At 42.3% G+C, this 72,089-nt stretch overlaps 2 protein-coding genes across 2 annotated transcripts; both read left to right on the top strand.

Annotated features, from left to right (window-relative positions):
• Positions 1–14,167: 14,167 nt before the first annotated feature.
• On the top strand, positions 14,168–33,450 carry hacl1 (2-hydroxyacyl-CoA lyase 1). The gene is made up of 17 exons (XM_079504499.1): positions 14,168–14,318; positions 15,232–15,336; positions 15,459–15,499; positions 16,223–16,303; positions 16,424–16,496; positions 17,279–17,356; positions 17,534–17,628; positions 17,949–18,061; positions 18,542–18,677; positions 20,641–20,746; positions 22,387–22,470; positions 23,523–23,624; positions 24,933–25,087; positions 25,755–25,916; positions 26,821–26,928; positions 28,852–29,038; positions 33,084–33,450. The coding sequence occupies exons 1-17, from the start codon at positions 14,184–14,186 to the stop codon at positions 33,114–33,116; spliced, it is 1,794 nt and encodes a 597-aa protein (XP_079360625.1). The 5' UTR covers positions 14,168–14,183; the 3' UTR covers positions 33,117–33,450.
• Positions 33,451–39,432: 5,982 nt separating this feature from the next.
• On the top strand, positions 39,433–68,459 carry colq (collagen-like tail subunit (single strand of homotrimer) of asymmetric acetylcholinesterase). The gene is made up of 17 exons (XM_079503619.1): positions 39,433–39,544; positions 43,516–43,664; positions 45,538–45,657; positions 47,738–47,782; positions 48,068–48,094; positions 50,955–51,026; positions 51,880–51,942; positions 52,267–52,293; positions 52,930–52,974; positions 53,592–53,627; positions 54,018–54,098; positions 55,331–55,427; positions 59,204–59,334; positions 60,716–60,835; positions 61,145–61,271; positions 66,553–66,655; positions 68,021–68,459. Exons 1-17 carry the CDS (start codon positions 39,448–39,450, stop codon positions 68,088–68,090), a joined length of 1,410 nt encoding a protein of 469 aa, XP_079359745.1. The 5' UTR covers positions 39,433–39,447; the 3' UTR covers positions 68,091–68,459.
• Positions 68,460–72,089: the final 3,630 nt, after the last annotated feature.

Below are 72,089 nucleotides of genomic sequence, written 5' to 3'. Positions count from 1 at the left end.
TCTGTGTATTAAATCGTATTATTTTCCCCATATCAGAGTCCACCGATATCAGAGGCCGATACCTCCAGTAGTGACCTCCATGTCCCTGATGAAAAGAAGTACTTCAAACGTCCTGCGCCAAAGAAAGGCTTCTTTTATATCAAAAGGAAGGAATGGAACGAATTACGGCAAAACCAGACAAAGAGACAATTTAATAATCTTGAGTGGACTAATGTCATATCAATAGGCATCAGATCCCACCACCCATTCTGCAGCTTTGCCTTCAATAGGCATACTGTGAAAACGAAGCACTCAATTCAAAAAGGAAGACTTTTTAAGTGTGATGGCTATTGCCGCATGGAGGGCTGTCCGGTCCAAGTTGACGTCACAGTTTATGATGAAACATTGAAAGCATACATTGAATTCTCTGGTGGAGATGTTTGCCATTTTGAAGATGACCTTCAACGAAGGCCTGTGCGTGCTGATGCACGCTCAAGATATGGAGAGAGACTGCAGAGTAAGCTACCGAGGTCGGTGTTTCTTGCCGATATCGGAGAGATCCCAGAGGATGTCATGGATTCTGGATGCAGGGACACAGCGCAGACCCCTTCAGTTTTGAAGAACATTGCATGTTCTGAAAGGAGACGTTTGAGAGCCGATCCAATTGAAATACTAAGTCTGCAAAAGATGTTGGATGCAAAGACCGGAGGTGACGGTGAAGTGCTGAAGAAAGTCTTGATGGCCCCAAAAGGAGTGATGCTCTGGTCAAAGAAGACTCTGTCAGTCTTCTTTGACCGTTGCAAGGATGACGTAGTTTACATTGATGCGACAGGAAGCATTCTGAGGAAAACTAAAAACTCACCGCCGTACTACGTGTACGAATTAATAGTGAGAAATCCGACTAAGGGTGCATCCCCTCTACCCGTGGCAACGTTCCTCACTTGTGAGCACACTACGGCCTCAATCACATATTTTTTACAATCCTTCCTGACAGACCTGGCAAAGAAGCATGGCCCTCAGACTTATAAAAGACCCGTCATGATCATTTGTGATGGATCCATTGTCCTCCTTCAGGCCATTTCCTGGACATTTTGTAGACTAAGCCTTCCAGAACTCCAGCAGAGGTACTACAATATTATTACAGGACAATGTAACTCAGACAAATTTGACCTCCCCATCGTCCATCGTTGTCTGAGTCACATTGTCAAAAATGCAAAGGACTTGTGCAAGAAAAGGTGAGAAATATTATAATATAATATATATATAATATTTTATTGTGTAAGTTCCCATTTTGAATTGAAGAAATAATTAACAGCCTCTTTTCCCCTACAGTGTCCCAAAGGCATACTACAGTCTGGCTATGCACGTTTTTGGCCTACTTGCAGACTGTGGCACACTGCCCGAGATGGACGACGCTGTAGTCAGTGCTACAGTCCTCTTTTCCAGTCCCTGCACTAATGCAAATGTGGAAAAACATTTCAAAAACCTCCAGCAACTCATGCAGGAAAAGGGAACTGGTGACATTGACAAAGGAGTTGTCGAAGTTGAGGAGGAGGATGACACGGTAATGCTATTTTTGACACAATAGTCAGATATAGTACTATGCTAAAAATAATGTATATTCTTTTCCTATTTGTAAAAACATTAGTTTATTCAAAAAAGCCCAAATGAACTCCATGTTTTATCCTAAAACCTTTTAAGTTTCTGTCTTCAAAATCCTATTCTAAAAAAACTTCACATTGATTGTTGCTTTCAGGCAGAAACCCTCGATGTTGGAAGCAATCCGTTTGAGATGCATTTTGAGAATGTAATAAAAAATGCTTCTCTTGAGTTGAAGGGCCCTCCAAATCCCTATTTCTCCCTTACATTCATCACGGGACTGGCCAAAAACTTCCTGCCCAATGCTGCCCTTTGGTCTGGAATGATGCTAGGTATGATAATAACACTTTTATATTTTATATTATATTATTTAGCAATGAGATAAGTGTAAATTATATCTATTTTTTATTTTCATTGATGTGTAAAATACACAACATTATGTTTAAATTTACCACATCATTTTCTTTTTTTCTTCTTAGGGAACCTATATCGACATGGTATGGGTAAGGGTGGAGCATACAACCATTTCAGAGAGGTCTTTGAAAAAGTCTGCAAAATCAAAACACAGGTACAATTACATAATTCATCCTGGTGTGATGCGCACGCACGCACTCAACCTCTGTGACAAACTTTAGCCTCCAAGGGCAATAACTGTTACTGTTCGCTTGACAACGAGCCTTTTCAAAATTGCCTATTGAACTATTTACACACACATACATACTGAGCTCCATTTTCGTCACCGCTAAACCCCTTATCCCTAAACTTCTTTGCCTTTTTTTAATATTTTGAAAAACATTTTTGAATAGTTAAACTAGCCAAAATACATTGACACGTTGTGAGCTTGTAGACTGGCCATTTTAACTATTCAAAAATGTTTTACAAAATAGTAAAAAAAAAAAAAAGGCAAAGAAGTTTAGTGGTGACGAAAATGGAGCCCCTCATCTCCCAAGGGTGAAAAAGATAAACTGTAAAAGATAAACCTACAGATATGTCTAAACAAAAGAGAGTAAAAAGGATATGGTTGCAGTGTAAATGTTTTCTAATCTGTATTATGTTGCAGAACTTCACACAGGATAACCGGACACAGGGCATCATGGAAAAGAGCCAGTGGGACTTAAAACACATACGGTTCCCTATGAAAGGTCTCACAAGGCTAGATGACTTTGTGCGCCAATACCAAACGATCCACGATTCCATGTTGCGTGAATACAACGACAAAGAGCGCACCAGAAAAAGGGTTGGTTGGAATGTCATATGTCTGTCAGTCAGTCTATATACAGAAGAGTCAGTCAGTCTATATGTGTAGTCAGTCTATTAAATTAATCTGCCATAGGCTACTCGTAAAACTATTGTAAAATGTTTTTCAAATATGGCAAAGACTTATAGGGATATTAAAGCATAAGGCGTGCCCAAGATAGGTCTGTCAGTAGTTCTGTGTGTACATACAAAAAAGTCAGTAAGTCAGTTAGTCTGTCAAGTCAATTCACAGAGAGAAATGTATCAAATAAATGAATAATTACATAGATGTGGCCTTCATGAGATTAATGAACTTTAACATAACCATTTTAATTTTCAAGAGCTACCGGATTGACCTGGAACAATGGAAAAAGAAAACTAAAACTCGACGTGGCACCTATGTTTCCCCACTTTTAAAGGCCTTCAAATTTAAGACTCCTGAAATGCAGGTGTGATTTGTTAATCTTTTATGAATTTTGGCATCACCTTTTGTTTGAAGCTCCTTCCATTTTTTGTGTACACATAATTAAACTGTTTGAAATGTTGTATTACAGCACAAAGACGGTGAGACCCCTACAAAGGCAAAAACATCTCCTGGGACCATGCCACAGGTGCTCAAATGTTCCATAGGCTTTTTTTTTATTATAAAATAAACAATGTTACCACTGCATGTTATAGGCTATATAAAGGCTATTTAGTTACTTTTCTTTGACATTAATGCCATACAGTTCAAAGACACCCGTGATACTCCTTCTAAGGCAACAGCTTCTCCAGAGTCTCCATTGAACTCTGATACTGACGACCTTGAAGGCACCGTGACCAAACCACAGGTGATTAAATGATCCTATACTTAATGCTGTTTTAATGACTGAACAAAAGACAACTACAGAAAAGTATGCAGTTCTCGTAATAAGTTTTAAAAGGTTGTATAGCGTTGCTGTTGGGTGGACACCTTTTGTCCAAAACCTGTCCTTTTTTGATTTATTATTTATTTTCAAAATAGACACTATATGTTCAAAACACGTCTCATTGCAACTCGTGAGCTTGTACATTGGCTATTTGCAGTACTCTGGTTCTCCACTAGAAGCGGTATGAAGTATAGGGCATCATTTGATTAAAACAAGATAAAAAGAAAGGTTGTAATATGAACATATTACAACATATTACAAGTAATAGGCAATTATTCTGTCAATCAAGTAACTTAGAGTTGTATTTGTTCATTAAACAAGAATCACGTCACAAAAAGAATCCATTGTTATACATTTTTAATATGGTTCTATGTAAAGGATGTAAAAATGTAATCGCGATAAATTAATTCAATAAGATGATAATTTAATGTATGCATATGTTATTGCACTTTAATATTGTTGTAAGTCATTAATTAACACTGTATGTACAATGTACATTACAATATGTAATAATGTATACTAAAATCATAAAAATATATACTTTAGGCAATGTGAAAAATTACTTTTCTTTGACTGTATTACAGTTCAAAGACACAACAGCATCTCCTGCCTGGTTGTGCTTGAGTGATTCAGAAGACCTTCCTGACCCTGGGACCTTACCACAGGTGCTCAAATGCTTCTTTGGCTTTTTAGTTTTTAGAAATGTCATCATTAACATTGGGATGACTTATGAACTACTAGAAGCCGCGTGCGGTGACATTACTTCTCATAATGAGTTTTTAAATGTTGTATATCGCTGCTGTCGGGTGGATGACCCACACTTCATGACCATAGGTAAGAGTAGGAACGAAAATTGCTCGGTAGACAGAGAGCTTTGCCTTCTGGGTCAGATCTCTTTTCGTCACAACAGTGCAGTACAGCGAATGCAATTACCACCCCTGCTGCTCTGATTAAGTAATTTTATTATGTTATTATTGTCTTAACAATGTAATGACTATGTAATCTAGTAATGTAAATGACAATGTATAGTAATAATTGTGTAGCCTATGCTAAACATTAATTAATTTTGTTTGACATGTTCATTACAGTTCAAAGACACGGCTGAGATGCCTCCAAAGACAACTGCATCTACTGCATCTACAGTCAACTCCAGTGACACAGACCCAGACCTTCCTGAGGCCATAGCACCGCAGGTACTCTAATGCTCCGTCTTTTTTTTTAATGCTTACTGTTGAAATGACTGAACTATTAGTTATTATAATGAGTGATTAAATTAAGTAAATATAAAGTAATTGACCATAATAAAACAACCTTAATTCACAAACGATCAAATGCATTTTTTTTGTTTTATTCCGGAATTTAAAAGTACACTGTAAACTGGATGTAGTGAGAATGTATAGTACTTTGTGTCTTTCTTTTGTCTTTTTTTTTTACTACAACTTGACTGATAGGCCTACATGCATTAAAAGTTAATGTGGTAGTATTTCAATTGTTATATATTTTTACAATTTAATTACATTAATTTCTAAATATACTGTACTCCAACATATATGTTACTAGACCTTGATCAGAATATCACTGCCAAATGCCAATATATCACTGGAAAATTGATTTTAATTTGAATTTCTGTCTCTCTATCTGTTAATAAATGAACAAACTAAAAAGAAGAAGGCAGTTCCACAGAAAGCCAAAGTGCGACGAAGGCTCTCCAAAGTTGAGGGACCTATCTGGCGTGGAACAAACAAAGGAAAACGTCCACCAGTCAGAGTCGTTGAAAGAGTGAAAAAATTGTCACATCTCGTGAGAATTCTTGAGACGGAATTTTGGCTAACAGATAAACACATGGATCAAGCCACTTACTTACTGGCAAATGAATACAAGGACATTGATGGTTTTCAATCTGTATTGCCTTTTGCAGCTATACCAAAGGGTGGCGTTGTAGGTACTCCTGAAAGAAAGTTCCTTCAATTCTTGAACATTCGCAGGTCACACTGGGTTACAGTAAGCAATTTATTTTGTGACCAAGACCAGCTGGTTGTCTACGACAGCCTTAATGGAGGACTGGACAATGCAACTAAACAGGCTCTATCCTGGCTGCTCAGGACAAGATCACCCTTTTTCGAGGTTCTGCTGCCAGATGTGCAGCAGCAAACTAACGGCAGCAACTGCGGGATGTTTGCAGTGGCCTTTGCATATGCGTTGTGCCAAGGTGCTAAACCAGAGAAGTGCACATTTATGGAAGGCAAACTGAGGCCACAGCTGTTCAATTCTATTTCCAAAGGAAAGATAGAAATTCTATTCTACCCAAAAACCACAAAAATAAAAGATGAAAAAAAAGCCATGATTAATGTGTACTGTGTGTGTCGTACTGCACACAGTACGGAGTTGATGGTGCAATGCACACAGTGCGAGGAATGGTACCACCCTACATGTGTGAACATTCCAAAAAAAGTAATTGGCAGTAAAGTGACCTGGCATTGTGACATCTGCAGATAATCTGTGAACGTAATTGTGCCTTTATTGATTTTGCCCAGTTCTCTGCAATCTTTGATGAGCAAGTCAAGGAAACCTTGAGATCTAGTGTGTTTTTTAAATGGTAAAACTTATATCTATATTTTGTGGTTTTTTAATATTACTTATTCAGATTTTATCAAAATGTTACGCAAATCATTATCTCTATAGTCATGTGATCAAGACAGATCTGTTTTATTTTTCATATTCCATCCTGATTGGCTAAGATTGACATTTAATGTTTGCAGGACTGAACTGTCTTGAACAAAATGCCAAAATTCCTGAACACAGCACACCTGGTGGAGAACTCTGATGAGCACATTTTCCTTTTAGGACTGATTTTGTTCAAAGGGCAAAGAAATAGAGTTGATTGGTAATTTATCATGTATCACTATGTCTTTAATTTCTCAAATTTGAAACAGTTAAAATGTATCATATGTTTACATTACTTTAAGTATATGACCTTAGAGGATTCCAATTGAATATTTGTATGAATATTTGTTGAATAAAAAGTCAAACTTCAAGATATGTGTATGTGTTTAGTCGGGAAGGGACTTATAAAGTGGGTTTAATTATTTTAGCAGAGTAAACTATATGCTATCCACCGAACAGTGATACCCTGGCCTATGTGTTGAGTCATATAGCATTTTCTAATGTGATATACAATTAGGCACTGTAACATGTGTGTTCACTGTTTATCAGTGATAGATTGTGACCTTCTCAAATGGTTTCCATTGCAAAAATGAAGACATAATGAAGGTATTTCTTAGATGAAACAATATATATATATATATACATATACATTTTGTAACAAGAAAAATAGTAATTAAAATTGTTTATCAGTGTCTCATTTACCTTCTGAAATGCTTTTCATTGCAATAAAACAACAGACATATCTAAGAAAGTCTCAGTCTATGATGGCTTTCCTCCACTTTTCTGATTATATTTATCCATATTTCCACAGTAACATTGGACAAAAAAGTTATCAAAGGTAGATTTTGACATTGTTAATTTGTTACAATGGCACTGGTGGAGACACAATGTACAGTATGTGTGTGGTTCAAGGCCAAAGTTCATACAATTGTCTATTTATGTTAGGTGACTTTGACATTATATTTCTCCACAATGCCACAGTAATATTGTGCCAAAATCTCATCAAATGTTTATCTGGACATTCTCAATTGATTTCAATAGCACTGGTGCAGGGACAATTTACAGAATGTGTGTGGTTGCAGGCCAAAGTTCATACAATTGTGAATTTATGTGAGGGGACTTTGACATTATTTTTCTCCACAATGCCACAGTAATATTGTGCCAAAATCTCATCAAATGTTTATGTGGACATTCTCAATTGATTTCAATAGCACTGGTGCAGGGACAGTTTACAGAATGGGTGTGGTTGCAGCTCAAAGTTCATATAATTGTCAATTTATGTTAGGCAACTTTGACATTATATTTCTCCACAATGCCACAGTAATATTGTACCATAATCTCATCAAATGTTTATCTAGACATTCTCAATTGATTTCAATAGCACTGGTGCAGGGACAATTTACAGAATGTGTGTGGTTGCAGGCCAAAGTTCATACAATTGTGAATTTATGTGAGGGGACTTTGACATTATTTTTCTCCACAGTGCCACAGTAATATTGTACCATAATCTCATCAAATGTTTATCTAGACATTCTCAATTGATTTCAATAGCACTGGTGCAGGGACAGTTAACAGAATGGGTGTGGTTCCATCTCAAAGTTCATAGTTGTCTCTAGTCTATAGACGATTTTGGCCTAAGAAGGCGACTTTGACATTATATTTCTCCACAATGCCACAGTAATATTGTGCCAAAATCTCATCAAATGTTTATGTGGACATTCTCAATTGATTTCAATAGCACTGGTGCAGGGACAGTTTACAGAATGGGTGTGGTTGCAGCTCAAAGTTCATATAATTGTCAATTTATGTTAGGCAACTTTGACATTATATTTCTCCACAATGCCACAGTAATATTGTACCATAATCTCATCAAATGTTTATCTAGACATTCTCAATTGATTTCAATAGCACTGGTGCAGGGACAGTTAACAGAATGGGTGTGGTTCCATCTCAAAGTTCATAGTTGTCTCTAGTCTATAGACGATTTTGGCCTAAGAAGGCGACTTTGACATTATATTTCTCCACAATGCCACAGTAATATTGTGCCAAAATCTCATCAAATGTTTATGTGGACATTCTCAATTGATTTCAATAGCACTGGTGCAGGGACAGTTTACAGAATGGGTGTGGTTGCAGCTCAAAGTTCATATAATTGTCAATTTATGTTAGGCAACTTTGACATTATATTTCTCCACAATGCCACAGTAATATTGTACCATAATCTCATCAAATGTTTATCTAGACATTCTCAATTGATTTCAATAGCACTGGTGCAGGGACAATTTACAGAATGTGTGTGGTTGCAGGCCAAAGTTCATACAATTGTGAATTTATGTGAGGGGACTTTGACATTATTTTTCTCCACAGTGCCACAGTAATATTGTACCATAATCTCATCAAATGTTTATCTAGACATTCTCAATTGATTTCAATAGCACTGGTGCAGGGACAGTTAACAGAATGGGTGTGGTTCCATCTCAAAGTTCATAGTTGTCTCTAGTCTATAGACGATTTTGGCCTAAGAAGGCGACTTTGACATTATATTTCTCCACAATGCCACAGTAATATTGTGCCAAAATCTCATCAAATGTTTATGTGGACATTCTCAATTGATTTCAATAGCACTGGTGCAGGGACAGTTTACAGAATGGGTGTGGTTGCAGCTCAAAGTTCATATAATTGTCAATTTATGTTAGGCAACTTTGACATTATATTTCTCCACAATGCCACAGTAATATTGTACCATAATCTCATCAAATGTTTATCTAGACATTCTCAATTGATTTCAATAGCACTGGTGCAGGGACAGTTAACAGAATGGGTGTGGTTCCATCTCAAAGTTCATAGTTGTCTCTAGTCTATAGACGATTTTGGCCTAAGAAGGCGACTTTGACATTATATTTCTCCACAATGCCACAGTAATATTGTGCCAAAATCTCATCAAATGTTTATGTGGACATTCTCAATTGATTTCAATAGCACTGGTGCAGGGACAGTTTACAGAATGGGTGTGGTTGCAGCTCAAAGTTCATATAATTGTCAATTTATGTTAGGCAACTTTGACATTATATTTCTCCACAATGCCACAGTAATATTGTACCATAATCTCATCAAATGTTTATCTAGACATTCTCAATTGATTTCAATAGCACTGGTGCAGGGGCAGTTAACAGAATGGGTGTGGTTCCATCTCAAAGTTCATAGTTGTCTCTAGTCTATAGGCGATTTTGGCCTAAGAAGGCAACTTTGACATTATATTTCTCCACAATGACACAGTAATATGGTGCCAGAATCTCATCAAATGTTTATCTGGACATTCTCAATTGATTTCAATAGCACTGGTGCAGGGACAATTTACAGAATGTGTGTGGTTGCAGGCCAAAGTTCATACAATTGTCAATTTATGTGAGGGGACTTTGAAAAAAAAATTCTCGACGATTCCACAGTAATATTGTGCCAAAATCTCATCAAATGTTTATGTGGACATTCTCAATTGATTTCAATAGCACTGGTGCAGGGACAGTTTACAGAATGGGTGTGGTTGCAGCTCAAAGTTCATATAATTGTCAATTTATGTTAGGCAACTTTGACATTATATTTCTCCACAATGCCACAGTAATATTGTACCATAATCTCATCAAATGTTTATCTAGACATTCTCAATTGATTTCAATAGCACTGGTGCAGGGGCAGTTAACAGAATGGGTGTGGTTCCATCTCAAAGTTCATAGTTGTCTCTAGTCTATAGGCGATTTTGGCCTAAGAAGGCAACTTTGACATTATATTTCTCCACAATGACACAGTAATATGGTGCCAGAATCTCATCAAATGTTTATCTGGACATTCTCAATTGATTTCAATAGCACTGGTGCAGGGACAATTTACAGAATGTGTGTGGTTGCAGGCCAAAGTTCATACAATTGTCAATTTATGTGAGGGGACTTTGAAAAAAAAATTCTCGACGATTCCACAGTAATATTGTGCCAAAATCTCATCAAATGTTTATGTGGACATTCTCAATTGATTTCAATAGTACTTGTGCAGGGACAATGTTCAGAATGTGTGTGGTTGCAGCTCAAAGTTCATAGTTGTCTCTTGAGTCTATAGGCGATTTTGGCCTAAGAAGGCGACTTTGACATTATATTTCTCCACAATGCCACAGTAATATGGTGCCAGAATGTTATCAAATGTTTATCTGGACATTCTCAATTGATTTCAATAGCACTGGTACAGGGACAGTTTACAGAATGTGTGTGGTTGCAGCTCAAAGTTCATCGTGGTCTCTCGAGTCTATAGGCGATTTTGGCCAAAGATGGCGACTTTGACATTATATTTCTCCACAATGCCACAGTAATAATGGTGCCAAAATGTTATCAAATGTTTATTTAGACATTCTCAATTGATTTCAATAGCACTGGTGGAGAGACAATTTACAGAATGTGTGTGGTTCAAGGTCCATTCGGTTTATTTTAATTAAATAAAACGGAGACAGCAATCTCAGAGTTAAATAAACATTGATGTATTGCGACCATAGGTCGCATTTACTATGAAAACCTGCATCTCCCATCTCTCCGTCACCCACGCCTCCAGATATGGTCACGCCTCGTGACATCACGTCTCCATATATGGTCACGCACCGTGACATGTCACGCCACCACATATGGCCATCTCCATTTATGAAGATCACGACACTGTCCTCATCAAACCCTGGATAGCCATACATGGAGAAGACTGGATCATCACCTAGATCTGCATATATGGAGCCTACCAGCAACTCTACATCTGACCTCAAACCCTTAGATCTCCATATATGGAGCCAACCTGTTCTGATATTCCATGTTAATCTGACCTCATCAAACCCTGTACACTCAAGACGCTCCATATATGGCCAGTACAGAATTCATTCCACATGATGATGTGAGCCCCCCATGCCAAAGCGCCAGCACTCGCCCAGCAGTCTGCGGTCACACAGACAGATGGGTGCACTCTTCTCGCCCTCAGGGTGTCTTAGAGTTTTTTTTATTATTATTATTATTATTATAGAGCATTTAACATAAGGTAGCTGGTAGCCTATAAAGTACAGCAGCCTTGTGTTCATACAACAGCAACATTATTATTATTATTATTATTATTAGTAGTAGTAGTAGTAGTAGTAGTATTATTAGTAGTAGTAGTGGTAGTAGTAGTAGTACTAGTAGTACTAGTAGTAGTAGTAGTATTATTATTATTAGTAGTAGTTTATAATTATAATTATTATTACTATTATTATTATAGAGCATTTAACATATGAGGTATAAAGTACAGAAGCATTGTATTCATACAACAGCAAGGTATTATTATTTGTATTATTATTATTATTAGTAGTAGTAGTACTAGTAGTAGTTTATAATTATAATTAGTATTACTATTATTATTATAGAGCGTATGAGGTATAAAGTACAGCAGTATTGTATTCATACAACAGCAAGGTATTATTATTATTATTATTATTATTGCTATTATTATTGTTATACAACAGCAAGATTGGGTAAGACAGCAAGATTGGGTAAGACGTTATGTATCTTTCAGGACCTTCCACTGCTTCGTCTGAGTATCTCTCTCTCACTTTCTCTCGCACGCACGCATGCACGCACGCACACACGGCACGCGCGCATACACACACGCACACACGCGCATACACACGCACACGCGCGCACGCACGCACGCGCACACAGCCACCGCTCCAGCCAGCGCTGTACAGCCGGTACGGTAATTACACTACTAAATGCGCAACGAAATTCGGGCGTCGGATCACATTACTGTCGGTTCGCGAGTGTAGGACTGCGTTACTCTGTACCGTCTGTCTTCGTGTCGGCGCTCCCGTGTGGTCAGTAACCCGACACCTGTCCTGTACCCATCATGCTACACTGGCTCTTAGTAACCCTGTCTGACCACAAAGGAGCGGTAGCCAGTAGGGAGGATGTAGTTGGCACTCTTTACGATGTTAAACCAGGAGATACAGTAGATGAGGAGCTAGCTGAGAAGGCTTTCAAAGCCATTTGATTTACCACAGGATCTGATGACACACGTATATACACAATGAACCTTGTTTATGTGTCTTGAACTTTGAATCATTATCCCGAAAAGGTTCAGCATGTTTGTTGTTGTTGTATTAACTATTAAATTGTTCTCATCTCACTAAACGAAACGGCAATGTTCTTGTCTCCTGAAAGAGTGGGCACTGCCGCACTAAGGAAGAGTGGGCATCTTGATAAGATGAAAATTTGGTCCAAAATGTAAAAAAAAGAAAAAAAAGTATTTTACTAAAGTATACAACACATTTCACAATTAAGGTGAAATATTTCTACAATTGCTGCAATTTCCTACAAAACCTTGTAAATCCAATCATTTTGGACATAAACAAGAAGTTGATGGGTAAATTTAAGTCTGATAATGATTATTAGTTTCTATCTTGGACAAAATAGCAAATGTTATATCGAGCCGAGGTGCCCACTCTTCTTGCATCTCTCCAGAAATATTTTGCATAGACAGGAACATACTAGACCATGCAGTCAATGTGACAAGCAATGCTGATAAGTAGCCTATAGGGTATATAGGCTATATCCATTGCTGTGTATGTTCAAAAGTATGAATGCATCACTTTTACAATACATTTATGTTTGAGCATCTGGGCTATATTTAAGAGTAACTAACTGGACACTAATTATAGCTAGTAAACTTTACTTATTTTGTACACTTATGAAAGTACATATGTTGTACTTTGTGCTTTCATAAAAGCAAATGTCACATCATCTTGACTCAACTTCAATGTGTGCACAGCACAGAACAAAACAAAACAAACGTTGGCATCCATTTCTAAAACGTCATCATTATAAACATAATTATAGGCCAAATAGAATAGATTCACCTTACCTTATCAGAAGAGAGGTCCTCTCTGTGACGCTCAGCTGTGTGATGGATGGTGTTCTTTCGCATGGAAAGTTTAGTGGCTTCCACCTCCTCTGAGAAGGACTGTGGGGTGGCGGGTAGGTGGCACAGACCCTGGTGGTGACTGACAGTGACAGGAGGGCCATACTGGTAGTTAGTGGCACAGGCAGGTGAGCTGCCTATTATCACCACCACTACACCTGCTGCTGTCTGGAGGAGAGCGGTTATATCTGTGATGCCCTGAGGAGGAGGATAGAGTGGGCAATCCATGGTTTATTGCGACCCCTTGTGGTGGTGCCTAGTAGTTCTGCAAATGATAGAATACTTTGTGTCTGGCTGTGTTTGTGTTTGTGACTGGCTGCTACTAAAATAAACCATAATATAAATTAGCTACGGGAAAGGTTCCCAATCTTTTCAGACCGCGACCAACCCAAAACAATCATATTTTACCCCCCCCCCCCCCCCCCCCCCTCTCCCGACAAGCACTTAACAAACATCGAGGCGTTGTGAGCTTGTAGTTATTGGGCTATTTTCACAACGTTTGCATCTTTTCTTATGTGGGGACCCCGCAAAAATAATTAGTTTGGGAACAGCACATGGAAATGTACTAGTTTGTTTGCTTTGACAAAGGTACGTGCTGCTCCCGCAACAATATGTGTATTAATTAACAATGTTTTCTTCCTACCCTCCTGTAGTTCTTGTATGGAGTTTAATATTCATACACACGTGTATATAACGCTGGTGATTGGCTGTCACTAACCCGGAAGTGATAGTAACAGCTGGACATAATAACCGCCCCTAAAGTGGTCGGGGCTTGTTTTTGCTCAACAACATCGTTTTCGAAATTATATTACGATGAGCAAATAGTTTATGAAATTTGGTTCACTTGAGGTAAAAATATATATACGTATTTATTTTTTATTTTTTTACAGGAAGGCAGTAGCACGTACGACCATGGACGATGTGACAGGAGCTCAGCTGATTGCAGAAGCTCTTAAAGTCCAGGTAAAAAAAAAGTTTAAAAATACAGTTAAGATTATATGTTGATCTTAAGGAAAGGATGAATAAATGCAATGTACATAGTCCTGTGTGCTGTGTACATGGAATTAGCAGTGACAGCATCATGCATGCACATCTTAGCATTCATCGTGCGTTTGCAAAAGTGTGTGAAAGGTCATGCATTCTACTTTCAAGTTTGATGGTGTGTGTGTGTGTGTGTGTGTGTGTGTATGTGTGTGTGTGTGCGTGTGTGTGTTATTACTGCATTGTTGACTGCTATTCCCAATCTACAATCAAATCTGGATTCTGAAGAAGACTGAATTATACAGATTTATGTCATTGCAGAAATATTTAATTGCTTAGTAATTCACTTGAAACTGCATGGTGTCACTCGTACATGGATAAACGAGCATGGCTTCACTGACTACACTTTATCATATTATACAGTTATTACAATAGATTGCAAAAGTGTGTCAAAGGTCATGCTTTCAACTTTCAGGTTAACACATGAACTTCGGCCTGGGCCGTGGCTCAGCGGTCCAGGCACCTTGGCTGGTAATCCAGTCTGGCAGTGTGCCGCGGGTTTGACTCCCGATCCCGACGGCCTTTACTGCATGTCACCCCCCCATCTCTCTCCCCCATTTCCTGTCATCCTACTGTCTGTCCCTCCATAAAGAATATAAAAATAAATAAAGGCGAAAGCCACAAAAAAAAAACATTTAAAAAAACAAACAAAAATGCAATCCTGATTTTAGAAGCCCACTTGCGGCCTGTTTTGACCAAATTAACCTTGTCTGGCATTTCTATTTTGGCCAAATGTATTTATTTTCAAACATAATATGCTGTATGATACAGATTGTGCTTTAACGATGCATATTGTTCTATTTATGAATCCATAACCATGTGTGTCTCCCTACAGAATGTGGAGTATATGTTTGGAATTGTCGGCGTTCCAGTCATTGAAGTGGCCATGGCCGCTCAAGCTGCAGGGATCAAGTACGTGGGAATGCGTAACGAACAAGCGGTAAATGTTTTGATTCAGCGGGCAGCGGCTATAGGCTGTAAATTGCTATACATACGATAAACAATTGGGATTGTAAATACGATGGCAAGCTCTTGACTTGCTCTTCATTTGCCACCCAACAGGCCTGCTATGCTGCTTCGGCCATTGGGTACCTCACTGGACGGTATGTGGATTGCAAACAATGCAAGTTACAATTTAGGCATTTAGCTAATATCCAGAGCCACTTACAGTACATCAGAGTAAGCACAGCACGCACAGACAGACAGACAGACAGACAGACAGACAGACAGACAGACAGACAGACAGACAGACAGACAGACAGACAGACAGAGAATGAACCCTAGTCAACAAACAAGGCAAATATTCTAGTAGAATGCAAAGTGTAACACTAACTAGGAAACGTCTTGCTATCTAAAGAAAATGCTATCTAGAAAAAACGTGAACAAATAACCAGTAGGAAACAAATAACTAACTGGTATTGGTATAACTAGTATCTATCAAAAAAAGGTGACAGTTGACTAAACTACCATTTGTATACTCAGAGTTAAATTAACATTGATTTTACAATATAAATTGGGGGTCCCAGAGATAGAAATGCCATTATTAAATGGGCGTCCGTAGACTAATACATGTCAAACTAGGGGTCCTTGAAATTAAATGGGTTGAGAATCTCTGCTAGAGCCGTAAAAATCTTCTTTTGTGGGGGTCCCTGGCATATCTTTTCAAATGGGGGTCCGCAGGCTAATTAGTGTCAATTTGGGGGTCCTTGACATGAAAAGGTTTGGGAACCACAGTAACCACTGCCCTACACCATTAAGTTCCCCTTTGACTTCACCCAAAATCAATCATTTTCTGTGTAATTATCATGAATGATGTCTTGTTCCAGGCCGGGTGCCTGCCTGGTTGTCTCCGGTCCTGGACTCATCCACGCCCTCGGTGGGATGGCTAACGCTAACGTGAACTGCTGGTAGGGCTCAGCAAACAGCCCGTGGCATTTTTGTTGTTATTATTTGTATACATACAAGAGTTTTGAAATGTTTGTTGTTGGCGGTGTTGGTAATAAACACTGTGCTCTGTTAACGTGCAGGCCGGTCGTGGTCATTGGAGGGTCCTCTGATCGAAACCAGGAAACAACAGGAGCCTTCCAAGAATTTCCTCAGGTAAGCAACAAAAAAAAAAGATAGATTTAGATACTGACACTGAGCTTCTTTTAGTTTAATTGTAACTTTGAGGTGTCCTGGTGGCTCAACCAGTTTGCATGCATGCCTGCTTTCCATACCATAATGACAATTTGAAGGTCTTTATAAAATGGAGAGATACAACAAAGACATGATACGTCTAATTTATACTACGTCATATGACAGTGTTTTTTTGTTTTTAAGTAAAAAACTTGTTTTTGTTTTGTTTTTCAGGTATTATTATATTATATATTAATATATTATTATTAAAAAATAAGGTAGCATGAAATATTGCATGACATCAGATATGGTGGTGGGAAAAACTAAAACAAAGATGATTTTGTAATAGTTAGTTATAGCTTTAGTTAGTTTTGCATTGTTAATTTAAAAGTTTGTTTTTTCTTTTTTTTAAACTTTTGTTCTTGTTTTTAGGGATGTTATTCGTGAGCCATATTCAAACATTATGATCTTGTGACTGGGCCTGTGACACACTATTCATAAATTAAGGGATACTAATGTACTGGCATTGCCTTTTGTTTTTGATATTGTTCTGTTCCGACATTTTTTATATAATGCTTTTCCTTTTTATTTTTTGCTTTCATTTATCTTCCTATACTCTTCTTTTTGCCTCTATGTATGTTTTTATGCTCGGTCGTTGGAAATGTGCTATACAAATAACGTTTGATTTGATTTTACTGTGGAAGTTCAAACACACACTGGCATACATAGTTCCAACAATGTTTAATTTGTTGACATGTTGTTAGGTTGAAGCATGCCGTCTCTATAGTAAGTTCTCTGCGAGACCCAGCAGCCTGGACGCCATCCCTGCAGTCATAGAAAAGGTAGCTAATAACACTGTTTAATGTCTACTATCTCATGTACTGTCCTTTTTTTTTATTCCATTCTAGATAGACACGTTTAGGCATACACGTAATGCGTAAGGCAAGATGGAGCCCCATACGTGATTAGGCAGCCAGACTGAACATGGCCCAAGTGTCACAATGTTTGCTTGCTTGCAGGCAGTTCGTACCAGCATCTATGGCCGTCCGGGCGCATGCTATGTGGACATATCGGGGGATATGGTAAACGACAAAGTAGCCAGGGACAAAGTCAGGTTGGCCAATATTCTTCTTATCATTTGATATTATTATTATTTATTTAGACTATTTTCAATTTAGAGTATGCGTGTGACATCATCATCATACCCGGAAGTTATGTGGGAACCCCTACTGAGTAGCAAAAGGCTACTTTCTGGCCTTGACAGCCCATACATCCAAACAGAAAAGTCCTTGGTGATAGCATTAAACAAAGTTAAACTCACTTTGCCACTCGATTTGCCACTCACTGTATGCATGTGCAAAATTGTGCATACCCTCAGTAGTCAGTTAATGCATTATAAAGGAATAACCAAGTGAAAACGTATAATGTTTCCAGGGTTGTGTCCTGCTGTCCTCCTCCGCCCGTGGGTTTAGCTGATCCCTCGGCGATCACAGAAGCCCTTTCCGCCTTAAAAGCGTCTGAAAGACCCCTAATCATCATCGGCAAAGGTAATTTTCGAATTGCAAAGACGGGGCACACACAATTAGCTAATTGCATCAAAGGTGGTGTGATGCCAACTTAACCCATTTTGGGCGGGAACCCCTTTTGGTGTTAGCATTATGTTATGCTTTAGCTATTGAAAAATAGCAGATCTACAAGCTCATAGCGCGCCACCGCGCTTGTAGGTCTGCTATTTTTGAAAAATCGAAGAACGACTGACATAGAAACATAGCTTTTTCAGAAAACTGTCAGGATGTAGAAGACATTTTTAGAATCTGATCTCAGGTCAAAATGGGTTAAGCACTCTCTGTCCTTAATTTCCTGTCAATCTGCTGTACGGTATAAATACATTTAAAAAGAATATCTTTTAAAATCCCCCTTAATTTGAAATGGCACTATGGTGCTGTTAGAGGCCGTTGGTTAGCTACCTGCCTGCTTCCATCATCTGCACATCATATAAAGATCGGGCCGTTTGTTTTGACCAATAGGAGCAGCCTATGGCCGGGCGGAGAAAGCGGTGAGGCAGCTGGTGGAGGACACTGGCATCCCCTTCCTGCCGACCCCCATGGGGAAAGGAGTGCTTCCCGATGACCACCCCAACTGTGTGGCCGCCTCTCGCTCCAGGTCAGCCTCCGCGTTTAGGTCACGTTCCACGTGTACTGCATTGGTTCCCAAAGTGGGGTCCGGGGACCCCTAGGGGTCCTTGAGGGAGTTCCAGGGGGTCCCCAGCTAAATGATAGTTTGGAACTAAATGGACCCTCATGGGTCTGTAACTCTTTTGACATTTGATCAATTGACATTGATTTTACAATATAAATTGGGGTCTCAGAGATAGAAATGCCATTAAATGGGAGTCCATAGCCTGTTGCATATCAAACTGGGGGGGGCCTTGAAATGAAAATAGTAATCACTGCTAGAGCTGTAAAAATCTTCTCTTATAGGGGTCCCTGGCATATATTTCCTAATGGGGGTCTGCGGGCTAATAAGTGTCATTTTGGGGGTCCTTGACATGAACAAGTTTGGGAACCACTGGTGTACTAGTCTGTGTACCCCCACATGGTTGTTGAGTTGACGTAGTAGTGGCTCCTGACGCGGCAGTATCTTCTTAACCCATTAACACGAAGCTCGCCAGAACCGTAGAACCCGTAGGATTAAATTAGTCGTGCAGGCCGCCAGAACCATAGCCTACGTTTTCCAGGGTTTATATTCTTTAATCCATGTTTTGATCGGATCGAATCGTTAGCTGCCTCTCGTTAGCATCACAGTCAAAGTGGGACAGTGGCCACGGCCATTTTGAAGATGCGCGCGCATCCACTTGCACTCTTATGTGCTGCTTTCAATGGCTTGTATCTCCAAATCGGTGCAATGAAATTCTGGTGAAAACAAGGTTTTTCCACGGCCGACGGCAGGCACTATGATACTCACGGCCGGGTTTTTTCACCACCGACCGAGACCACAATAACCGGTCAAGACACCACACACAGCATTTTGTCATTGTAACATCCGGTTACGGATATTTGGCTCTTCAAAATAAGGGTTGCACGCGATAAAACCTTGGCAATGCACGATGAATAGATGAATTGATCCTGGAAGGAAATGGGTTTGACCTGAGGACGATTCAACGAATGCCTTCTAAACAATCAGCAGTTCTAAAACGTTTTCGTGTCAAGGACCCATACATTGATATGTCAGTAATGTGTCACAGTACGATTGGAAACCCAGTAAAGGTTGAAAAAGGTGCACTCGGTGAGCTTGTAGATCTGCCATTTTCAAAAGGAACTACAGTTGGAGGCCATCGATATTGTCCTTTTCTTTTTGCTGAGGTTTGCGTGATCTGCGCAAAAGGACAGTTAACCCATTTTGGGCGGGAACCCCTTTTGGTGTTTTAAACATTGTTATAATTTAGCTATTGAAAAATAGCAGATCTACAAGCTCATAGCGCGCCACCAAGTGGCGCGCTACAAGCTTGTAGGTCTGCTATTTTTGAAAAATCGTGAAAATATTTATTTCAGAAAACTGGAGGATTTAGAAGGATTTTTAAAAGTTTTGAGGTCAGGCCTAAATGGGTCAAATGATAAGGGACAATATCGGTGGCACCCAACTGTAGTACATCTGCAGTCAGTTTACCAACCTGGGATCTTCTCTCGTCATACAACGTTCTCTGTCCATCAGGGACGTGCACGCATAGACATCAACGGGGGCTTCAGCCCCTGCCCTTTTACCCGTCTGAAAAAAAAGTGCCCTTGACCAGACCACGAGTGCAGCATTTACTATGGTGAAAGAAATGCAAATGCCACTCCTTTTCATGCCATACCGGAAGGCAGCGTTCAGGAGAATTGCTTTTTCCCCCCCTGTCCCCTTAACTTGTCTTGAACGCAGCATTTTTGCATTGAACAAATTTGTTTCGAAATCCCACCACATCCCCAGTTGATAAAGAGTGCTGGGTTGCGCCCCGGAAATAGCCGATCTACAAGCTCTCAACGCGTCGCAGCTTGTAGATCGGCTATTTTCGCTATGTTTAGTCCAATAGTGTCATCTTACGGGAGTTCAGCCCCTGCCTCTCTAACACTCTGTCCATCCTTCTCAGAGCTCTGCTCCAGGCTGACGTGGTGGTTCTGCTGGGAGCCAGGCTGAACTGGATCCTGCACTTTGGTCTCCCGCCCAGATTTGACCCTAATGTCAAGGTCATCCAGGTAGGTTAAAAGGTCAAAGGCAAAGTTGTGCTGACTTGAATCGTTTTAAAATGAAAATGGCTGCCTCTGTGCCACGTCTCTCCGTTTGTCAAAAATTGTCTTAATATCTCCTCACATTTTAAGCTGTTTGCGTCAGTGGTTCTCAAAGTGAGGTTCGGGGGACCATACAACAATCAGAACCATATAGCACCGCATGTCTGAGTTATATTAAAGAACTAAAAGAAATAAAGGTCCTGTATACCTGCGCCAGTAATTCTTTATACTGTATCCAAACTGTATTGCAGACCATAAAACACTAAACTGTTTGAGGTTAAATTGCAATATTTTTTTTATCAGATTTAAACTTCATCAACCAAAATAATATTTCAATGCAATTGAACAAGATTAAAAAGTACAAATGAAAATGTCAATCTCCGATGCAATGTAAAGTTCTTTCAATGTCCAATGAGTCAAGTATCAAAAACGTAATCCAAAAGTAACCTAACAAAAATTGTAGATCTTCTATTTTCCAAAAATCAAGTAATCCATAAAGTCATCAAATAAGAAGGTAATGCATTGCTCAAAAAGGCTAAAAAAAAGTATATTGCTCACCCAACCTTCATGTCAGGAGGTTCCCCCTTTGTCCAAAAGCTCTGAATTGATTCAGAGCTAAACCCTCAAATGTTCCTGGACCAAACGTTTCTTCTACAGATGTCACAGTTTTAAATTATCAACCATATTTTTAAACCAATATTTTCCCTTGTTATCACCCAGTATGTGATGTTTAATTTTCTTCCAATAGCCTACTCATACCAGGACAGGAAATACATTTCTTCACACATTTATGTGGCAGAGTCACAACCATCAGGGGTCCTTTGAGGGGGTTCCAGGGGGACCCCGGCATAATGAGGAACAGATTAAATATATGTATATGTATGCACTATGCAGGTAAACAGATGTACATCTGTCTACATAAAGTACACATGTGTACCAAAAGCAAATGGACTCCAGGGGTAGGGCCCAACAAGACTATGGCTTCTCCCTAGCCCTTTTTCGGACATGTTGACAAGAAACAGACACTCAAAGAAAAAAAAGAGAAAATGGAAAATGAAAATGATGCTTTTGTACAGTATGTACCGAATGTCCAACATTCCGCTGGGCTGGCTGTCCGAAAATAAAGCTGAACTGAACTGAACTGATGAACCACTTTAACACACGTTGTGAACTTGTAATGCGGCGCATTGTGAGATTCCATAATAAAATAAAAAGGGAATCATTTTTTTTAACATTTTTAAAAACACAGATCTTCTCTTGTCCCTGGTACAAAACCATGTGAAATTGATATGGAATACATTACATATCAATGTGGGGGTCCACTGGTTTAGCTGACCCTCTTAACCCATTCAGGCCTGAGGTCGAAATAAAAAAGAAAGTTTTCTAAATCATGACAATTTTCTGAAAGATTTGAGGCACATTTTAACGATTTTTCAAAAATAGCAGACCTACAAGTTCATAGCGCAGCACTCGGTGCCGCGCTATGAGCTTGTAGATCTGCTAAATTATAACATAATGTATGTAACCACCAAAAGGGGGTTCCCGCTCAAAATGGGTGTTGCATCATGGCTAATGAAATGATTAGTAATGGAGATGTCTTCCTGAAGGTGGACCTTTGCGCTGAGGAGATGGGTAACAACGTGAGGCCGGCCGCCGCTCTTCTTGGAGACATCAACGCTGTTGTCACACAGGTATCGGTGACTGCAACGCAGTCCTTTTTACACCAGGGTTGAACCGGCCCGGTTCTTAACCCATTCTGGCCTGACGTCGAAATTTAAAAAATGTCTTTTTAAAATGTATTTTTTTCTGAAAAACCTCATGTTTTTAATATATCAGTGGTTCTCAATATTTCGTTTCAAGGACCCCAAAAATTATATGTAATATGCCGCCAACCCCCATCTGAAAATATGTTGTTCCAGAAGCAAAAGATTTTAGTTAAAATGTTCGCTCTGAAAGAATATATTCAAAGCTTTGCACTACATTTTCACGATTTTTAAAAAATAGCAGACCTACAAGCTCATAGCGCGCCACTCGATGGCGCGATATGAGCTTGTAGATTTGCTATTTTTCAATAGCTAAAGTATAATATAATGCTTTAAAACACCAAAAGGGGTTCCCGCCCGAAATGGGTTAAGGTGCGTTCAGACTTCAATATGTACAGTATATTCGCCTCGGTTCGTCCCGTTTGTGTTGCGCCGGGTCGCGCCGCTCCCGTTTGCGCAACTCTCGTCTTTGCATTGACTTTGTATGTAATCGCGCCGCTCTAATCATCCAAGTCTGAACGCAGCTTTTGTCCATGAGCCAGAGATCCAACATTGGAACGTTAATTACGAATTGATTGGGCAAAGCCATTACCTATATTAAATTGTTTATAGGGTATTATAAGGCATCACTGAGGATACGTCCCAGGTGCATCCAATGCGATGTATTTTTAGTTATTAGTAAATGCATATATGATAGCCATTTAGACCTGATATCAGATTCTAAAAATGTCTTCTAAATCCTAAAAGTTTTCTGAAAAACCCATGTTTCTATGTGTGGTGCTCAACCTTTTTTCATGTCAAGGACCCCCAGAATTATCTGTATTTGGCCGCGGACACCCATCTGAAAATATGTTGTTCCAGGGACCCCCCCCCCAGGAGCAAAGATTTGAGTTGAAAAAGTATGTATGCATGTATGTATTTGCAGTGGAACTGTATTTGTGGTTACTGTTTCTGTTTCTTTCCACGGTTTCCTCCTCCAGCTGTTGGAGGGTGTCCACAGAGATGGCTGGAGGTATCCCTCTGATACCACATGGTGGAGCACGTTGAAGGAGAAGATGGCTGCCAATGCCAAGATGACCACGGTGGGCTTCGATGCAGCCATGAAAAGCATGTTAGACAGACAGATATTTCAGAGTGTTTAGTGTTCAATGAAAATCGATTAGTCTTGTACTATACGTGTAGATGCATTTTGACATAACGTGAGTAGTTTCTTTTTTAGACAAAGAAGATTTTCCAAAAAATCTTTGTTTTTCATTACCAATTCAAGTATGAGATTAGTAGGATAGTAGATATGGCATACCACAAGAAACAGTTTGACTTCAGGTCGGTCAGGGAAGAGGCTGTCTCACGTGGCCAGACTGTTTCCTCCTACAATGTTCAAATGCTTCCGCTCATATACAGTCTGGAGCACCGGAAGCTCTAGTCTGATCATGAGCAAGCGACAAATCGGATGTGACGCCGGCCTCCTCCCCACTTCCGTTTAGTCTTTACAGTCGCACAAAGGTATACTAAAATAAATCATCTTCTAAGCATAAATTTAGCTTGCTGCTTAGAAGAAATGGAAATAAAAAAATAAAAAATGTAAAGGTGTAGAAGGTGTAGTTCCAGACTCTTTTTTATTTTATTTTTTAAAAACATTTTTTTGTATATTTATTTTATATATTTTATGGAGGGACAGACAGTAGGGAGAGAGATGGGGGAAGACATGCAGTAAAGGCCGTCGGGATCGGGAGTCGAACCCGCGGCACACTGCCAGACTGGATTACCAGCCAAGGTGCCTGGACCACTGAGCCATGGCCCAGGCCAAGTTCCAGACTCTTATGTAGCATTCGGGAGATTGTGGAATAGTTCTCTGGTTATGCAAGACTAGGGAAGAGGCCTCTGTAAAGGTTGCAGTGTTGTTTTTGGCAGAACATTTTTATTTTAGTTTTAGTCAGTCTTTAGTCACCTGGAATGTTTTTGTGTTAGTTTAGTTTTAGTCGACTAAATATCATAAGATTTTATTCAACTAAATCTACAGTTGATTTAGTCGACTAAAATGTATTTTGGCGAGCGAGTCGTAATGACTGATTTTACACTTGCTGAAAATAGCAGATCTACAAGCTCACACTTGTGAGCTTGTAGATCTGCTATTTTCAGCATGCAACCAAGTGTAAAAGGACTTATACTGGATCTCTTGTCCACTAGTCCCTTCCTAACATTTTAGTCTAGTTTTTATTTGTTGACGAAATTGTCAATATATTTAGTCTTAGTTTTAGTCATCATAGCTTAGTTTTCATTTTGTTTCCATTTAGTTATTGTCAGTGAAAGGTAGTCGACGAACATTTTTCGTCTTAGTTTTAGTCGATGAAAACAACACTGAAGGTTGTTTTTTACTGTTTTCATTCCAGGCGCTAGCCACGCAGTCCACAATGCCTATGAACTACTACCAGGTGTTCCACCACATCTCCCAGATGCTGCCTCAGGACTGCATCGTCGTCAGCGAGGGCGCCAACACCATGGACATAGGACGCACCATGTTACACAACTACCTCCCTCGACACAGGCAAGCAAGGCTCCGTTGCCGTCACTGACATTGTGCGCCGTTTAAGTGGGAGCCCCCGATCCTCTTGACCCATGTCTCTCATGCATCTTTTTGCAAATGCTTTGCAATTTATTGGGCCAATTATTATTATGAATAACTACTATTATGTTACCTTTTAGGCCGTGTGTCTGAATCTGAGCTGAAAATATTTAAACTCTAGGGCAGGGGTCTCAACCCGTGGGTCACGACCCCTCAGGGAGTCGCCAAATTATTTTGGGGGATCCCCAAATTATTTTCAAAAACAAAAAAAAAACATTTTTGTTTATTTATTTATTTTTGCAACTGAATGTTACTGAAATTAAAATAAGAGTTTACATAGTACGTGGTGCATGCATAAACTTTCCTTAATGATTATATCTGGTTTCAGTATTCATTTATGATATATTTTCTCTATTATTAAGGTTATTTTTGCAGTCAGTTTGTATTGGTGGTGGGGAGGGGGGCGGGGGTCACAACTTCGCAAGACATGGCCTGGCCAAAGTTCCAAGTGTGATGGAACCGATTTACGGCTTTCGTTAAATGTTGAATCCGGTTTTCGGATCCCAACCCCTAAATGCCAGACGTGAGCGTGGCGGCACCTTGTCGCGATGACACGGGGGTGGACTGACCGAGTGAACTCTTCTTCCAGGCTGGACGCCGGTACATTCGGCACCATGGGAGTGGGCCTGGGCTTTGCTATAGCTGCAGCAGTGCTGGAGAGTGGCCACGGTGCTGGACGGCAGAGGGTGGTGTGTGTGGAGGGGGACAGCGCATTCGGCTTCTCTGGCATGGAGGTGGAGACCATGTGCAGGTTGGTGTGGGGTCTTTGACCACTTGTTTCCACTCTACAGGGTTTAACCCATTTAGGCCTGACGTCGAAATTTAAAAAATTAAATGAAAAACCTCATGTTTCTATATCAGTGGTTCTCAATATTTCATGTCAAGGTAAGGACCCCAAAATTATATGTAATTACCCCCCATCGGAAAATATGTTATTCCAGGAACCCCTCAGAATCAAAGATTTGAGTTAAAAACGTTCTGAAAGAATATATATTCAAAGATTTGTGCCGCATTTTCACAACCACTCGGTGGCGCGCTATGAGCTTGTAGATCTGCTATTTTTCAATAGCTATGACATAATGCTAATAATTTTTTTGTGCGAAGGAGAACCCCAAAATGATATTTTTGGGGGCCTTGGACCCCCATCTGAAAATGTTACCCCCAGAAGAGAAGATTTGTGGTTTTCTCATTTGTGGTGGTCTCAAAGTTTTTCAAAAATAGCTGATGTATGCTGTGAGCTTGTATATCTGCCATTTTTCAGAACCACTGTTCTAAATCTTAAGAACATGGCCTGGGCCGTGGCTCAGCGGTCCAGGCACCCTTGATGGTAGTCCAGTCTGGCAGTGTGCCGCGGGTTCGACTCCCGATCCCGACGGCCTTTACTGCGTGTCACTATCTAACCCTCTATAAAAAATATCAAATAAAGGCGAAAGCCACAAAAAAACAAAATAAAATAAATCTTAATAATATATATAATTTTGGGTGGTCCTTGATTCCTTGACATGAAAAAGTTTTAGAACCCAGTGCTAATAGCAACATAAGTTTTTCAGAAAATTTAGAAGACATTTATAGAATCGGGCCTCAGGCGCGTTTAAGCAAACCTCTCAACTCACAGCTCAATAGTTCACTTCACATTGTGACACTGCCCCCTACAGGTATAAACTTCCCGTGGTGATCATTGTGGTGAATAACAACGGGATATACAGCGGCGTGGATCCTGACACCTGGAAAGAGATGTCGAAGATGGGCGATCTGACCACGATGTGAGTCACACTGTTTGATCCAACACTGTGTCGTTATGGCGATCTGACCACGATGTGAGTCACACTGTTTGATCCTTATGGCGATCTGACCACGATGTGAGTCACACTGTTTGATCCAACACTGTCGTTATGGCGATCTGACCACGATGTGAGTCACACTGTTTGATCCAACACTGTCGTTATGGCGATCTGACCACGATGTGAGTCACACTGTTTGATCCAACACTGTCGTTATGGCGATCTGACCACGATGTGAGTCACACTGTTTGATCCTTATGGCGATCTGACCACGATGTGAGTCACACTGTTTGATCCTTATGGCGATCTGACCACGATGTGAGTCACACTGTTTGATCCTTATGGCGATCTGACCACGATGTGAGTCACACTGTTTGATCCTTATGGCGATCTGACCACGATGTGAGTCACACTGTTTGATCCTTATGGCGATCTGACCACGATGTGAGTCACACTGTTTGATCCAACACTGTGTCGTTATGGCGATCTGACCACGATGTGAGCAGTGTTGTTTTCGTCGACTAAAACCAAGACGAAAAATGTTCGTCGACTACCTTTTTTCACTGAAGAAAACTAAATGGAAACTAAATGAAAACTAAGCTATGATGACTAAAACTAAGACTAAATATACTGACAACGTATACTCGTCAACAAATAAAAACTAGACTAAAATGTTAGGAAGGGACTAGTGGACAAGAGATCCAGTATAAGTCATTTTACACATGGTTGCATGCTGAAAATAGCAGATCTACAAGCTTGCATGTCGCGATGCGACGCGTTGTGGGCTTGTAGATCAGCTATTTTCAGCAGGTGAAAAAAACGACTGCATCAAGGCCCGCCAAAATACATTTTGTTCGACTACATCAACTGTAGATTTAGTCGACTAAAATGTTATGACATTTAGTCGACTAAAACTAGACTAACACTAAAACATTCCAGGTGACTAAAATCTAAATTTACTGCCAAAAACAACACGGAATGTGAGTCAAACCGTTTGATCCGAGTCCGACCACAATGTGAGTCAAACTGACCAACGCAATCAAAATATTTGATAGCTGCATGAATCTTAATTCAAGTCACTTTTATTTGTGTTGTACATTCCTTACGAGTTGGTGATCATTCTATTGATTCTAGTGATTATTCTTTTTTTCAATTAATCGAATAATCGAGAAGCGTGTTTTTTAAATAATTTACAAGGAAAAAGTTGAATCGTCAAACAATTATATCCTTTTTTTGGTATATCTGTTTTTTTTGTTACACAATTTCGGTACTTTTATGAATCTCACCCTGACAAATACCTAACACTAATACTAACATTAAGGTAAACTCAGAGCCATAGAGTAAGACAGAGTTACGACAACTCCGTTCACTTCATGGGGCCAGGCTCTTCGAGGCGCCCCCTTGTGGCCCCTGAAAGTATATATATATAAATGGCATTAAATGGGGGTCAGTAGCCTATGCATGTCAAACTGGGCACCCCCTCAAGGACCACTAGTGGTCCCCGGACCACTGGTTGAGAACAATTTTTAATTAATGAATGAAAAAATAAAAAAACCCAATTTTTCGCGCGTGCGGACTCGACCCACAGCCTGGTTCCCTAGTCAAAATATTGCCCTTGAGGAAAATTAATTGGGGAACCCTGCTGTAGACTATCTATTGAATGGGGACAACCGGAAGTTTACGGAATGCATTGGAGTCTATGGGCTCCCGTGAGTACATGAACCACGTGACCAGGCTGTTTTCTGCCCCCTCAATGTCGTAACGCTGTCTTACTCTATGATGGCTCTGGGTAAACTAAACTAGCAAATCTGTTTTGATTTTTTTAGGAATTCAAAGTCAAAACTAAAATAGAAATAAAAACTAATAAAACAATGTGGAACTATAATAAGTCTGGTTGTCCCTCAGAGCTCCCCCTGTGACCCTGCTCCCCGAGGCGCGCTACGATGAGGTGATGAGGGCGTTCGGAGGCCGAGGGTTTCTGGTCCGGACGGCGGAGGAGCTGCGTAGCGCCCTGGAGGCCAGCCTGAGTGACTGGGACACGCCCAGCCTCATCAACGTGCTCATAGACCCCGCCTCCGACAGGAAGCAGCAGGTAAGGACGTTGGTAACTCCAGTCTAGTCTCGCGTAGCCAGACAACTATTCCACAATCTCCGAACACTATATAGAGTCTGGAGCAGATGTGGGCAACTGGCGGCCCGGGGACCACATGCGGCCCCCACCTTCACTTAATGTGGCCCCCAGGTTAATGTCAGAATACTGATATAATATTGGTTTCAGCCACAACATGCGAACATGACCCGCTTTAATTACTTCAGTCTAAATTAGTAGCTCCTTGCGCAACACAAGTATAATTAAAGGCATTTGAAATTACATAAAAATGTTAATTTTCAGGATTCCAATTCAAAAATAGCAAAAATTCAAGATTTCAATTCGAATATAGCAAAAATAGCCGATCTACAAGCTCAAAACACGTCACAGCGCGAAGGCTATTTTTGCTACGACAGTAATATATGGCCCTAGGGAGTGAGTGTGGAAATATAGTGGCCCTCTCCATCGTCAAAGTTGCCCACCCCTGGTCTGGAGCTACACCTTCTGATTTAGTAGGAAGGAAGCTGCCATTTCCGTTCACGAAAATATCATTTCGTGACACGCCCCGGCTTAAAACTCATTCACCGCCACCAGGGGGCGCCAAAAGTCCCAGACCGCCACCATATATATATATATATATATATTTATTTATTTTCAAAAGAAAAATCTTTTTTTTTAATGTTATGTTACAAAACACGAAAAACACGTCCTTGGCGCTCCAGGACATCATGAAAAAGAAGTTAAATAAGTCCTTGGCAGCCATTGAGTTTAATGCAGTGGTTCTCAAAGTGGGGTCCGAGAGCCCCAGGGGTAGCCTGACACTGAATTTTCATTTCGTTTCACTTCATTATTCAGACTGAAAGCCCTCCCCACGGCAGCAGTTTCTGGGATGGGTAAATAAAGTAAATAATTCCTCTCAGGTTGGACAAAATTGGATTGTTTTGTTTCTCAACTGATTCTGACAGGACATTAGGATAAAAAATCTACCCTAATCTGCTCACTGCTAATACCAATTCAAGATGGCTTTATTGATAACCTATTTATAAGGCAATATTTTCTAAATTTCATTATGCTTTAAGTAGCATGTGACGTGTCAAACTAGGGGGTTTTCATGATTCTGAATCCATTCCAAGCATTAGTTTTGCATGAAAAACACTCCTTGGACTAAATTTGGCCATAGCCACTTGCCCAAATGTCCCCAAAATGTGCTGACCTCATCACATTTGTGATGACGGCTATGGCCGTTTTTAGCCCACGGAGTGTTATGTCTTTTGTGCAAAATTAATGCTTGGAATGGATTCAACATCATATAAACCCCCTAGTTTGACACGTCACATGATACTTAAAGCATAATGAAATTTAGAAAATATTGCCTTATAATTGTTATAAAGGTTGTCAATGGTGGCATATTGGATTAAGGCAAATTTAGGGTATTTGCAGTGAGCAGATTAGGGTCGATTTTTTTATCCTGGCTAGTAGACCTAATGTCCTGTCAGAATCAGGTGAGAAACAAAATAATCCAATTTTGTCCAACCTCTGCCATTTAATTATTGGACTACAGTCTTCGGCGATTGGTTCATACCAACCAATCAGAATAGTAGGAAAGCAGATGACGTTGTTGTCAATCATGAGGCTATGGCTAACCCGGTTGCTAACCAAACAAACACAGCCAACGAGCGCTACTAGCATGTAAACAAAAGCGGTAAAATATGTCGGATGATGATGTTTATAAAACCTGATGTTTCTGTAAAGAAACTATTTATCATAGGTCGATTTAATAGCCAGATTGATACGGTCACGAGTTACCGCAGTGGGGGCAGCCATGTTTGTTGTTAGACGCTGTTGAGTGACGGGGCTGATGGCCAATCAGCTGCTGTGATCGGATTTTCGATCGAGACCTGAATCGCCAGGACATTTTCTTTTTTAATGGTAGCGATTCAGGGCTGGAGCCCTATTTTCGGCTATTTTCGAGAAATCTTGACAAAATCTTGACCAACCTTCTCCCCTGGCACAAATGGTTTTCAATGGGGTCAAACACATGTCAATGTGGGGGTCCTTGACATGAACATCTAAATTGAGAACCACTATTATAATGTACCTGACCCACTCTAACCGCCCCCCATGCACACACACACACACACACACACACACACACACACACACACACACACACACACACACACACACACACACAAGCTGGGGATACAGGGCTTTTGAGTGACAGTCATTACTGCAGTGTTAAATCCATTTGACTCCAGGTGGTTGTATTATACACACACACACACACACACACACACACACACACACACACACACACACACACACACACACACACACACACCGACCTGACCTTTCTAAATTTATTTTGAGGTTCCCCGTAATTGGAAAGCTGCGGTCCCCCCTCTGTTTATGTTGGACGTAACCACGCAACCCCACACGGGGTGATGTGTAGGCGGCTGGTATTGAGGGTTGCATCCATGGCGACACATGATGCGTGGCCATCTTTCACACACAGACACACACACACACTGCAGGGCAATGTACATGCAGAAGAGAACATGAAAATAATGTAGAACAATATATTTCATGCCTAAACCTTGTATTATCTATCATGACAAGCATATTCAATGCTTGAGTCAATTATCAAGATCAAATAGTTTCTTCTCAAAGTGTTTCAATGGGTACAGTAGAACTTATGATAGCTACTACAGTGACCCATTAATTAAGAGCCGAGGCCTGAAAAAAACATATGCTGCTATATATCAGCGGTGCTCAAACCTTTTCATGACAAGGACCCCCAAAATGATATATATTTGGCGGCCGCTGACCCCCATATCAAATTATCTCAGAAGCAAAGATTTGAGTTAAAATGTTAAAATGATATATATTCAAAGATTTGCACACATTTTCACAATTTGTTCTAAAATAGCAGATCTACAGTACAAGCTCAGAAGTGACGTGAGGAGCTTGTATATCTGCTATTTGTTAGTATAAAATGACACGGATGCTGTTCCAGTTTTAATGTGTTAATGCAGTGGTTCTCAAAAAGTGGTCCAGGGACCACCAGTGGTCCTTGAGGGGGTTCCAGGTGGTCCCCATGCTAAATGATGGAGAGATGGTAACCTAATGGACCCTTATTAGATCTTTAACTCTTGAGAGGGTAAAACTCATTTTACACTCTAAATTAAAAATAATAATAATATATATTCAAAGATTTGAGGCACATTTTCACGATTAAAAAAAAATAGCAGACCTACAAGTTCATAAGCTTGTAGATCTGCTATTTTTCAACAGCTAAAGCATAACATAATGCTTTAAAACACCAAAAGGGGTTCCCGCCCAAAATGGGTTAACATCTGCATTACTTAATTCACAAGAAGTCTACACAATTATAGAATGTAAAATAATTGTCATTTTGATCAACGTTTGCCTGTTCTCTCCTATGGTACCACGTCAGTACAGCATGGGATTGTGGACAAAATCGTATCCAACGATGACAAAATATTCTTTAGTTTTGGGTCTGCTTCGTTTTGGGTCTGCAAGACTAAATCTCATCAAATGGGGGTCCGTGGCTCAAATGACGAATAAATGAAAATAATGAGCCTTGATGTGAAAAAGGTTGAAAACCACTGAGTTAACCCAGACTGGACGGGAACCCCTTTTGGTGTTAGCATTATGTTATACTTTTAGCTATTGAAAAATAGCAATCTACAAGCTCATAGCGCGGCACCGAGTGCCGCGTTACGAGCTTGTAGGTCTGCTATTTTTGAAAAATAGTGAAAATGTGGCGCAAATCTTTGAATATAATATTCTTTCAGAGAGAACGATTATAACTCAAATCTTTGCTTCTGGGGGGTCCCTGGAACAACATATTTTCAGATGGTGGTTGGCGGCCAATTTACATGTATATGTGGGGGTCCTTGATGTGAAAAAGGTTGAGAACCACTGACATAGAAACATGGGTTTTTCAGAAAACTGTCAGGATTTAGAAGACATTTGTAGAATCGTCCTCAGGTCTAAACCTTTCTCTCTTCCGTTGTGTTTACAGGAGTTCCCGTGGCTGACGCGCTCCAACCTGTAAACATAAAGCACCACCTGTCCATTTCCCTGCATCTGGCACACATACAACACACTTCTCCCTGGCTAAAGGGAGTGTAAGTGATATTCTTTTGTTCAAAAAGTAGCTCTTTATTCCGATGGCAATTCTTGATTTAGAGCAGGGGTCTTTTCAGCAGGGGGTCTGGGGGACCCTTAGGGGGTTCTCAGAGTAACTACAGGGGGTCTGCCGAATCTTTGTGTGATGGGGAACATTAGCCGTAGGGCTGTGAATCTTTGGGTGTCCCACGATTCGATTCCGATTCTTGGGGTCACGATTCGATTCAACTCTATTCTCAATCCAAAAACGATTTGTTTAAAATTCTAAAGCATTTTTTTTCCAGATTCAAAACGATTCTCTATTCAATACTACAATACAATACAGCTGTGCTGATCTGAAGTGACTAGTACTGACTACAGTAACTTGAAAATGACTGAAGACATGTTTACTGTGATTAGGGTAAACTTACATTTCATATCACAAACACCATGTAGTGAAAACTGTAACTGTAAGCAGAAAAAAAATCTAAATAAATAAAAATAGATTTTTGGAAATTATTAATCGATTTTGAATCGATTAATAACGGGAATTCTAATCGGGTTTTTGGACACCCCTAATTAGCCGATAATAGCTGATCTAGATTGCTATTTTTGAGAAGTTGGTGTGTAGAGGGAAAAAGAAGAGACCCAAGTACAGAGCCAATGGTCAAGTTGACACATTGAGGATTTAAATGGTAAATGGACGGTGCGTTTATATAGCGCCGTTATCCAAAGCGCTTTACATAGATTGTGCATTACATTCATACACCGATGGCGGAGGAAAGCATGCAAGGCACAAACCTGCACATCGGGAGCAATTAGAGGTTCAGCGTCTTGGGACAATTGTATACATGTTACGGCCAAGCTACACCAGGCTTTTCTCGTGCGTTTACCCTAAACGCGCGGCCTGTGCGTGCGTTTTTTAAAATAGGACTGGACCTAAATTAAACGCACGCGCGGGAGAAAACGCGAGAGAAAAGCCTGGTGTAGCGTGGCCGTTAGTGGGGTCCCCTGCTTCATCTCTCTCAGCTAAGGGGTCCTTGGCCCCGAAAACCGTTGGAACACCCCTGGTTTAGAGTGTTTGTTCCGTAACTGGGGGTCTCCCTCCCTATCTCCCTGTCTCTCCAACTCTTTAGTAAGCAGAAAATATGTGTTTTTTAGGGCAAGGTCACAATGCCAATCTGATTGGTTTAAACAGCCTTCTAGCCGTGGATCAAACGAGCACCACTCCACACCTAATCAAAACAAAGAATTCAGCTGCTCTGTTTTCCCAGAGCGCAGCAAAGTCGGTGGCTAGGCTAGATAGTTTCTTGGGACATTTGTGGTCGTAGTGACTACATCTGCCACTTCAGTGATGCTTGCGGAACTCGACTACGTCTCGTTCCTGACCGCATCACTGTCGTGGCAATAATCACGTTAACCCACACCCTCTCGTGTAATATTGCTTAATTCTGTCCCATCAGCAAAGGTAACTCTTGATGCAGGATTATTGGAAGTGATGAACCCACTCAGTGTGTGATTGGGTTTAAGTAAGACCTCCCGTCCTAGCGTAAAAAACTAAAGTTGTCCTTTAAGTAAGACCTCCCGTCCTAGCGTACTGGGAGTGGATGGTAGGTGTTGCGCTCCACCTCAGCAATCTGCTGTATCTACCATGTCTCTAGTAGTCGGTGGTGGAAAAAGTACTCAATTGTTTTACTTAAGTAAAAGTACCAATACTGCAATTTAGAACTACTTTGTTACAAGTAAAAGTACGGAATTGAAAATGTACTTGCGTAAAAGTACAAAAGTATCGGCATCAAAATGTACTTAAAGTACTCATTGTGCAGAATTTGTCATTTGTCATTTCACAACAAAATCTGTTGAAAATAGCAGATCTACAAGCTCACAATGCGTCGCAAGCTTGTAGATCGTCTCTTTTCAAATGGCCGAAATGTATAGGGTTGAAGTGGTTAATGTATGTTTTCTAATCCAAATTAAAATCGCCAAAGTAACTACTGGTAGTAACTAAAGCTTTCAAATGATTGTAGTGGAGTAAAAGTACAAATTTTGGCTCTGAGATGTAGTGGAGTAGAAGTAAAAGTACTGGAAATTGGAAATACTCAAGTAAAGTACAAATACCTCAATATTGTACTTAAGTACAGTACTTAAGTAAAAGTACTTAGTTACTTTCCACCACTGGCAATCTACTGTATCTGCCATGTGTCTAGTGCATTGAAAAGGGGATATAGTCCACCTTGTTCTCTGCTGATACCGACAATATGCCACTCAGACCTACTTGGTGACAACATCTTAAGTGGAACCCTCTAAATTTGAAGCTGATGAATTCACTCTCTCCTGATTGGATAAAATTGTACGCAAACTGAAAATATATTTTCTGTTTACTTAAAGGACCACTTCACCACTTTTCAACTTCTCTTCCTAACTAATGTTCATGATAAAATACCACCATTTTTTCCTACTCAGTCTGTGTCTCATAGGAAGGCTGTGGGCAGTTCAGAAACCCGTCCACCAGTGACATCATCGATGGTGAATCCAAGCTAATAGAAACGGCAGGCTTTCTTTTCCTGAAAAGTTGCAATGCAAAAGTTGAAGCCATCGTTCTCACGATAATAAAAATCTAAATATATTTTAAAACAAAAATCTGCCTAATGACTGGTGGACGGGTGTCCAAACTGCCCAAAGCCCTCCTATGAGACACAGACTGAGTAGGAAAAAATGGTGGTGTTTTATCATGAACATTAGTGAGGACCAATTATATGAAGAGATGTTGAAAAGTGGTGAAGTGGTCCTTTAAAGAGCTGGAGAGATGGGAAAATACCTCTTACTGGACAAACGGTCTATAGCAATTATTACCATTTCTTTGTTTTTTAAGAAAGAAAGATTATTTCTTTTCTCCTTTTCCTTTTTTTCTTTTCTTTTCTTTTCTTCTTTTTTTTACCAAAGAATATTGTCTTATACCATAAGACGAGGCTGGACAATTACAGGTGTGTGTGCTTACTGTATGTATTGTAAAAAAAAAGAGAGAAAAAAGATTGTTTCTATGAAATATTTCAAATTGTACTCACTACTCAGTAGTATTTAATGGAATTTACTAAATGATTAATAAATAATGTAAAAAAGTAATGACTATTACATTTATTGACCTACAATCCTCTGAGCAATGTTGCAGTATTTTGGATAAGGTTCCACATTTCACTGGGCAAAGCAAAAAACCTGAGGACGATTCTACAAATGTCTTCTAAATCCTGACAGTTTTCTGAAAAACCTATGTTTCTATGTCAGTCGTTCCCAAACATTTTCACGTCAAGGACCCCCAAAAATACAGTAATTGGCCGCCGACCCTCATCTGAAAATGTTGTTCCAGGGACCCCCCCCCCCAGAAACAAAGATTTGAGTTAAAAACTCTGAAAGAATATACATTCAAAGATTTGCACCACATTTTCACGATTTTTCAAAAATAGCAGATCTACAAGCTCGTAGCGCGGCACTCGGTGCCGCGCTATGAGCTTGTAGATCTGTTATTTTTCAATAGCAAAACAATGCGTTAAAACACCAAAAGGTGACGTTCCCGTCCAGAATGGGTTTTAATTAACTAGGTTAATTCACAACTATTGCTGCTTTTCAATCCCTCCAGGAAGTTGTGTCATTCCCCCTGGCCACCTGGTCCTTCTAACTAAACAGTCAGGGACCACACACAGTAGTTAAACCTGGAACAACAGCTGAATGTAGTTGAGTACTAAGTAATCAATTACCCTGAGAAAGAACAAAGGGTTTGGAAACACTGCTATTGTACATTAATACAAATGCATTGTTACTGGAGATTCAAATTGATGGGACGGTATAGAGTCAACGTAGTTTTATTATATTATTTATATTCTATCGTTTTGGCTGTTTTCATCTGTTAAATTAAATGAAAATGAAGGCGAAGCAGCCACGATTGGTGGTTTGATTTGTTCTTACTTCAGTTTGTTTGACGCGTTACTTATAATGACGCCTCACAACTACAAAACAATTAGTATCTACAAGCTCAGTCACGAGTTGCAACACTTCTTGTAGATCAGCTATTTCGGCTATTTAAAAAAACGAAGAATTACATTTTTATGCCTATAATGACATGCGCCCCAAAAAACAGGGACACCAGATTGCCACTGGTGTTAGAATCTCTAATATCTCTTAGCAATGCTTCTTCACACAGCTGTTCCAAGGAAACAGAACGACCCCCTTAGGAAATGCAGGCATTTAATTAATTTGTGGGACAGACCACACAAGAAGACCAATCAATAATACGCCCATGCACACGGCTTCATGTACAGTGGGCAGCACGGAAAACATATGGAACCTCGTACAGTATGTCCACAACGCTTCCTTTTTTATCATTCAAATACGTACTAAAATTGAAAATTAAATTAGCCGATCGATCTACAAGCTCACAACGTGTCACATCTAGTTTCACTGCTTTTGTGTGACACCTTGCGTGACGAAGAAGCGCTTATGTACGAAAAACTAAAAACAAACCATAAGAAGTTGAAATATGGTACAGGGTTTCTTTCTGCCCGACAGCAACAATATGCAACCAAAGAGATATTCGTTTCTAAAAAAACAATTTCAATCCGGGGTCCGGAATCACGTCGCACGGTCAGTGTCATGTTTGTTGTCTTTGTATAGTCACACAGGTCACAGGGTAAGTTTTTGTATAGCACATTTCAACAAGGCAGTATTTTGACCTGAGATCAGATTCTAAAAATGTCTTCTACATCCTGACAGTTTTCTGAAAAAGCTATGTTTCTATGTTTCTATTCAGTCGTTCTTCGATTTTTCAAAAATAGCAGACCTACAAGCTCGTAGCGCGCCACTCGGTGGCGCGCTATGAGCTTGTAGATCTGCTATTTTTCAATAGCTAAAGCATAACATAATGCTAACACCAAAAGGGGTTCCCACCCAAAATGTGTTAAAGTGCTTCATATATAAAACATTAAGCATTGACACCTAAGACACAGAAGAGAGCACGCAAAACAATGTAGGAAAAAAAATGCATATGAAGAAATGTCAAAGGAGAATTCCATACTAGAAGGCTTTCTTACCTTTATTTGTAGTTGTTACGTCCCCACCGAAGAGGTCCAGGTGTTATTTTGTGCAAAAGTGCGTTATTGGCTATTTCCCCTACCATAAGCCCTCAATGAATTGCATTGAATTGAATGGGACTATGGGGTGTTGTGCTAATTTGCTTATTTCCATCGCTCAAATATCTTTTTTTTGTATATATCCTCTCTTCATAATGTAAATCGTATCCCAAGCGGCACACTTTACTACTTATTTTGATGGAAATAAACAAATTAGCACAAAAACCCAACCCCCATTGAGGGCTTATATTAGGGGAAATAGCCAATAATGCACTTTTGTACAAAATAACACCTGGACCTCTTTGTTGGGGACGTAACTACAACAAATAAAGGTAAGAAAGCCTTCTAGCATGGAATTCTCCTTTAACCCATTTTAGGTGGGAACCCCTTTTTGGTGTTAGCATTATGTCATGCTTTAGCCATTGAAAAATAGCAGATCTACAAGCTCATAGCGCGCCACCGAGTGGCGCGCTACGAGCTTGTAGGTCTGCTATTTTTGAAAAATCGAAGAACGACTGACATAGAAACAGCTTTTTCAGAAAACTGTCAGGATGTAGAAGAAATTTTTGAATCTGATCTCAGGTCAAAATGGGTTAATATTTGAAAGATCACACATACATGACATGCATGCAAAGCAGCATCTTCAGTTGTCATGTCATGACATGAAACCACAACAAAAAGGTTTGTTGTTGTTGTTTCCACTGACAGAGTTATGACACGCTATAAAAAGGACAGCGGCGCATTATTAAAAGCAAGGGTGCCAATAACGTGCGGGGTGTCTTAGCGTGTGTTTCCACTCTCTCCCCGTGGTGGGTGGGTCTGGAAACAAAGGCTCTTAGCAGTAGTAAGGGTCTAATATTGGCACGGAGAGGAGCAGCTGGCAGGCTCACTCCTGTAAATTTAGCGCACACTGATGCAGAGGAAAGATTTAATGGGCATTGGTTGGCATACCCCCACCCCGCCCCACCCTTTCCTCCTCCTCCTCCTCCTGCTCCTCCTCCTCTTCCTAAAGGCGTAGGGACACCGAGCAGGGAGGGAGGGAGGGAAGGAGTGGGGAGAAGCGGTGTAAAGAAACAGGAGACGAGTGGTGGAGCGAGCGTAGAGCGCAGTGAGTGTTGTGTGTACTGTATCTCCTCAAGTAGCAGCAGCAGCAGCAGCATGGTTGTTCTAACGCTCGGACTGTACCTTCCACTGTTGTCCTGTTATGTCCTGGCAGATGCCTCCTACCTGGACACCATCCTCTCATTCCCAGCAGGTACGTGTGTGTGTGTGTGTGTGTGCGTGACTGTGTGTGTGTGCGTGGGGGAAGAGAGAGTGTGTACCCAGCAGGTGTGTGTGTGTGGGTGGGTGTGTGCGCACGCAAATGCTTGTGTGTGTTTGTTTACATGGCTGCAAAGATGGGTGGTTGTGCCTGTATATTTATTATTATTATTATTACAGGAGGGCACAGGGCATGCATGGATGCAATGACAGAATGTCATTCATTTGGTTTAATGATCTCCACCTGGCATGTCATCATTGTATAGGCCAAGACTTTCACACATTCATTCTCCCGAAATGATGTCTTAAAAAGGTTTAAACTTTCTGAATTTCCAACAATAGCAACAAAAATATCCCATCTACAGACATCTACAGGTTGCAGACGGGATAATTGTGCAATAATCATAATAAGGCAAAATGTGTGCATTTAAAAAATTCAATTTAAAGGAGCTTTATTGGCATGAGCGTTTACATTGCCAAAGCAAGTGTCAAAATATAAAAACATTAGAAAATTGGGAACGTATGGGAGAGGGTACAGCATCGTATAAACAGAGCTATGTCACATTGCGTCGTCATACAGGGTACAACAAGGCTTTTTTTAAACATTATTTGTTTTTTTCAGAAGAGAAAAAGAAACGGCACTTGTTTGTATTTATTGTGCGGTTGGTAACCGTGGAGGAGGGGGTCTATAAATAAAGTCAGCTCCTCAGCTGGTCCTGGAGGTGCAGAGCAGAGCGTAGAGGGGCTTCTTCATGACAGTGCATGTCCAACGCAGCAGCAGCAGCAGCAGCAGCAGCAGCGTCGGGAAGCCTGAAGTCTGTCGGCCTGTCACCATCTGATCGTTTGCACCTGTTATAGAAATTATAACCAGTGGTGGGGAAAAAAGCACTCGAATGTTACGTAAAAAAAGATATATTATTACTGCAATGCAAGCAGTACAAGTGAAAGTCCGGTATAGGCCTATTAATCAAAATTCACTTCAAAAGTACAACAATATTGGCACCTAATTATACTTAAAGTACCAAAAGTTAAAGTAAGCGGAATGTCCCGCTTCACAAGTTATCGTATGTCTAAAATGTATACAGATATTTAGAACATAGCAGTATATTCAAAATGTATACAAAGTAATTGTAGCGAAGTAAATGTACAACGTTTGCCTCCGTCTAAAAGATGCAGTGGAGTAGAAGTAAAAGTACTTACGTACAGTACTTGAGCACATGTACTTTAGTTACTTTCCACCACTGCCTGTTACCTTCGCCCACGTCCTGCGTCCGTCCGTCCGTCCGTCCGTCTGCGTTTAGCCCATTAAGGACTGGAACGCATCTGTCTCGCTTTTACGACTTTAACCATTATTTTAAACTCTAGCTATTGAGAAATAGCAGATCTACAAGCTCATAGCGCGGCACTCGGTGCCGCGCTATGAGCTTGTAGATCTGCTATTTTTGAAAAGTCATGGAAATGTGTGAAATTCTTTGAATATACAAGTATATGCTTTCACAGCAAACGTTTTGAACTCATATCTGGGAACAACATATTTTCAGATGTGGGTCGGAGGCCAATTACATTATAATTTTTGGGGGTCCTTGACATGAAATAGTTTGAGAACCACTGACATAGAAAGATAGGTTTTTTTTTGCCTCCCCCTGGCCAGCCGGGGCACCTGATGGAGGGGAAAGGAACTGGTTGGAATAACGTGTTCCTTCCACGCGCTACGTCCAACCAGGGAAACTCCCCCCTGTCAGGTGTAAAAGGAGCAACTTGGACACTCAGGCATGAAGGAAGCATGAGTTCAAGTCCGTTGCTCTCCCCAGGTTGGCGGAGGGTGTGTAGAGCCCAGGATGACATTAGATAATTGACACAACGGGTGAAAATGGGTTACAAAATCATGGGATAAAAAAAAAATATATATATATATGTTTTTCAGAAAAACTAATTCAGAAGACATTTAGTATAGAATCTGACCTCAGTCCTAAATGAGTTATAGTCTCACGTTGCTCTCGCCTCCGTCGTGCATGAAGGAACGTCTCAAGCATGTGCACAGTCAGTGTCATATGCCGTTGACCTTTTTGGATTTACACTTTGTTGCATGATGTGCTGTGCAAGACGTATAGCATTTACTGTTCAGCAGCACACATACATCGGGCACGAGGAGATCGCTGTGCACAAACGGCAGCCCTGCAGGACTGAAGTTGCTGTAGGTTGCAGGAGATGGGTGTACACGTGTGAATTAATACAGAAAAGAATACAGTGGTGGAGCAAGTACTCAATACCCATTTTGACCTGAGGACGATTCTACAAAATGCCTTCTAAATCTTGACAGTTTTCTGAAAAACCCATGTTTCTATGTCAGTCGTTCTCAAACATTTTCTTGTGAAGGACCCCCAAAAATTGGCCACCGACCCCATCTGAAAATATGTTGTTCCAGGGCCAACCTGGGGGGCAGCGGACTGACGTCATGCCTCCTTCTATGCATGAGGAGTCCAAGCTGCTTCTTTTCACCTGACAGGGGGGAATTTCCCTGGCCGGACGTAGCGTGTGGAAGGAACACGTTATTCCGACCAGTTCCTTTCCCCTCCATCAGGCGCCCCGGCTGGCCAGGGGGAGGTAGTTTTAGAGACCAGGATTACTGCATGTTTTTGTGAGGGTACCTACAGGGAGAACATGCAAACTCCACACAGAAAGGCCCTTTCGCCAACCCCACCTCGGGTAACTACTTTAGCTAACTACTTTAGCTGGAACCCCCCCCCCAGGACCCCCGAGGGTCCCTGGACTCCACTTGAGAACCCAACGCTGTGCAGAATGTGCAGTATATGTCAACTTAAACTGTCACATCGCAGGTTTACAGACGGGTGTAAAGAGAAAAGTGGGTGAAATTCTTTGTCATACGCACGCTCCATCGCTGCAGTTTTCAAGGAAAGGGTAAAAGAATAGAGATAGAAAGTAAAACAGGGAAAACAGGTCAGAAACATCAAATATTCCTAATATGAGTGGAGTAAAATATATACATGAGGGGGTGTGGTTAAAAGAAAAAAGAATCACTGGAATGAATGAGGTAGTTAAAATAGCAGCATAGTATAATAATACAGTATATAGACGTGTGTGTGTGTGTGCGTCGAAAAATGTTCGTCGACTACCTTTTTTCACTGACAAACTAAATGGAAACTAAAACTAAATATACTGACAATTTCGTCAACAAATAAAAACTAGACTAAAATGTTAGGAAGGGACTATAGTGGACAAGAGTATAAGACAAGTCATTTTACACTTGTTGGTTTCATGCTGAAAATAGCCGATCTACAAGCACAGATCTGCTAGTGTGAAATCAGTCATTGCGACTGCATCAAGGCCCGACAAAATACATTTTAGTCGACTAAATCAACCGTAGATTAAAACTAAGACTAAAATATCATGCTGTTTAGTCGACTAAAACTAGACTAACACTAAAACATTCCAGGTGACTAAAATGTGACTAAAACTAAATGAAGTTTCAGTCCAAAGACTAATAGAAATTTGCTGTGAAAAACAACACTGCAGACGACGTACGCGATTCGGCCTAGTCGGCCTTCCTCAGCGCTGTCAACGCTGACGAAGGCCTCACTCACCGTGTCCGTGTTTAATGGCCGCCCCAATGCATTTCCAATGGGAGTCACATGGTTTGACAAAACATTTTTGTTTGATGCGGGGGAGGGGGGCACAACACAGCCATCAAACAAAAATGTTTTGTCAAACCATGCGACTTCCATTGGAAATGCATTGGGGGCGGCCATTAAACACGGACAAGACACAAGACCAATGTTGTATGCATGTTGCAACAGTGTGAGTGAGGCCGAAGGCCGAAACGTTGTCTGCGCGTTAATTTACAAACAAAAAAACAAAAATGTGGATAATATGTGCATGGATGTATAACCTCTTGCAAAGTGAAACCCAGTTTTCAACATGCCTGACATCATTGCTCCTCCCATATAGGCAGCGTGATCACTGACCATGTGTCCGCTGTCACCGCAGCTCTCCGGCGGCCGGACCGGCAGAAGAGATTCAGCCCCTGCTGTTTACTGAGCCCTCCCCCGCCCCCCCTCTTTCCTCCGCCCCCTACGCTTTGGCGCCGCCACGCTCATGTGAGTCAAAGTCATGTGACTTGTCCTTGTTGTTGGAGGGGGGGGGGGGGGGGGGGGGGGGTCTGATTGTTGATGTGTCCTTGGGTCGTATCCAAACTGCCACCGGTATCTCTCTCTCTCTCTCTCTCTCTCTCTCTCTCTCTCTCTCTCTCTCTCTCTCTCTCTCTCTCTCTCTCTCTCTCTCTCTCTCTCTCTCTCTCTCTCTCTCTCTGGTCCCCCGGCTAAAAGCAGACCTGTATACTCTCACACTCCGGTAACATTAATAATAAAAACTCCAAGGGCACACTGGATTATGGGGCCCTCGAAGATGCCACCATTGCCATGCGTTGATAGTGATACAATTTACTGTTGAATGCATGGGGGGTGTGATGTTTCCTTTCTAGGCTGCAGGTTTCCTCCCAGGACATACTGTAAGTCAGGGATTTTTTTTAATTTCAAGGACCCCCAATCTACACTGTAAAATTGTGTTTAAAATGTTAATTTAACTTCATGACGTCATGTGCATGACGTCACAGGCTAGGCTAAACTTCCGCTCGCTCGAGCGGGTCTATTGCCTCTCTTCCATAGAGCTCTCTTCCCGGTAGCTGTTGGTAAATGGTGCATTTATATAGCGCCTTTTATCCAAGGCGCTTTACATAGTTTGCATTCACACAAACACATTCATACACCGATGACAGAGGAAACCATGCAAGGCAGCAACCTGCACATCAGGAGCAATTAGGGGTTCAGTGTCTTGCTCAAGGACACTTCGACACTAACTCTGGGGGAGCCCGGGTTCGAACTGGCAACCTTGCGGTTCCTGCCCGGCCACTCTACCCCTGAGCCACCACCCTGACGGCCCCTCACACTAGGTAGCGTCGGAGGCATCCACTGCACCTATTACACAACAGGAGCAGTTTAACGTCATGCCCAGGACACACACACTGGCTAGCGTCCTGCAGCGCCATGCATGTGTCAAAATATAATCATTTTTTTTCCTTTTCCTCCTCCTTTCCTTTCTTGTTCCAACTACGAGACACAGCATGTAGACAGAAATGGCATCGCCACCGTCCTATGGCCATCAGTGTAGGATCCATTATGTAGATGATGTTGGAAAAAGGGGAAAATGCTGTAAATGATTTGTGTGTCAAGTGTTATTTTCTCTATTTCCTGATACTAATCGTTGCTAGTATATTATTTTCAGTAACAGGGGTCTCCCCCGTTTTTGTTGCTACATAGAATACAGAAAATATAAATTTTCACGTCGGAATACCAATTTCATCCAACCAGGATAATTAAGGATAAGCGAGTTAAATTGGAATTGATAGAGGATAAAAAAGGTCCCCTAGGGTAGGTACCCTCACAAAAAACATGCAGTAATCCTGGTCTCTAAACTGCCTCCCCCTGGCCAGCCGGGGGGCCTGATGGAGGGGAAAGGAACTGGTTGGAATAACGTGTTCCTTCCACGCGCTACGTCCAACCAGGGAAACTCCCCCCTGTCAGGTGTAAAGGAGCAACTTGGACACTCAGGCATGAAGGAAGCACGAGTTCAAGTCCGTTGCTCTCCCCATGTCCCCCATATATGGGGACTATAGGTTGGCGGAGGGTGTGTAGAGCCCAGGATCACATTAGATCATTGACACAGGGGTGAAAAATGGGTTACAAAATCATGGGATAAAAAATAAAAAAAAGGTCAGAATTGGAACTGGAACACAAAGAAACTGAAGCGAAATTTAACCTCTAAACCTTTGGCAAAAAAACAATAATCCCTTAACGCAAGTGCAATTAAGTGCAATTTAGATTTTGTTTTCCTTTTCCTAAATGAACATTTGGCAAAGTTATGATGAGAAACGTTCCATGCTGTAACGTTGGGTATTGATGGATTCTTTTCCAGGATGACGATGATGGTTCAAGTGGTCATGGAGGTATTACAGATCCAGACCAGAAAGGTTCTGAGAAAGGTTCTATGTGTCTGCAGGGTCCCCCAGGCCCGGCCGGCCTCCCTGGGCCTCAGGTAGGAACCATAACACACACACTTTTACTTTAATAACACTCATTCAAAATTATTTCAAGATTTTCAAGATTTTTCATAAAAAAATTCAAAAATAGCAGATGTACAAGTGAAACCATTCTATGTTTGACGTGTTTCTAATAATGGTCCAGGGTAAGATATGGTACAGCTTTATTATCCAATTCAGTCATCAAAACAGCCACCGTGATCTGACCAAAATATACAAGATATATATGTTGCATGCATAAAGTCAGTGGCAAAGTGAGGGTCAAAGTGAGTTTAACGTTTTATTGAGAGATGGATGGAAAGTAGGCTGACAGGAAATGGGGAGAGAGATGGGGGAGTGACATGCAGTACAGGCCGTCGGGATCGGGAGTCGAACCCGCGGCACGCTGCAAGACTGGCTTACCAGCCAAGGTGCCCAGACGGCTATGCCAGCCGCCCCGGGCCAGAGTTTAACGTTGTTTAATGCAATCACAGATAGGACTTTTCTGTTTGGACGTATGGGCTGTCAAGGCCAGAAAGTAGGTTTCTTTTCCCCACTCGGTAGGCGTTCCTGCATAACTTCCAGGTATGATAATGATGCTGTCACGTGCATATATACCCTCTATAGATTGACAAGATTCTGATCAACATCACAGAAATATATCTGACTGCATAATAATCATGAAAAAGATTCACACTTGATCTGACATAGTTATCGGTGCATCGTCGGCATAGTTCTGGAATCTCTCGTGGTCTGCAACACCAGAGCAGCGTGCGAACGACAAAATCAGGACAATGTTGACCGACTGGTTCCTCGAGCACGTGGAGCACGTTTTGTATTTGCATTGCTTACAGTTGTCGGAGGACGTAGTTCTTCCAGGACGTCCCAACCCCCCCCCCCCTCCCTCTCTCTCTCCTATAACAACTCCAGACATGTCGGGGATGGTTTGGGAGGACCGGAGCCATGGGGTGCGGGGCGGTTGTTGAGGGGGGGGACGGGGGGTATTCATGGGGAGGAGGGGGGAAGGGGGGTATAGGGGGTCCACTTTGGCACCCTGCAACACAGCAGCCCATTAACGCGCCCGATTTAGCCCAGACACAAATAGCCTTTTTCCACTGGCTGCCAGGCTGCCCATGCAGTACGCACTCTGCTGCACACCATTCTTAGAAACAGCCCAAAGAGTTTTTTGTCCGTGCAATGGAACGGGCAGGCATACTCAGTCGCGTAAATTCCAGCAACGGCCCACAGTCAGACACACACAAACAGAGCATGCATGGTGGGGGAAACATGTGTTTCAGTGCTTTGGTGGTCGCTGGAAAAGTTCACCGACCATCTGTTATGCGGGTTCAAAAGGTGAGCCTTTGATGTTTTGTAAACGTAAAAGCATTTTCACTTATTGGCATTTTTTTCTTTTTCGCTCGGTTTGCCCATTCTGCGTTTTCCCCTTTAATCATGGCTATTAGACGGGGGCCACCTGCATCGCAGTACTGCAGCAGTCAGGCCTTCGGTTATATATCACTCGGGAGGGCAACGCATACAAGGCACTTTGTAAATCAATATCGGCCACTCAGCCCTTAGCTAATTGAAACTGCAGGGGGAATTGGGCTTCAGGGAACAGCAGTGAATTTCTCAGTGGATGTGGTGGGGAAACGAGACTATATTATCCCATTCTAGGTGCGGAACCCCTTTTGGTGTTTTAAGCATTATGTTATGCTTTAGCTATTGAAAAATAGCAGATCTACAAGCTCATAGCGCGGCACCGAGTGCCGCACTACGAGCTTGTAGGTCTGCTATTTTTTTTAAATCGTGAAAATGTGGCGCAAATCTTTGAATATATATTCTTTCACAGGGAACATTTTTAACTCAAATCTTTGCCTGGAACTACATATTTTCCGATGGGGGTCGGCGACCAATTACATATATTTTTGGGGCTCCTTGACATAAAATTGTTTGAGAACCACTGAAAACATGGGTTTTTCAGAAAACTGTCAGGATTTAGAAGACATTTGTAGAATCGTTCCCAGGTCTAAATGGGTTATTAAGCGAGATTAGATAAGTCTCTTTATTTTGTGTTTCTTTCCTCCTCTCTCATCACAGGGTCCACCTGGTTTACCCGGCATAGAAGGGCCCGAGGGAGAGAAGGTAACGTCGTCAAATGATTACTGCTTGTTTTTTTCCCCCGATGTCTTCCATCATCCATCCTATAGTGGATCTAATCGAATGTATGTAAACAAATATGTTTGGACCGGTATAGCATTTTTTTTTTGCAAAAAGCCACACTTTCAACCTTCCGGGTTGGGGGGGGGGGGGGGGGGGGGTTTGTTTGAGTGCGAGCGAGCTATAGCCCGGGAAATGCGGTTGTCATGACTACCATTTCTGTTTTCTGCCCCTCCCTCTCTCTCTCTCCCTCCCTCCTCCTGCTGTCAGGGAGAACTAGGAAGACCTGGACAAAAGGTGAGTCTCTCCATGAATCACTCCTCTTCTTCTCCTCCGCTAAGTGGATTTACTCACACACACACACACACACACACACACACACACACACACACACACACACACACACACACACACACACACACACACACACACACACACACACACACACACACTTACTCGAGTAACGGTATAACCGTATTGGTATCGAAATGCGTTGATCGTTCATTGTGATCTTGTGGATCGGCTATTTTCAAAAGGCTGAAATGGTTAATGTATGTTTAGTAATAATCAAAATCTACAAAGTAACTAGTTGTTACTACAGTTTTTTTTTCACATAATTGTAGTGGAGTAAAAGTAAAATGTAACGAAAATTGGAAATATTCCAGTAAAGTAAAAAACAACAACCTCAGAATTGTACTTTTGTACAGAATTGTACCTTTTGGTGTTTTAAGCATTATGTTATACTTTAGCTATTGAAAAATAGCAGACCTACAAGCTCATAGGGCGGCACCGAGTGCCGCACTACGAGCTTGTAGGTCTGCTATTTTTGTTTCAGAAAACTGTCATGATTTAGAAGACATTTTTTACATTCGTCAGTAATTGAGTAAATGTAGTTAGTTCACACCACGTGCCGTGCCGTGCCGTGCCGTGCAGTGCCGTGCCGTGCCGTGCGTGGACATTATGAAATTGCAAGCAGGTACAACCTTGACAGGAGGCGAACGGAACGGGCACGAGCTGCTGAGATGACCTCTCCTCTGGCTGAAGGGGAGATAACAGAAGTGCTTCTCAATCCTCGTTTCATTTCAAGGACTCCCAGTTTGAATAGCATGTAGCCACGGACGACCCGTTTTCATATGATTTTAAACTAGAGATGCACAATATAATCGGTATAGCGTATCGGAATCGGCCATAAAAAATGCCATAACGGTATCGCATGGGTCTCAAAATAATCCAGATTATTTTCACCGATATTGATCACGCAATAATAATGTGACCGTCGATGGCTAGGTTCTACATTGTGTACTCCATCTCATCCAGTAGTCATTCTGTAGTGAAAACAGACACTTGGAAAAAGAGAGTTAAGAGAGTTTAAAAATATTTATTGATTGATTGAATAATCGGAGATCGGATATCGGTCATGATTTCATAACCGTGCACCCCTATCTTAAACTTTGGGACCCTGCAATCTGCACTGGGAGTGGGAGTGCACACAGACAGACCCATCATAAGGGCCCATTTGGACACCTGCTGATCCCCAGACCCCAACAAGGGGTGAGAACCAGTGCCTTACAGCCCCCCCCCCCCACCCCATATCAAGCCCTTGAAAGACCCCTACCCCTCCCCCCCAATAAGATGGACCTCACGCTGTCATTGGAACAGTGGACCGTCCCCCGCCACACACAGCTTCATTGTAAATTCAGCGGGCGCATGTTGGATAAGAGGACCCGTCATAAACGAGAAGTGACCTCCCTAAACGATTGGTCATTGTGGTTAACCAGTAATACAGCCCCACTGGGAGAGCTTTCGGTGGCGCGCGCTCCTGCTCTGACCGAGGAGTGGAGTGGAGCCCACCGACCGCACCAGCCGTGCAATTTTGCTTAGTGCTTCCAAGCCCGAGCCCATAAATCATTTTATTTCCCACAAGCACCGGCTCCTGTTCTATATACAGACCATCATTTAATTAAAGAGAACCAAGTGACAGGGCTCGTTAAAGTCATACCGCCTCCACATGTGCAGCTACAGTATGCTTGTTGTGGGTTGACAAATGTCTGCAGCGGGACGGGTGGGCCGGGCCGGCAGCTTTGTCAAACCCACACCGGCACAGGCCTGGCAGGTTTTTCATTTTGCCAGCGGTGGAAAGTAACTAAGTACATTTACACAAGTACTGTACTTAAAGGACAACTTTAGTTTTTTTCAACCAAGGTTCATGTTTTAGGATGTTATTAGAGAAACTAAAAGATGAGTGTTATTATTTTTTCATTTGCTGCTTTCTTTCGTTTTAGGGATTTTAGCTGTTTTTGACAGGGGGCGGGGGCATTCGAGCATGGGGCTAAATATGTATTTTTTTACAACATTTTATAGCGATTTATTTTTTAATTATTTACTATAGTCCTAATAAACCCCAGGAAATTTCATCTGGCCACAAAAGATCACGGGATCTACTGAATGTGTCAAACTAACATTGAGCCTATGACACACAGTGTGGCTTCCCCCCAGTAGGCTACCTTCACATTCAGTAGATCCTGTGATTTTTTTGTGGCCAGATGTAATTTCCTGGGGTTTATTAGGACTATAGTAAATAATAAAAAAAGAAATTGCCATAATATTTTGTAAAAAAATACATATTTAGCCCCATGCTCGAATGCCCCCGCCCCCCTGTCAAAAACAGCTAAAATCCCTAAAACGAAAGAAAGCAGCAAATGGAAAAAAAAATAACACTCATCTTTTACTTTCTCTAATAACAACCTAAAACATGAACTAAAGTTGTCCTTTAAGTAACATTTTGAGTTTTGGGTTTGTTTTTTGTTTTTTTACTTTACTGTGAGTATTTCCAATTTCCAGTACTGTTACTTCTACTCCACTAGATCTCAGAGGCAAATAGTGTACTTTTACTCCACTATATTTATTTGAAAACCTTAGTTGCTAGTTACTTTTTTGATTTTGATTATTACTAAACATACATTAACCACTTCATTTCGGTCATTTTGAAAATAGCCGATCTACAAACTCACAATGCGTTGCGATGCGACCAAAATGTGTTGGTCACCTGCATTTTGCGAGTTCACCGCCTTATATATTTTTACCACTCTGATGCCTTTGCCTATACAAAGGAAATTAACTATTGTCCTGATGGTGACATGTTGATGTTGTTGTTCAGGGTCGGACAGGGCCTCCAGGGCTCCCAGGGAAGCCGGGGTCAGTCGGGTGGAACGGACCAAATGGGCCCAAAGTGAGTAAGTCCACTTTCCTGGTTACTATTATAGCCTGATTTATACTTGGTTGCATGTTGGTCGTGTCGTGAACTGAAAATATCAGCTCTATAAGCTCACAAAACGCACCGCACGCTCCAATGTATTGTCACTCGTGAGCTTGTAGATTGCCTATTTTCAGTGTGCAACACGACGCATGACCAGCCAGAGCTACAGCTCAGGCTTGAGTTGGTCTGGTCTAAATGTTAACAGATGTGATGTTATGTGACACATGTAAACCTGTGCCTAAGGCTCAAACCGCACCAAAGAAACTCCTTGCAACAAAAACTGTTTTAAGGACATGTCACACCAAAGCAACTCCTTGCAACAAAAACTGTTTTAAGGACATGTCACACCAAAGCAACTCCTTGCAACAAAAACTGTTTTAAGGACATGTCACACCAATGCAACTCCTTGCAACAAAAACTGTTTTAAGGACATGTCTCACCAATGCAACTCCTTGCAACAAAAACAGTTTTAAGGACATGTCACACCAATGCAACTCCTTGCAACAAAAACTGTTTTAAGGACATGTCACACCAATGCAACTCCTTGCAACAAAAACAGTTTTAAGGACATGTCACACCAATGCAACTACTTGCAACAAAACAGTTTTAAGGACATGTCACACCAATGCAACTCCTTGCAACAAAAACAGTTTTAAGGACATGTCACACCAATGCAACTCCTTGCAACTGCCATTGGGGATAATGGTTTCATGCAATTACATGCAACCGTTTGGTTGCAGCGAGTTGCATGGCGAATCATCGGTGCGGTTTGGGGCCTAAAAGTGTTCATTTGTTTAATGTTTGAGCTTGTGTTTCTGTGGCCCAGGGGGAGAAAGGGGACTCTGGCTTGATGGGACTGCCTGGACCAAGAGGTCTAATCGGGCCCAAGGTATGACGACTCTTGGCACTGACCACAAAGAGCTAAAGAGCCAGTACAGTATATGACAGATTTTATCTATACGGTTTTATCATCACCCAATTTTAGGTTCTGTACACACAGGGGGGTTGAGAAACACTCGTTTTGTGCTTTAAATTATGTCTATGCTCCGGATAGATTAGAATTAGAAACTATAGATCCTTACATCATCTAATACTAAACGAAAATGTTTTTTCAAATTTCGTTTTTCGTTATTCTGTTACTTTTCATTAACTATAATAATCTTGTTCCAAACATGAAGTTTACTCACGCTTCTGCTTGGTCTTGACTCTATAGGGCTTATCCGGATACAAAGGAGAAAAGGTGGGTGACTGGCTATCAGGATCAGCACATTATTGTATAGAGCGTCGCATTCCCATCCACGGCCGGAAGAGAATTTCCCATTCATTTCCCCCATATACGTTTCAGATAGTATTTATTTAAAGACCTTCAAGCCTCGGACAAAGCCAACTCGGCTCCCGAAAAAATCATGACAATAAATTAAAAAAAATTGGGCCGAACAAATAATTAGAAAGAAGAAAAACCCAAAAATTGTTAAGAGCCGAGTTGGTGTTGTCACGAGGCAACCTCTTGAGCCCCATTGCCCCCGCCGGCGGGGGCAGCGGCTGTCCACCTCTGAACAGCGCTCAGCGGGTCAATGGAGACCCAATTGGTCTCCGGTTCCAACTCCGATGTTGCAGAGTTACCCCCTTTACCCCCCTGGGGTTTAAGAGGTTAAAGGGTCTTTAAATAAATACTTCTTGAAACGTCTATGGGAAAAATGAATGGGAAATTCTCTTCCGGGCCGTTCGTCGTTCTGAAAGGGGCGGCGGGACTGCGACGCTCTATAGATGATGAGGGCCCATCAGATTGACATTGTGTTTCCTGATCTATCAGTGAGTGTTGCTGCCTGGTAACATACTGTGTTTTGTCCCCCATCATCATCATCATCATCATCAGGGCTCCCGTGGTGACCGAGGAGGTACTGGAACCAAAGGGGACAAGGTGGGCAGAGTCAGGGCCAAATTAGTCTTTGGGCCGGTGGGGCCGTATAGCCCAGGGGCCTTTGGCTCTCAGGGCCCTTCGGAGGCACTGGGCTGTGCGGTACTGGTTTTGAGGCCCTCACAAGGGCTTCTGGGGCCCTTTATTGGCTGTTAATTGTGTTAAATTTAGGTCAAACTTCGCACGCACGCTATGTGGGGCCCCCAGAATATTTGCGACCCAAGGGGCCCTCGTGGGGATTAATCCGTCCCTGGTCCCCTGATTTCTATGTTGACCTACTGCGGCGTCGCTCCCCTGGTAACTCCCCTGGAAATAGACAATCTATACAAGCTCGCAATGCGACGCCTTGTGAGCTTATATAGATCGGCTATTTTCGGCACACAACATATGGCGGTGTATGAATTGGCCATACTGACTGCTGAGGAGATAAGCCGTGCATTGTACAAAAATAATACACATTTTCAATACAATCTTTACTACATGAATTGCTGTTAAAATACCCTACTTCATGGCTGGAGTGCTTTCACAATAGCATTGTCTTCATATAAAACCGACAATGTACAGTGCATTCTATAGTTTTTCGTGGTTAATATTATTTACTGTTCCTTACTCCCATGCAGGGCACAATGGGATTCCCAGGAATGCTTGGACAGAAAGTGAGTAGAATGATCATCAAGCAATCGCACACACACACATGCTGTAGCCTACATGCACACGCACGCACGCACGCACGCTCACTCACTCTTGTATTACCATCAAAAGCAATTTTTCATTTAAAATTTAAAATGCTACTTTTTTACTTTAACTTGCTGGTCCAATCAAAGCCTAATATTAACCACCACCACAGACCAAGATGACATGAATCCTAAACTTAACCTGAATCGTTTAATAAATGTAACCCCAACTTAAAAACCATACAAATTACGCTTTCCCTCGCATGGTCTGGTACTACTATATTTTGGAGGATTGTAATACGCACGCACACACGCACACACTTTGGTCTGTTTGGAAATGTGCGTAGTGTGTATTTACCATGTATTGTTTAGGGTGAAATGGGTCCAAAAGGAGAAGCTGGAATCTCCGGAAACAGAGGACCCACCGGGCGACCGGGGAAGAGAGGAAAACAGGTAAGGACGACATCTTCAGAAGAGTAAAAACAAACAAACAGCAAGAAATATATAGAGCTACAATACAAGTACCGTGTTGCCGTTGATACTAATTAAGGCTCTGTTCCGTTCTAGTCAAACAGAGTCAGGGTGCTGCTATTGACTTTATGCAGACCGTGGCCATCGTGCCATTAAGTTAACTAGAACTCGACCGCCACGCCACGCAATCCAGGTGGCCAATTGTCTGGGTGCCCAGTTGTCCAGTCGCCCACTCGTCCAGGTGGCCACTCGTCCATGTCTGGGTGCCCAGTTGTCCAAGTGCAGTGTGTGTGTGGACCTAATGTGACTACATTTGACTGAGGGACTGCCATTGGATTCTTTTTGAATTGTCATTTTTTTCATGCCATATGAAAGCAGGGAATCATAGCTTCAAATTGAGTGCATGTGTTTGGTCCGACGAGTCATTGGTCCGAAACACGACAACCCACCTCAAACCCTAACCTAACCATAACCGCAAGCACGGGAGCAGGCGCTAGTCCGAGGTGCGGACGCATGTCGAACCAATGCTCCGTCGGACCATAGTATGCCTCCCCTTCAAATTGACATATTGGTTGTTCAGTTTGACCCACCAGTTTTGGAGATATGGCTTATAGAGTAATGTCTTGCAGAAAACTGTGAGTTGAGAAAACTTTGCGCGATGGCAGTCTCTCAGTCAAATCTGGTCACTAATGAATACTGGGCGAGCAGTAACGTCGGACTATTGGCATGTCGGACTATATGGGTGCCGGACTATTGGCATGTCGGACTCTTAGCACGTGCACCTGCAAGGAATGTATGGGCTTTCAATGGCAAAAATTGCAGCTATAGTTACCATCCTGCCATTAACGTAATAGCAAGATGGCCGTGGTGGCTGCATAAGGTCAACTGTGCATGTTAGCTCACTGGAAACACTCTGAACACACCAGTGGGTGTCAAAGTGTGAGTTGCTATACGGGTGTGTGACTCTTACGGGAGTCCTTGGAATTAAAACGTTTGAAAAACCACTGTACACAATATGTAACAGAGCCTTAATTAGTATCATCGGTAACACCTGTGAAGAAAGTAGGGAAGCAGCCCAGGAAGTAGGAGAGAGTTATTCTGTGTGCATAGATAGAGCCTATTGGAAGATACATAGATATTGTATGGTATTACAAATATATTTCGTTTTTTTTAGTGCTTATGGCATTAATATGTGACACGTCTGTGTTATTCAGGGAGTGAAGGGAGATACAGGACGCATAGGACCTCTAGGTCCATCAGGCCCCCAAGGACCCGCTGGACACCCGGGTCCTCCAGGCTTGCCGGCCACAGGTAAAAAAAAATCACACCCGACCCGTGTGAAGTGAGGGGCGCTCTTATCATCATACCATCATCATACATCATCTCATTCCGGCCAATCACAATTTGCGCCCTCACTTTCGTCTTCAATGTTTAGTGTTTGCACAAACAATCAAATCTGGCCATTCATTGTCAATATCATTCAATGTTTGTGTTTCTCAAAGCTGGACATAGGAGGGGCTAGCGCCCCTCAAAAATGTACTGACACAATCTTTAGCTATGGGTAGTAAGTTACAGTACTGTGTATTCAGTTTGTGAATGAAGCTGCACCAATCACAGCGTGGTGCTGGTGAAGCTGCACCAAACACAGTGTGGTGCTGGTGAAGCTGCACCAATCACAGCGTGGTGCTGGTGAAGCTGCACCAATCACAGCATGGTGCTGGTGAAGCTGCACCAATCACAGCGTGGTGTTGGTGAAGCTGCACCAATCACAGCGTGGTGCCGGTGAAGCTGCACCAATCACAGCGCAGTGTTGGTGAAGCTGCACCAATCACAGTGTGGTGTTGGTGAAGCTGCACCAATCACAGCGTGGTACCAGTGAAGCTGCACCAATCACAGCGTGGTGTTGGTGAAGCTGCACCAATCACAGCGTGGTGTTGGTGAAGCTGCACCAATCACAGCGTGGTAACGGTGAAGCTGCACCAATCACAGCGCGGTGTTGGTGAAGCTTCACCAATCACAGTGTGGTGTTGGTGAAGCTGCACCAATCACAGCGTGGTACCAGTGAAGCTGCACCAATCACAGCGTGGTGTTGGTGAAGCTGCACCAATCACAGCGTGGTGCCGGTGAAGCTGCACCAATCACAGCGCGGTGTTGGTGAAGCTTCACCAATCACAGTGTGGTGCAGGTGAAGCTGCACCAATCACAGACTGGCTGCTTGTGTTCATGGTCGACTGTGGCCACAGTCTGCGCTCTATTAGGGTTAACGATCTTTATAAAAGCTTAAACGAAACTTAAGGTTTTTTTTTTACCCCCAGGGGTTAACTGGGGACAGGGAGGAACTCCTTATATGGTCAGCACACACTATAGTAGGGAGGATTATCACAACAAAACAAAAAGTGATATTTGAATTTAAAGTGAAATCACTGAATATACCTTTAATCTACACTACAGTACAAAGTGAAAATGCTTCATAAGAACAACTCTAACTAAGACATTGGCCAAAAAGATGCACGCGCGCACGCGCGCACACACGCACGCACGCACGCATGCACGCACGCACGCGCGCACGCGCACGCATGCACACGCACACTCTTCCAAAACGCCCTGCGTCCTCTGGGTCAGTGTTTGTCAACCTGCGCCTCAGTCAGGAGTCAGAACCTAAAAGTAGTCTTGCTAAAGGTCCGTGGTGAAACGTGCACGGACAGAGAAACACCTCGGGGGTATTAAATAGCACCCCGTTGTGCTGTTAAATATACCCCTCCTCCCTCCTGACATTGTAGTCAATGCCACGTTCTCGTGACTGACGAATACAGTCGAGAGCCACACTGGTCCAGGGCTTTACACTTGAGGCTATTTAGCTAGAAACGTAATATCCTGTTGTTCGAGGGTTGTGTGAGGATGCGAGGAGGTCAGGCTATGAGTTTGTTTGGTCTGGGGGCGGGGGCGGGGGGTTGCCGGTCCTCCCTCAGATCACGCTGTGTTTATTACCAAACTGTAAATAAATGACCCAGCGAAAACGGGACCTTGGGGGGGGGGGGGGGGGGGGCATGCGGGGGGGGGTGTTAAGTACAGTATAGAGGGTATGCGCGTGACATCATCATCAAACCAGGAAGTTATGCAGGAACGCCTACTGAGTGACAAAAAACTACTTTCCTGGCCTTGACAGCCCCATACATCCACACAGAAAAGTCATATCTGATTACATTAAACAATGTTAAACTCACTTTGCATGTTGCTTTGCCACTCGATTTGACACTCGATGTGCCATTCACTTTAAGCATGTGCATACCCTCTATTAAGTAAATGTACTTAGTGACCTTACACCACCAGTGAACCACCCGTATCAGCGAAAGGAAAAGGCCATTAGACACATTAGTGCACGCGGTACAGTGTTGCCACACCAGTACTTGGATTTAGCACGGCAGGAGAAACCTGACCTTAACCCATTTTGACCCCAGGACCATTCTACAAATGTCTTCTAAATCATGTTTCCATGTCAGTCGTTCTCAACCTTTTTCATGTCAATGACACCCCAAAAATGTAATTTCATGTAATTGACCCCCCATCTGAAAATAATATATGTAGTTCCAGGGACGCCCCCGGAAGCAACGATTTGAGTTAAAAAACGTTCCCTCTGAAAGAACACATTTTCACGATTTTTCAAAAATAGCAGATCTACAAGTTCATAGCGCGCCACTCGGTGGCGCGCTATGAACTTGTAGATCTGCTATTTTTCAATAGCTAAAGTATAACAGCATGCTTGAAACACCAAAAGGGGTTCCCCGCCCAAAATGGGTTAACAAGGACAAACAGATGATATACACTAGAGAGAGGATTCTCAAGCCATGACATCATGACCCTTTAGACTGACTTACAGAAGGCCTGTCGCCGGTCGCAGATTAACATGATGTCACCAACACCAGCGAGGTGACAGCTGGCATCTTGTTCAGGTTTCTGAATGCATGAAGCTAAGTGGTCCAACCGCTTGATAGATGGATGGATAGAGTGTTTATGTAGACACAGAGGTATTTATATCCGTTCTTGTGACCCCTAGCTGCTATTAAACAATATTCTGTTGTTGTTGTTAATGCAAGGCGGGAGCCTTGGCTTATCGTTTTGTCTTCTGTTTCTATATAACCACACCCAGAGCTGTTTATAGGTCTATTGGTGTGTGTGTGTGCGTGCATGTCTAAGTCAAGTCTCTCGCCCAAGACAAGTCACAATAGATTTTGTGACAGATTTCTTTTGCCATTTCGGGTGCAAATCTGCAGCTCTGCCATTTGAAAAACACTCGGTATAGGGATGAGACAATAATCCTTATTATCGTTTATCGGGATAAAAACCACTCACAATAAGCGAATGGTGGAGATTTATCGTGGAATGGTACCCTGTTATACACTATGACATTTTGATATCCGTTTGTTGTCGAGCTGCAAAATGCAAATTCAACATCACTTAAACCCTCTATACTTGATAAAAACCACACCCGTGTGAAGTGAGGGGCGCTCTTATCATCATACATCACCTCATTCCCACATTCAGACCCACAGGAACGCACCCAGGGTGCCGGCCCGATTCCGGCAAGCCGCCCCGCGTCCGAAACGGTTGAGAAATGACAGAGTTACCGTGTGGTGGTCCCTCTACTGTACTGTACTGTCACTGTACTGTACTGGCACACCCAAAATCACAATATATACAGTTAATATGTGCGTGTGTGTGTGTGTGTGTGTGTGTGTGTGTGTGTGTGTGTGTGTGTGTGTGTTAGGTTGCGCACAGGTGGTGAAAAACAACCATGCTGTTTTCGTGCTCAGACGCACCCACCCACATAGCTCCGTAAGGGAGTGGTTGCACCACTCTAAAATGTTGACATTCCTTGACAATGTTAGATTTTCGCAGATTTTTGACATTTTTAACCCCATAAATCTTGTATGGGGTTCTTGTTGGCACAAAATCTTTTCAGATGGGGGGTCCACATGCATGCCACATACACATTAATTTAGGGGTCCTTTTTTGAGAAGTTTGAGAAACCTACATGTGTACAATCAACCAGAGTGTGATATTATTGTCTCTCTTATATCCCGCTGCAGGACTGTATGTGGTCGGACCAAAGGGGGAGCGGGGTCTGCCCGGCCCGGTCGGGAGGTGCAGCTGCAACTCTCTGGCCACCTCTCCCTTCGACGAGCAGGGCTCCAGAGGAGGCTATCCCAAAGTGCCCGCGGTGAGCCACCCGTTTTGGTGTTTTAAGCATTATGTTATAATTTAGCTATTGAAAAATAGCAGATCTACAAGCTCGTAGCGCGGCGCCGAGTGCCGCGCTACGAGCTTGTAGGTCTGCTATTTTTGAAAAATGGTGAAAATATGCCTCAAATCTTTGAATATATATATTATATATATATATTAATATATATATATATTAAATCTTTGCTTCTGGGGAGGTCCCTGGAATAACATATTTTCAGATGGGGGGGGGGGGGGGGGCGGAGGCATATTACATATCATTTGTGAGGTCCTTGACATGAAATATTGAGCACCACTGATATAGAAACATTAGGTTTTTCAGAAAACTGTCAGGATATTTTGAAGACATTTTCTTTTATTTCGATGTCAGGTCTAAATGGGTTAAACTGTTGTTTTGCCCAGCTGTGTGAAACATATTATTAACCCACACATTGGCACTGGGCAACATGCGGCCCGAGGGCCAGGCGTGGCCCTTTGACCATCTCAATCCGGCCCTCCTAAGTCCTCAAAGACAAATCTACAAAAGCTTGTAACAATAGGGATGCTAGGGGTTTGTGTACTTAAACCCCATTAAGGAACGGGAACGCATCCGTGTCGCTTTAGCTTTTAACCACTTTTGACCATTCTTTTATACTTTTAGCTGTTGAAACAATAGAGCGTCGCAGTCCCGCCCCCTACCATGGACCAGGAAATGCATTTTTCCCATAGACATTTCAAAAAGTATTTATTTAAAGACGGTTACGCCAAAGCCAACTCGAGTCGTGACAACTCATGACAACACAAACAATATTTTGGACCAAACAAATAATTACAAAGAAGAAAAACAACAAAAAAAGTGTTGTAACCTGCCGTTTTTTTCTTCTTTCTAATTATTTGTTCGGCCCAAAAAATTGTGTTTGTTGTCATGATTTGTCACGACTCGAGTTGGCTTTGTCCGCGTCCGTCTTTAAATAAATACTTTCTGAAATGTCTATGAGGAGAATCATTTCCTGGTCCATGGTAGGGGGCGGGACTGCGACGCTCTATAGCACAAGCACCACTGACATAGAAACATAGATATGGTTTTTCAGAAAACTGTCAGAATTTAGAAGACATTTTGTAGAATATGGTCTCAGTCCTAAATGGATTAACCATTAGTGTCCCTATTCAGGGCATTTCACTGTCAAAATAGGAGAACATCTGCTATTTTCATGCAAAGAGATTCGGTGTAGAGAGAAAAAAGGAGGGAGCCAGCAAGGATAAAAGCCCTGGGGTTCAACCAACTTTAAGGTTTTAAGTGGTTTAAAAAAAAGCCACAATAGTTCATACACATGTGCTATAAATATTGAATTTGTAGCTTAACAAATGCAATTCTGTCTCAGATATTTGTGGTGAGCAATGAAGAGGAACTGGAACGTGTCCGCACAGACAATGCATTTGCATTCCGCAAAGACCAAAGATCCCTTTATTTCAAAGACATCGACGGCTGGATGCCAATCCAGGTGCGCCCCGAAACCTTTCCAATTCTTGTCATCATTTAGATTCGTATTTATTTTCAAATGTTATAGTAAATTACATCTTAGTATGATTTTGAAGCTTTCTGTCAGGATGATTTGTTCTTGCTTAATGTAAGTCGCTCTGGATTAAGAGCGTCTGCTAAATGCCTAAATTGTAAATTGTAAATTGATGATAGTTCATTTACGGTATATATATCTTTTGTGAAAATGTTGTGTGACGGACCAAATCCACGCTGTGGACATTTCCCTATTTTACATATTATAAGTGTGTGAGCGTGTTTTTGGTCGTTGCAGTTGACGCCGTTCCAGTCGATGGAGAACGCGCCAGACGATGAAGGGTACTGTGGCGACGGCATCGTGCAGATCCCCAACGGAGAGGAGTGCGACGACAGCAACAGAGTGGTCACCGACGGCTGTGTCAGTAAGTAGCTGGTCTGTTACCATAACGATAGCCTGGCCCAGCCAGTGTGCTTTCTGATATAGAGGGGCGGGTATAGCGCATGGAGCAAGCGCTGGATAATATTGGTTCACCGATCTGAGCGCCCCCTGCCCCTGCCCCCCTCCACCCCTCCCCAGCTGGAGGGGAATCATACGTAAGCACATACCTTCATCGGCAGATATACAACACAACACACAAACTGTAGATTCACATCAGCAGTCAATCCCAGAGCCAGAAACAGCCACTGAACATGTTTCATGTTCTGCCACCCAGTCATGGGGTCCCCAAATGACAGCAATAGTACACCAGTTTGAATCACACTAGTATTCAACACAAGCAGCAGTAGCAAATAAGCAAACAAATCAAAGTTCCTACCTTGAGCTGTCTTCTACTTGACTCTGGATGGGCAGCCTCCTCCTAAACACCTCCAAGACTAAGGAGATGGTGCAGGTCTATCGGAGGAACAAGCCTGCTCCTCTTCAGCCTGTCAATGTCCAAGACACAGCTATCGAACGAGTACAGTCCTACAAGTACCTGGGAGTTCACATGGATGAGAGAACCTGGACTGGTCTGTAAAAAGACACAGAGCAGGTTCTTCTTTCTGAGGAGGCTCAGATGGTGTGCAGCAGAATGCTGTTCATGTTCTATATCAGTCAGCAGTGGCAAGAACATATTGTTCTACGCTGCAGTATGCCTCCGGCTCTCTCTCTCTCTAGTTCATGTCGAGCCCTCCAGCGGCGTCTCTCCAGTCATCTCCATCCTCCATACATCTGGCTATCTGGCCAGTACTTTCCTCTCAGTACCAATGGCACTGACTAGTCTCATTCTCCTGGCTGCCCATCTTCTCACTCAGCATTGGATGTTTAGTATTGCACATAGTATTCTGGTGTAGTACAGTGGGCAGGCTTGAGGGTCCAGCATTCACAGCATGTCACACCACATGAGAATGGACTCAGGGCTGAGAAGAAGCTGAGCTTCATGGGGCTCTGGGGTCATCACCTATAGCTGGCTGGTGTACCTGTGGAGCAGGTTGAGAGAGACAACATAAGCGTTGAGTAGAAGTAAGTAAGGTAGAAAGAAAGAAAGGTGAGCTGACCAAGCCACATACTGTACACTGTACCCTGTCACAACTCACTAGCAACAGCAGACAAACATACGTACACAGCCCTGTATACTTATACTGCATCCTTCCAGTTACAACATATACAGCTTAGTAGTATACAGTACATACTGTATAGGCTAGCTAGCATATTATATGCAGTCACAGCCTAGTATACAGTAGGTGTACGACTGTACGTATAATTATATGTATATGTGTTAGTTTTATATCGGGACTTAGAACATGCCTGGGTATGCCTTCCCAGCAAGCACGGTCAGGACCTGGACAAATTAGTGACGTCTCGATTGGTATGGGGCCAGATCAAGTTAAACCAAGACTAGTCAGATCTGGCCCAGAATATCACCTGATTTCTGCCCACTAAGACGGACGTCCCTGGATGAATCAGAGAGAGTCCGATAGAGGCCAGATCAACTTAAGGCTGGCCCAGAATAAGCTATATTATTTCAACTGGTGAAGACATCCTGGAAATGACATAAAGATCATCCCCATATGGGCTGTGATCTGGCCTAGTGCTGAACGTCACCGGAGTCACCGGAGGACGTCATCATGACGTCATTTGGGTTGATTGGGTTAATTGAGAGATAGAAATCCAGATGTGCAATTCAGGTTGTAACACTTGGTTCAATACCACTTTCAATCAAACCACCATTGGTAAACAGTTAAGAATTAGGTTTCATACAAGGATTTGACGCTGTGACACCCCAAACAAAACGTTGTCTATTATTTACTCAGGACCCATGCACACACTTCAAGCACCTTTGTTTGTTCATGTCACTCCCTGCATACACACACGCGCACACGCGCACGCACGCACGAATACACACATGCTTAGCATAGGTAGCTAACTCACCTGCAGAATAAAAACAAAAGCAGTTTGTAATGAAGATGAATTAACTTCTCTTTCAAACTGACACATACTTGTGCCTGAGCAGCAACAACCGAGACTACCCCACTCAACTTCCATGAGGTGTAAAGTTACATTATACGTTTTTCATTTCACTCTTTTTTTTTTACTACCAAACAAACATAAGGAGCTTACTGTCTGTTTGCAGCAGGTCCCATATGGTCTAGCGGTTAGGATTCCTGGTTTTCACCCAGGCGGCCCGGGTTCGACTCCCGGTATGGGAACTCAAGTTTTTTGATGAATTGAACAAGGTGGACCCTCTTGTAAACAAGTGTAATGCTTAATTGGGTCGTCCACTCACAGTTAACAGTCTTTGTATTGAGTTTGTGCTTGAAATGTACGGTAATTCTGCAAACTGTTAATAAATATTTCAATCAATCAATCAATCAATCAATAAAAGGTGTGTGTGTGGAGGGGGGAGGGGCGTGGCTACCATAGGTCTGCTCAGCGAATGTCTTGGTTTTCAAACCTTTCCATGTCAAGCCTGTCAAATTATTTATTATGCATTTAAGCCACGGACCACCATTTAATGACATTTAGCCTCGTAGACCCAAAACTTGTGTTCGAATATTTTGTTATCGTTGGATACGATTTTGTCCACAATGCCATATGCTGTATTGGTGTTTGTTGGTACCATGAAGATGGACCCTATACGGCCCTTTTTGAAACTAGCTCCTCGCCACTCACCCGAGTCACCCCCCACTCGGTTTGAGCATAGATATATTATAAATAATAGAGACGGCAAGGTGATTCCCCTCCCATCCAGTGTGTAGGGCGAGTGACGAGGAGCTAGTTTCAAAAAGGGGGCTACAGGTCCATTATTGTCTCCACCAGTCCGAAGGCATGGGGGGAGAGTATGTTTTGCACTCCGTCCGTCCGTCTGTGTGTGTGTCCGTCCGTCTGTGTAAAGCTAATGGCTGCATGGGTTTCCCAAAGAAAATGTGGGTCGCACGTAACTTCAACAGGAGTGCAGCGCATGCGCACATGCCCTCTAGGCCACACACAGAAGCCTGTGTGCTGCCTAATTGGCAGCCATTCGGGCACCATGTCCTTTTTTGGGAAACACGACATTATAGACATAGACAACCTAGACTAGAGCACAGCCATATACGTGTCCTCATTGCGCACTTAAGGCCTCCGAGTCCTGCATGAATACATTTAGAAGCAAATCCGTTTTTCCTAAAGCTTTTTTGCAGATATGTGCGACATGAGTGGTGACTTTCTTCATCTCATTTAAATATAAAAATGTCGTAATTAAATTAATATCTCTCTCTCCCTGCACGCACAGTCGCACACACTGTTCTTTTGGGCATGGAGGCACAGCGCTGAGCGCAGAACTGCAGTGTTTTAATTGATTAATGTACTCGTCCTCATATTTCGATGAGGCCTTCAGTCTCCTCATTCGACCACATCTATCCACGGTTGCGCTGCGTAAAATATGCCCTATGTGGTTCCTCATCATTCATCCGCCACATTATTTGCTTCATTTCCTTTATCTGATGCGGGTTGCATTTCACATGCAGTGAATCGCAGTCAGGTGCGCTTGGAAACGAAGTGAAACCCCTGTTTTTTTGGCAAAGTAGAATGCGGTTCTTTCATACCTTCACACCTGCCAAACGAAGCGCACTTTCCGACATTACGCAGCAGTATGTGTTTTAATCGCACTAAAGCATTCAAACAACGTCAGATGTATTCAGGATAATGGTTAAACCATTCTGGTAACATGTTTCTATATACATATTTGAACCCATCAATGCAGTCATGGTGAAAAATGGTGACTGTCTTCATCTAATGTAAATATAAAAACTTTGAAAAAAAATTAAGAGTGAAGAGAGCCTACTGTCAGCTGTCCATGGTATTATTAAATTAAATGTCATGTGATGTCAGCAAGGTAAATGTAGGCTAGGCCTATATGAAAACACTACTGTCCCATTATGCAAGTGAATAAAATAAAATTCCATTCGATTGTGGGTTAATAAATATAGGCCTATACAAGGAGGTTAAATGGGAGGCTATTGTGCAGTCAAAGTTACCAACACAAGCTAGTTAATTCAGCATTCTTTAATTGACTCAGACAAGGCCTACCAGGCCGCACTTCATTTCAGTGCCTTATAAGGAAAGTTGCGTGGCAGATCTATGCACGGAATATCTAGCTCACAGTGAAAGGGACGTGTTGTTGAAGTCAGACTGCCCCTAAGAACCACACGCCCACTTGCTACGCATGGTCCCTTTGGGAAACCCAGCCAATCTCCGGCACCGTTGGTCCGGTCGCCAACTGTGCAACTGTTTCCGAACCTCTGCCAGGAGGCCACAATAACCTACCTGACCTGGTGGAGACCTGTGCTCTGAGGAGCCCTTTTTTCTAGTTTGGTTTCATTTTACACTCTCAAGAGTTAAAGATCTATAAGAGTCTATTTGGTTACCAACTCTCATTTAGCTGGGGACCACCTGGAACCCCCTCAAGGACCACTGGTGGTCCCCGGACCAAGTAAGCGTTTTACAAGGTCAAGGTCAAGGTAAACTTTATTGTCCACAAGGGAAATTTGTCTTGGGCTTTCACCCCAGCTACAGCCACACATAAAACATCAATGACAGACAAAAATACATTACAGAGGGAGACACACCATTGCACACATGATGTGGATAATCTAGCCTCACACAGTTACTGCTGTTTCAGAGCCTCGTTCAACATCTTGGTTGATGCTGGTACAAACGATTTTTTAAATCTGATGTACTTCCACTTTGGTTCTTTGTATCTTCTCCCAGAGGGCAGAAGTACAAACTCGCCATTTAAAACATGGGTAACATCACTGACATCACTTACAGTTGGAGGCCATCGATATTGTCCTTTTCTTTTTGCTGAGGTTTGCGTGATCTGCGCAAAAGGACAGTTAACCCATTTTGGGCGGGAACCCCTTTTGGTTATAATTTAGCTATTGAAAAATAGCAGATCTACAAGCTCATAGCGCGCCACCGAGTGGTGCGCTACGAGCTTGTAGGTCTGCTATTTTTGAAAAATCGTGAAAATTTAGAAGGATTTTTTCAGGATTTAGAAGGATTTTTAAAAGTTTTGAGGTCAGGCCTAAATGGGTCAAATGATAAGGGACAATATCGGTGGCACCCAACTGTACAAGGTAAAATAATAGCTTTGTCCAACACAGGTGTCAGTTGTCATTCTAGCCAGACATCTCTAAACTGATGCTTAATTGTATCCAATGCCGTCCTCATTATTCCCACAGAGTGTAAGCATGCCTACTGTGGAGATGGCTACCGCTACGAAGGAGCTGAGGAGTGCGATGGAAAAGACTTCGGCTACCAGACCTGCAACTCATATCTCCCAGGGTAAATACTAGCACCACACTGACCCAGAACAACTCATATCTCCCAGGGTAAATACAAGCACCACACTGACCCAGAACAACTCATATCTCCCAGGGTAAATACAAGCACCACACTGACCCAGAACAACTCATATCTTCCAGGGTAAATACAAGCACCACACTGACCCAGAACAACTCATATCTCCCAGGGTAAATACAAGCACCACACTGACCCAGAACAACTCATATCTTCCAGGGTAAATACAAGCACCACACTGACCCAGAATTCCTGCTTGATGTTCCAAATTGTCGATGGCACAGTAGCTACTACTACCTAGGAGGGTTTAGGGCTGTCACGATTACATGTATTAATTAAGTTGTCACACAAATAATTGTGATTAACAATTTATATTGTGTTTTTGACATTGCAAATTGGAACATTATGAATATAAGTTACATTTCTGTTTGCCTTTTAGGCTTCGTAATAAAAAAGTGCACAGGGCACATATGACAAATAACTGAAATATACCAAGACATTTAATACATTTTATACTTACAATTCTCTTTTTAAATAGCTGAAATAGCTGATCTACAGTACAAGCCATTAGATCTGCTATTTCTGTTTTTTTAATGTATAATGAACATCTTTAAACATGGAAACGATTATGACGACTGTGACGAAATAAGTTGCCACCATCTCAAATAATTGCGATTAGACGATTATGTAATAATTGTGACAACCTATAGGGTTTTAACGATTCCGGTTCAATGCTCTCTTAACTGTCCAATTCCTTAACGGTTCCCTTTAACCATTCCTACAGTGTAGGGCGTTCCAGATCATTGTTTGTAAAACGGTTCCAAAATGTGACGGAACCGATTCCGGTTCCTCAATGTTGGTTCCTTCCGGTTCCTCTATCGTTCCGGAACCCGACCCTAACAGTAGCTGTCCGCGAATGGCCTATTTATGCACACATGCCATTTTGGAAAGAACTTGGACCACTTCCCTACTTCCTTCACAGGTGTTACCGATGATACTAATGAAGGCTCTGTTCCATTCTGGTCAAACAGAAGTCAGGATGCATGTTGGCTCACTGGAAACACTCTGCTACACCAGTGGGTCTCAAAGTGTCCTTGAGTGGGTTCCAAATGGCCCCGTCGTACGGGTGTGTAACTCTCAGAGTTATGGCGGTCCTTGAAATTAAGAGGTTTATGAACCACTGCACACTATAAATGGAACAGAGCCTTAATTAGTATCATCGGTAACACCTGTGAAGGAAGTAGGGACGCGGCCCGGAAGCAAGAAGAGTCATTCTGTGTGCATAATATGGCCCATATTCCGTTGACATTTCAATTGACCTGCGGCTCTCATCTCCATGTCACCCTGCAGGTCGTATGGCCGTCTCAGGTGCACGCCACGCTGCGTCATCGACTCTACAAACTGCAAGTACTTCACATGAGGAGGCACACCTCGGACAGTTGTCGCCCCAACACCAAGAATATGGATTTTTTTTTAAAAGACGCAAACAACAAATAACAAAAAAAAAAGAACAGCGATGCTACAAACAGGAGGCACAGATGGAAGTGGCAGCAAATGAACCTATGAGAAAAGAAACACACACACACATACATGTATCTCTATATAGAACTATACTCTGTGTTGCTGCCGAGAAGATGCCACGTACGTACAGCTCCCAGGGTTCCAAGAGTCCGTGCGTGAGACTCGACCCTCCCCCCCCTCTACTGTCCACAGGAAACGTGCAGGACGATTGCACTCCGTCTTAACACACTGGACCGATGCCTGTCCTCTCCCCTCCCTCCCTCCCTCCCCCGACCTCGACTAGGACCAGAACCGCCGTCTGAGCGACAAAATGCGGTGGTGGTGGTTGTACTGTATCACACAGCCAACCAGGGTTCGTTACAAGGCACCGATCGATTCGCAAGACGCTGCAGACGAGAGATGTGCTGCACTATCGGAGGACGGGGGGGGGGGGCGTCTTCTCATCTTGACTTAACACTGTTAACAAAAAAAGAAAGAAAGAAAGAAAGAAAGAAAGAAATAAGCCGTATAGGAGGACATCCGCAACCATGGTGCTGTTCTGTTCTGTTCTACCGCCATGTGAATGACCATGCACAGCGTCTGCATGAGGCCGAGGTCACTACGACACGACCGCGGCAAACTAGGCCGTCTCTGCCCGAGCATGTTAACCTATCGGCACTATACTTTAATTGTTTGCCATGACAAAGCTTTGTACTGTGTATTCTTAATATCACGTTTACATCTTGGGTTTTGTTTGAATGCTGGAAATTTGCCAAACGGCCGTCGTATGGTGGTCATGTAGCCATTTCGAATTTGAAACCAAAAATCTTTGTTAGTAGGCTTCTGGGCTACAGGCAGGGCTATACCCTGCTACACTCCTTTGGCTGCAATAGGGAGCTTCAAAGAGGCCTGGTATGACTCCAGTAGTCTGTGACGGTACAGCTCTTGACAGGGTGAGGAAGGATCATTCAGATTCTGGACATGGTCAAGTTGGTTTGGCATTGACACATCCAATGGAACTACTCAGGAACCAATAGGTGCATGTATAGCTCTTCATTGGGCATGCTTCACCACCAGGTATCCTCTTTGGTACACTGTGTAAACGGAAATGGGAAGTGACTGCACTCCCGAGGCAACACAAGTCAAGTAACGCATTGTGATCACAAGCACCCTAGCTGTAACCTGACTCCGCCAGATGGGGCAGCAGAGAGTACACTGGGTTCCCCCCTCCTGCTCCCATCTGGGAACTCTCAGGCAGACTTGATGCCCGGCCACAAAACGGCCTGGCCAATCAGCAGCAGCTTCTAGCAGCTTCTAGCAGCAGCTTCTAGCTTCTAGCTGCTGCTGATTGGCCAGGCCGTTTTGTGGCCGGGCATCAAGTCTGCCTGAGAGTTCCCAGATGGGAGCAGGAGGGGGGAGCCCAGTGTACTCTCTGCTGCCCCATCTGGCGGAGTCAGGTTACCCCAGCTGTGCTTCACTGAGAAACAATTGATATGCTGTATGCAATGGCTTAAAACTGTTATATTCTTAATCTCCTCATGGCACAGTTAAAGTGGAAACAGTATAAATATAGCTGCTATTATTATACACATGGGAGGAACGGTAATTCCGGTGTAAAAGCCCACATTCTGTTTTTACGGTCGACTGCCGACTGTAAAATACCTCTTCGTATTTCTAGACTTTCTGTCTTACAGTATACAGGAACTGAGAAACTCATCTCGACACTGAAACTTAACAACGTAGATGTATAGTGTGCTATGGCAGGGGTTCTCAACGTTTTTGCCCGGGGACCCCCGGAAATGCTTTGGCAATGTCTCGGGACCCCCGCCCCGCCCCCTCCCGACCCCCAATATAAATTGACTGCTACAATAACCTTAACACATTTTGGGCGGGAACCCCTTTTGGTGTTTTAAGCATTATGTTATAATTTAGCTATTGAAAAATAACAGATCTACAAGCTCGTAGCGCGCCACTCGGTGGCGCGCTATGAGCTTGTAGGTCTGCTATTTTTGAAAAATCGTGAAAAATAAAAAATAAATAAAAAAACTTTTATTTTTTTGAAAATAATTTGGGGACCCTCCAAAATAATTTGGCGACCCCCCGAGGGGTCGCGACCCACGGGTTGAGAACCCCTGTGCTATGGTGTGAAGGAATACTGTATGCCGGTATAAGCTGACTGTCTTTTCTATAATAAGCTAGTGTGCGAGTCGCCGTGCCAAGGGAGAAGCTATATATCCTCAACCACACTGAGACGAGTGGTGGTGCGAGGTGGTGTGAGGCGTTATAATAATGTGTAGTGGGTGTACAGATGATGCAATCCAAAGTTATGACTGTTACCTGTGTTAACTGTACTTGCATGTTTGTGATACTGCATTCAGGAGTTTGAAAGAAAAAATAAAGCAGGTGTCTTACTTAAATACCATACTAGTGTAGCTAGGTATTGTTTGTATATAAAACACGAAGTACTGCCGTTTGTATGACAGTCGCGTGATCAATTGTGTCAATACTACGCCAAGCCAAAAAAAATACAGAATACTTGTGTATTTCTTCTCCACATAACGCTGGATGTTTCGTATGTGGTCTGTTCAGCTGTACTGTACCCTAGTACTGTACTGTGTACGCAGTAGTACGCACAACGGTGTTAAAACATAAGATGCATGTGGTAACATAATGCTTATGGGATATTAGTGTACACACTGTTGCAGACAGTGACATGTAAATCTGTTTCATTACTCAGACATACTTTATATACTAGTTGTGGGGAATTTGAAAAGGGCAAAAAAAAAGAAATTAAATTGCCGAATAAAATGAGAACCAAACCATTCAACGCCACTCGCTCTTTTTTACGCATTTGTCTTGGTCAAGAGTATAGAGCCAAACCGATATGTCATTATCTTTTGGGGCCAATGTGTCACCATCTTTACCACTTTGTTCCAGGTGTCCAAATTTCATTATAGGCAACAATATTGTTTTCAAAGGTTTGAAAGATTTACAAGTGTCGGACCACATGGCCATATGTTGTGAGCTTGTAGATCATCTCTAATATTGATTTGTTTTTGGAATAGGGCTCAAGTGGTTCAATTCATGTGACCCCAGGCTATTAGCACACATCGTGGTTCCCAAAAGTGGATCACAAGCTTGACCCTAGCAGGTCACAAGCCGAGAAGGTCTCATCCTGAAAGCACTCTCTCTATTCAAAGGGTTGTCAGCACTTGAGCATCTCGTTCCGTGGGCGGGCGGAAAGCGAACTGATTGGGATCTGTGCAGGAGACAGGCTGACAACGATTGAGATGTTATTGATGTTCTTGTCTGGGGCAGAGGGCGCTGTGTGCAGAACCAAGCAGACATGCATCAAGCTGAATAACAACGCTGTCAGCGGCTCCCCACAAAGTGCTGCGTCAGTCTTAAGTGGTGAAGAGACCAGGCGCTGAACTCCCACACCGGCTGTCGAGCCCTTTAGAGACGGTTTTCAGATAGCCCTCGCTGCCTGTATAGCCCCAACACAGCTGACTCTGAGCTCCACGTCGAGATTGGGGGGAGAGCCTGCAAACATGGCAGCCGGCCAAGGACACGGCAAGAGAGATGTTTGAGGCAGGGTACGTACGAGCCACTAACTCGATTAGCGCGCCATATTTCTCTCCCAAATCACATCAGGACAATTTGCCGTGCTGAGGAGCCCAAGTAAAAGCTTACCTCGGCGTATTTATCCTATCACACGCATTCCCCTGACCAGGCCAATCAGATTTGTGGCAAAGATGTCTCCGTTACATACTAAAATGCAGGGTTCAACCCAATGCTGCTGAGACCACATAGTAGTTCTCAGATGCACTCGCAGAAATAGTGGGAAGCTCTTGAGGCAGATTCTATTTGTTTTCAATGTGCCAAATTGCTGCTATAAGCAATACTATGTCAAAATATT

This window comes from Electrona antarctica (genome assembly GCF_951216825.1).
Source record: "Electrona antarctica genome assembly, chromosome: 6".
NCBI classification, from domain to species: Eukaryota; Metazoa; Chordata; class Actinopteri; order Myctophiformes; family Myctophidae; genus Electrona; species Electrona antarctica.
The sequence above is the reverse complement of the archived record's forward strand: the minus strand, read 5'-3'. Positions and strand labels throughout refer to the sequence as shown.

Excerpts from the sequence above, each read along its gene's own strand:
- hacl1 (XM_079504499.1), top strand. The coding sequence starts at position 14,184 with ATGAAATTTGGTTCACTTGAGGTAAAAATATATATACGTATTTATTTT. Across the intron at positions 17,357-17,533 it reads TCCCTGCAGTCATAGAAAAG|GCAGTTCGTACCAGCATCTA; the intron begins GTAGCTAATAAC and ends GCTTGCTTGCAG. Across the intron at positions 25,088-25,754 it reads AACTACCTCCCTCGACACAG|GCTGGACGCCGGTACATTCG; the intron begins GCAAGCAAGGCT and ends CTCTTCTTCCAG.
- colq (XM_079503619.1), top strand. The coding sequence starts at position 39,448 with ATGGTTGTTCTAACGCTCGGACTGTACCTTCCACTGTTGTCCTGTTAT. Across the intron at positions 55,428-59,203 it reads TCCAGGCTTGCCGGCCACAG|GACTGTATGTGGTCGGACCA; the intron begins GTAAAAAAAAAT and ends ATCCCGCTGCAG. Across the intron at positions 66,656-68,020 it reads TGCAACTCATATCTCCCAGG|GTCGTATGGCCGTCTCAGGT; the intron begins GTAAATACTAGC and ends GTCACCCTGCAG.